General features: G+C 39.7%; 1 protein-coding gene and 1 long non-coding RNA gene across 14 annotated transcripts; one reads left to right on the forward strand and one right to left on the reverse strand.

Annotated features, from left to right (window-relative positions):
• Positions 1-2,102: 2,102 nt before the first annotated feature.
• Positions 2,103-24,900, reverse strand: LOC148001268 (uncharacterized). 12 transcript variants are annotated; one of them, XR_015636949.1, is made up of 9 exons: positions 19,563-20,056; positions 18,898-19,217; positions 15,661-15,740; positions 15,043-15,075; positions 11,694-11,910; positions 11,056-11,178; positions 9,602-9,749; positions 7,752-7,896; positions 2,103-3,395 (listed from the first exon to the last, which is right to left on the reverse strand). It is a non-coding gene; the product is annotated as an uncharacterized LOC148001268 (long non-coding RNA). The 12 variants fall into 12 exon arrangements; XR_015636948.1 differs by lacking the exon at positions 15,043-15,075 and having other exon boundaries at positions 7,752-7,936; positions 19,563-19,719; XR_015636947.1 differs by lacking the exons at positions 15,043-15,075; positions 19,563-20,056 and having other exon boundaries at positions 18,898-19,522.
• A 917-nt stretch (positions 24,901-25,817) lies between these two features.
• On the forward strand, positions 25,818-44,757 carry LOC148001269 (sulfotransferase 1E1-like). 2 transcript variants are annotated; one of them, XM_087584532.1, is made up of 10 exons: positions 25,843-25,906; positions 25,990-26,166; positions 27,003-27,076; positions 28,473-28,633; positions 32,983-33,108; positions 35,564-35,661; positions 39,126-39,252; positions 40,979-41,073; positions 42,768-42,948; positions 44,363-44,757. In XM_087584532.1, the coding sequence occupies exons 4-10, from the start codon at positions 28,486-28,488 to the stop codon at positions 44,473-44,475; spliced, it is 888 nt and encodes a 295-aa protein (XP_087440658.1). In that variant the 5' UTR covers positions 25,843-25,906; positions 25,990-26,166; positions 27,003-27,076; positions 28,473-28,485; the 3' UTR covers positions 44,476-44,757. The 2 variants fall into 2 exon arrangements, with proteins under 2 accessions (XP_087440657.1, XP_087440658.1); XM_087584531.1 differs by having other exon boundaries at positions 25,818-26,166.
• Positions 44,758-72,089: the final 27,332 nt, after the last annotated feature.

Consider the following 72,089-nt stretch of genomic DNA (forward strand, 5'->3'; position numbering starts at 1 on the left):
TCTCTTTATTTATTTCTCTTCCTTCCTTCCTTCTTTTCTTTCTTTCTTTCTTTCTTTCTTTCTTTCTTTCTTTCTTTCTTTCTTTCTTTCTTTCTTTCTTCTTGATGTGTATTACGCTGTCCAGGCATGGTACCGACTTATAGTGTTACTACATTCAAGTTTTTGTACACACAACACACACACAGACACACACACACACACACACGGCCTTTAGAATTTTTTATCCCTCCCCATTCTTCCTCTTTTGCCCTGCCTTTCTACCATCTAACTCCTTTAACAATTCCAGGTCCATTATTTTTGTTTACTCTAATGTATCTAATATACCTCTGAATTCTATCTCCTTTTCCTTTAGCTCCTTCACTAATATGGGCCTTTATTGGCTTCTTTTTTCTTTTTGTCTTTTTTTTACAAGTGTCTCTATGAGAGAAAACATGTGGCATTTTCTTTTTGGATCTGGTATATCTCATGTGGTATACCAGATATTTTTCAACTCAATTCATTTATCCTAATTTCATAATTACATACATAATTACATTCTTCTTGACAGAAATCACTTTTTCCATTGTGAAAATATACCCCATTATTATTATCTATCCCTTAGTAAGTGGTCATTTAAGCTATGTCCATTCCTGGATATTGTGACTAGAACTGCGATAATATTGCGGAGCTTCTCTCTTTAGTAAGGTATAAGATTCTTGGAGTAGATATTCAGGAATTATATAGCTAGACCAAGTGGTATATATATTTTTTTACTTCTTTGAGGAATCCTCATACTGATTTCAATAGTGGTGGCTGCATGGGTCCTTTCCAACAGCACTGAATAATTATGCCTCTTTCCCCATATACTCATATACCAACATGTTTCCCTTCCTCCTCTCTTATCCATTCTGGTTGAAGTAAGATTAAATTTTAAAGTGTTGATTTGTATTCCCCTGATTGATAAGTGTTGAAAAAATTAAAAACTGTTAGCAATTTTAGTAAATATTTTGAAAACTCTCAATTTAGTCCCTTGCCACAATTTTTAAAGTAATATTTTATTAATTATCTTTTAATTTTATACAATATATTCTGATCAATTTTAATTTAATTTTTTGAGATTATAATATATCATTTTCTCGTTTCCTTTCTTGCTTCCACAACCAACTGTATAATCTTCCTCCTTTTTCTACAAATATAGGCTCTTCTTCTGTCAATAATTACACACACACACACACACACACACACACACACACACATACACACACTTGCATGCACACATACAGACATACACACATACACAACACACAGAAAAACACGCCCAATGACACAGAGAGAGATCATAAATACATAAATGCAACCAACTCAAGTCTGTATGTGCTTGTATGAATGTGTTCATGTTTTCAGGGATGGCTCTATGTTATTGAATAACCAGTTTCTAACTGGGTTTTTTTAATGATTTTTTTGTATTCTTTCTATATTCCAGATGTCTACCCTCTGTCAGATGTACCGCTGGTAAAGATGTTGCCCATGCCTCTTCATTCTCACGATGGGGTCCTTTGCTATACAGCCTTTACTGTTTTATGCGGTCCCATTTTATGTGACCCCCACTCTGTTCTCAACTCTTCTGTGGCTCCCATTGGTGCCTGGATGTCCAAGAGTCTGAGAACTCCGTGGCCCTGGCCTTGTGGCAGAGCCCTGAACAAGCTCTGGCTTCCCCAAAACTCGGACAGCACTTTTTCTACCCTGGAGCGGTCCAGCCCGGAGAGGGTGGGATAAAGTCAATAAAACTGCCCATGTTCCACCTCCCCAAGAGTCCATGCCCAGATTCTAATTGGATACAGACCCACAATATCTGTATCTCTTATAATATTTCTGATAACATGTTTTAAAAATTTCACTGAACTTTAGATGTGAGTTGTTTTGTGCATGTATCTATTGTGCCTGTGGTCCATAATTCTGTACTTTGGTTGGTCGTGGTTTTTGGTAATGATTATCCATCTATGGCAAAGGGCAGTTTTCTTGATAAAATATGGGGACTACATGTATCTGTTGATATAAGTTCAAGTGTTTAGAATACATTTAAGGATTATGCAGTTTTAGTATAGTGACTGTAGCTACTCCTCTGAGATCCATGAGTTTACTATCCCTGGTTAGTTGGTTGGCTAGGATTCCAATACCAGTTGCAGTTTCCCTCCTGTTGCGGAAGCCTTAAACCCAATTAAAAAGGTTTGGTGACCAACAAGACATACATATTAATGCTGCACCCTCAAGGTTATCATGTCTAGCTGTTGGTTGTGCTTCATAGGTGTCCTAGCTTTGCAAGCTCATCTGGAAGCACCTTGAGTTATCATAAAATCCAGTCCTCAGAGAGGAGGCATTCTTGTCAGATCAAGCTAAAGAATGCTGAGAGAGGAGAAATATTCTTTCCCAGGGAAATATCCTATGGATTATACAACACAAAGAGATCACCCTGGAAAACACAAAGAAACATTGTGAATTAAACAGTTGTATTTAAACATTTAGGAATCCATCACACACACACACACACACACACACACACACACACACATATATGAAATTATAGAATGAATGACTGATTATTTCTAGAGTAGAACATATCTTTATTTTGAACATTATGTATTAAAAATAACATATGTGTTTTCCATGAATTTGTAAAATAACTATATATGTGTGTATATGTAGCATTACATGTACGTATTAGTCTTAAATTTTTAATATAGAGGTAATAATTTAGTTTGTTTTTACCATTACTTTACTATTTGAGATTGGACAAATCTGACAATAAGAAGATGAAGAGAGTTGAAAGTTTTGTGGGTGTTTGGTGCTTCCACTGTTTCAGTGGGTTCCTACAGGAGGTAGCCTCTTCAAGTTCCATATCCCCCAATGAAAGGAATTACAGGTAAGATATCCTCCTTTGATTCTTGGGTGCCTTTCTTATCCCAGGTCTCTGTCTCATCCTGGAGATGCCCCCACACACCACCTCACCTTCGTCAGTTGTAGATTTCCATTCATTTTCATGGCTATCTGGCCATCTGTCTTGTCCTTCCCCACACCTGATCCTGAACCCACCCATTCTCCTCTCCATTCTTTTCCCTCCCAGGTCCCTCCTTCCATCTACCCCTTATGACTATTTAGCCTCCCCAAATTTATCCTATTTATAAGAACTGTGGGCTTGGGGGATGGAGGAAAGACCGGAAACGGTCAACTAAAATCCAGCCTATCTTGAGACCCATCCCATGGGCAGGCACCAATTCCCAACATTATTAAAAATAGTATGTTATATTTGCAGATAGAAGAAAATGTTGTCCTCAGAGAGGTTCAACCCATCTTAGGATGTGATGGAAAGGAGGATTTGTGTGGAGATTCAAGTTCAGGATAAGCCAGATCTCAGAGTCCTAGGAGAAGAAAGATGTAAAACAAAGTTCATTCTTGAACTGTATTCTTACTGACCGTTGGAAGAGACCATCAAGCCAATCATTTATTAGGCAAAGAAATGCAATTTGGCAGGGTAGAATGAGCTTGTCACAGGTATTAAACACAGTACTACCCAAGCTTTACAAAGCAGTGTCCTTTTATTCTGTGCCATGTTCAGGAATACATAAAGGTGAAGAAATATTTTTTCATGTTTTTTGTTTGCACGATTACATGTATTAGGTCACATTCCACATAGTCCATAGTGTAACAGAATTTTCAACATATTGATATGAGGAAGAAAATATTTGTTATCTTTATCAGTTGCTTTGGAAGTTTACAGTGTTCTTTGGTACGTATAAAACATTGTGCCTTTTCTATGCTGAGGCCAGAGACTGTCTTCCCTTCGACTCACTTAAAGGGAAATTTGGCTATTGTGATTCTGACTTACTTCAAATGTTCAAGAAAGTGAACAAAAATAATCTGTAAGGACTGTACACAAATTCCTCCTTATAACTGGTTAAAGCTGCCTGATGGAATGTCTACTTCCTTAGTCATGTGTCAGTGGAAACAGTCACTTTTTGAGATGTGTTCCTAAGGCTAGAAATCCTCACCAACAGTGTTAGATAAAAAAAGATGAAATTTCTAAAAGGTGTTTGTTTATTTCTTAAACAACTGTGATAGCTTATTTGACTATGGGACATTGTGCAATGGTTGCTTTATACATTCAATAAACAACTTGAAACTTTTAAAGAGATTATTCCAAGTCTCCATGAATTAAAGTTCTCTTCCAGGTAGAGTTGAAAATCTAAACCATTCCATTATGCTTTGTGAGAAGATGCAGTGTTTCCACAGCTCTAACTTCATAGCTCAGTTCCATGGTAATCATATTAAATATTTAGAGAAAGAAGTCAAATGAACTCCCTAAATAACCCTCTATAAATATTTCCTTATCATGTATTTTGAAAAATATGGGTCTAAGGGAATTAATTCAAAGTTATATGCCTCTGTCATGTTCAAAGTTGTCCAAGAACTTGCTCAAGTTCTTCCATACTTGAGCCAAATTTGGGGGTTAGCACTGGGCAGGGGAGGCAGTATGTGCTCACTAGGGACTAGAGGGAACACGAAGCACTTCCCAGCTCCTCATACCTCAATGCTCACTTCTTCAGCCAATGTTTCTCTTACAAATGTTGAAATAGCATATGTGATTTCTCTATTGACAAGAAAACTTAGAAATATATAAATATTTGTAATATTCTGCTATATACAACATAAGGGTATTACTAATATAATTAGCTAATATAATTATACCATGTCACTCAGCTGAAGATATGCAGACTGACAAGATCATTAGTCAGCAATCAATAATTTTCCCTTTTTGTTTTGCACGTACCAAAGAACACTGTAAACTTCCAACGCAACGGATAAAGATAACGAATATTTTCTTCCTCATATCAATATGTTGAAAATTCTGTTACACTATGGACAATATTGAATGTGGCCTAATACATGTAATTCTGCAAACAAAACACAAAAAATATTTCTTCACCTTTGTGTATTCCCCGAACATGGCACAGAATAAAAGGACACTGCTTTGTAAAGCTTGGGTAATACTGTGTTTAATACCTATGACAAGCTCATTCTACCCTGCCAAATTGCATTTCTTTGCCTAGTAAATGATTGGCTTGATGGTCTGTTCCAATGGTCAGTATGAATAGAGTTCAAGAATGAACTTTGTTTTACTTCTTTCTTCTCCCAGGACTCTGAGGTCTGGCTCATTCTCAACTTGAATCTCTGCACAAATCCTCCTTTGCACCATATTCTAAGAAGAAGCCTTATGGTGTACCATCCTAGGCCTATTAACCCAGTAGGCAACCTTCCCCATGATTTCCCCAGATATGCTTCCTTGTTTATGCCTCTGTACAATGGGAACAAGAAAGCTATACAGCACCTTTCTACACATCTCTTAAGGTACTTAACTTTCACTTAGAATATTTTTTGTTTTGAAAAGTTATACTTCCTTTTATTTAAATATTCTCAACTCAGGTTCTTTCAATGGGTATTTATTTACATACATACCCCTTCTTATGACATGCCTACTTTATTCTAAAGATTTCACTCTACATATTACAACTAGTAGTAACATTCAACACATCATTCCCAGAAATGTTACCTATATCCTTTGATATAATATCCAGCCTTCCTATGCCCATTCCTGAAACTTCAAGGAAGTATTTACTAATTCCTATGTACAATACTTGTTTTAATTAATCTTCCCATTAATGCAATACCCTACTCTGGAAAAAGAACCATAAGGAAGCAGTGGCTTTGATTTATAGTTTTAAAGGACACATGGGTCACATTATAACAGAAAAATACTTTTGTTATTCTTACTGTCCTATGGAATTATCTTTTTTTCTTTATGGGTGCAAAGAGACATAGTTTATTGTTTGAACATGCCCTGGTTTTAATTTTTCTACTTTTATCAACCCATAGAACATATGTCACTACATGTGCTTTTAAATTGTCTAAAACTATATTTTATGTATAGCAATACACCATTCATATTAACTAAAACCATTGTTTGTTTTAAATGCAAGGAAATAGTGAAAACTTTAACTGTTTTAGCTCCTGAGCAACTGTCGCAGACACATGGTATTTTTTGTTAATAAGCTGCAAGCCTAAACTGGGCAGGTTCTGAGCTATTCTAACTTTCTAAGCTATCTACATCCCAAACTATAGGTCCCCAAGTTTTTTTGCAGTTTGAGTCTCCCCGTGGCTTGCTCTGCTTCCTGTGTATCCTCATGTATGTCACTTGGTGACCAGTTCCGCCTGAGTCCTCCTGGACCCTCTGCCTCATAGCCATTTCTTCTTTTCACTCCTCATAGTTGTCATCTTTATTTCATTGAAGATAATCCTGTTCCTGCTCCCTGCCCTCCTCCTCCTCTTCCTCCTCCTCTTCCTCCTCCTCTTCCTCTTCTTCTTCCTCCTCCTCCTTCTTCACCAACTCCCTCTCTCCCTTTTTCTCTCCTTCTCTCCCCCCTCATCTCCCCAGGATTCTCCAACTCCAACTAGAAAGACCCACCTATTTTCTTATGCTCAGTCAATTGGCTGATCAGATCTTTATTAACCAATCAGAAGATGATGGTTGATAATATGTACAAATGTTTACAAACCATTAGAAAAAATGTTACACCAATACAGTTGATGCTTCATAAAAATAACAATTCCTAAGTCTAGCCTGTCTTTGCCAGTCAACCCTTTGCTGGTATAGAAATCAGCATTTGATAAAGACAACCATCTTCACACAGGGCAAAAAAGATTATCCTTATACACTCCCTCCAAAAGAGCATTTTTTCATGTAAGTTACATCCCATATTTAAGTTTTCTACAGAAAAAAATACAAAAACACCACCATTAAATAATAGGAATGTCACTAGTACTCTGCCCCCAAGAGGCAATCCCTTGAAAACGTTTATGCAACTAGAATCATTTATTTTGCACTGTCCTGTTATCTGCAAAAACACCCAGGATCCCCTGATGTCATACCACTGAGGACCTCTCCATTAACTGAATGCCATCTTTAATGTGCTGCTGTATCATTGGAGTAAGGAACATTTTATAGCTAAAATGGCTATCCAGTATAAAATACAGAACCTTCAAAGTCTCTACACTGTATAAATAATAAAAAAAAACAACAAAGGTGTGTTTTCACAAAATGGTTTCAAGTTGGAAGCTGTTCACATCAAGAGAGTCCTCCATATAGCTGAATCATTATCTACTGCCATATGATACAGCGCTTGGTGAAGGATCCTTCCTTTATCTCTGTGCTTGAAGATTCTTCTTCCAGTGCTTTTGCCTTTCCTCAGAAAGGCTTCATTCTCTCCACTCTTACTGAAGACATGGGGGACATTGTCCCTGAGATAGTACTGTGCCCCTCTGAAGGCACTGTATAGGTTTTGTCCCAAACACTCTCAGTTAAACTAATGAAATTTTTAAACAAATCACCAGCTGAAATATCCTGGATTACAATTTTGGAAAACTTTTTTCTGAGGATAAGCTTATACACCTCTCAAACCTAAAGGTTTCTGGGTCACTTCTCTCCTCTCCTCTGCTATACAGTATCTCAATTCCTTGATATTCTACTTTTTTGGTCCACACTTGGTGGCTGGTTGCTTTCCTCACATGCCCTTGTTTGATTTCATCAAATACCTGACCTCTCATCTTCCTGAGGATCAATGGTACCTTCAGGGTTATCAATCCCAACTGATCTGTTCAAGGATATCATTTTACAAAAAAAAAATTCTCATTAATTTCTTTTCGCTCTAAAGTATACTTACTTGTATGGGATTACAAATTTTCACAAAGATGCAAATACTCTGGATTTTTGTTATTGGTGGTGATGTTGTTCATGTACTTTTTTGTTTGGTTGCTTATTTTTGAGATTGTCTGTGCTTCTTCAGTTAAGAGTGCAGTCATCTTTTTCTGGATATTCAAATAAAAAATTTCCAAGTCAGTATTTCTCCTGTAAGAGGTAGGGATGTACTTGGTAAGTTTCCTGGATGATCAGGATCAAAGAATGGTTTGTGAACTCTCTGTATCTTACGATTTGCAGTTCTAGAAACTTTATTTACTTAGTGAATTGAAACCTAATATTTTTGCTTAAAACCTCCCTAGCCTGCAACATCACTTAAGCTATTCTGGATGCGTGGCTTACAAGGAAGACAATAAAGAGACAATGGACTATAAAGTCATCGTTTTGTTCTTTCTGTAGCATTGCTGAGTCTTGTCTATCAAGAAGGTGGGTTTTCTGCATTCCCAATTGGCACTATTAGAGAAACTCTGTATCAAACGGTAGAGATCATAGACCCCTTCCTTCTTTCATAGTCACTTGTCTGAAATTAATTTTGGACATTTGGTGGAGTAATGGATTCCTATGTGATCACTAATATCTAGAGTTGTTTCTTCAGATTTCCAAATTAAAAAGTCTGCCTTCCTTTGCCAGTAGCACTCTGTTAGGAACTAGTCCATTGGCAGCCCAGATACCTGTCTCTGCGTAACTCTTTGGACTTCAGATTACACATTGTTAAAATTTATGGAAACCAACAACCTACCAAAATGAAGAGTTGTGGAGCCGAGCCCTAACCGATACATCTACAGCAGACCTCTACTACCCAAGGCTTAGGAACTATTGCTTAAGAGGTTCAGAAGGATTGTTAAGAGCCAGAGGATCCAGAGATTGCTGTGAGAAAATGTCTCCTAGGGATGTTAGGCTACCCCATAAAGACTCATCAGCAAAATTGTATAAACATAAACTTAATAATAAAAACATGAATAGACATGCAAATGCTGAACCTCAGAGGGTTTAACCCTTTTGTGAGGAACAATAGGCTTTCCTTCTTCTTGAGCTTCATGTAATCTGTGAGTTGTATCATGGGTATTCTGAGCTACCTGCCTAATAGCCACTTATAAGTGAGTGCATATCATGTGTATTCTTTGGGACTGAGTTACCTTGCTCAGGATGATATTTTCTAGTTCCTTCCATTTGCCTGGAAATTTCATGAAGTCTTTGTTTTTAATTGCTGAGTAGCATACCACTGTGTAGATGTACCACATTTTCTGTATCCATTCCTCTTTTGAGGGATATTTGGGTTGTTTTCAACTTCTGGCTATTATAAATAAGGCTGCTATGAACATAGTGGAGCATGTGCCCTTGTTTTATGTTAGAGCATATTTTGTATTATATGCCAAGGAGTGGTATCGCTAGGTGCTCAGGTGGTAAATACTATGTCCAATTTTCCGAGGAACCACCAGATTGATTAGTGTGGTTGTATATCAGCTTACAGTCCCATCAGCGATGGAGGAATGTTCCTCTTTCTCCCTATTCTCGCCAATATCTGCTGTAACCTAAGTTTTAATCTTAGCCATTCTGACTGGTATGAGGTGGAATCTCAGGGTCATTTCGATTTAATTTCCCTGCTGACTAAGGATGTTGAACATTTCTTTAGGTACTTCTCAGCCATTACATACTCCTTAGTTGAGAATTCTTTATTTAGATCTGTACCCCATTTTATAATAAGATTATTTAGAGTCTAGCTTCTTTAGTTCTTTGTATATGTTGGAAATTAGCCCTCTATTGGATGTAGGCTAAAGATCTTTTCCAAATCTTTTGACTGACAGTATTCTTTACCTTATATAAGCTTTGCAATTTTATGAAGTCCCATTTGTCCATGTTGATCTTTGAGCATAAACCATTGGTATTGATTTCAGGAAATTTTCTGCTGTGTCCATGTGTTTAAGGCTCTCCCTGACTTTCTGATCTCTTAGATTCAGTGTATCTGGAAATAATCAGAGGAGAGAAAAGATGGAAGGGTCTTGGGCGAAAGAGAGGGGAAGGATTAGTTATGGGAAGAATGGGTGTGATATCCTGAGGGTTAGGAAATTGAACAGAGATATGGAGCAATGGGAGATGGGGAACTGGGGATAGCCACCAGAAAGTCCCAGATGCCAGGAAAATAAGGAGCTTCCAGGACCCAACTGGGATGAGATTAGCTGAAATACCCAACAAAGGGGAGGCAGAACCTGGAGAGACCATATCCAGAGGTTAGGCAAAGCCCCCAATGGAAGGATGGGGCCACCCACTCATCTCCAAAGTTTTAACACAGACTTGTACCTGTCTAAAAGATATAAGGAGACAAACTGTGGAGCACAAACTAAAGGAAAGGCCATTCAGAGACTATTTCAGATGCCAAAAAGTGCTTGTTGATAGCAGCCTGATATAGCTGACACCTGAGAGGCTCTGCTAGAGCCTGACAAATACAAATGTAGATGCTCACAGCAAACAATTGGACTGAGCATGGGAACTCCAAAGGAAGAGTTAGGAAAAGGACTGAAGGAGCTGACCTTCAGACCTCCAGAGCTCCCAGGAAATAAACCACCATCCAAAGAAAACACATGGAGGGACCCATGGCTCCAGCTACAGATGTAGCAGACGATGGTCTTATCTGGAATCAATGGGAGGGGAGGCCCTTGGTCCCAGTGTAAGGGGATGTCATGGCAGGGAGTAAGGAGGGTGTGTGTGGATGGGTTGGGGAACACCATCATAGAAGAAAGGGAAAGGGTGACAGATAGGGGGTTTTGGGACATGAAACCAGGAAAGGGGACAACATTTGAAATATAAATAAATACAATATCCAATAAAAATTATTTAAAAATGAACTATAGGCAACTAAGGAATGCTGAGACTGGGAGAAATAGGCTTCTCCAGAGAAGAGAGCAGTAATTAGTTATCTAATATAAAATAGTTGGCACTGAAAAATCACATATAGGTAGCATACAGACTGTGCAGGTTGTATTTGCATATTTAGGAACACAAACAGAAATAGGAATATATGCAAATATCTATTCAACAACAATTAATGATAAAGTGGCCATGAATTTGGAAAAATATGGGCCATACATTTTAGTGTTTGAAGGGAGGAAGGGGAAGGAAGAAATGATGCAATTTTATTAAAATGTTAAAGCAATTTTAAAAAGTGCTACAGAAGCCAGCTAGCCAGAAAAATGTGGTGATTCATGTCTGTGATCTCTGTACACACACAGGATGAGGTAGGAGGTTTGAAACTTAAGGTTCATCTGGTCTACCCAGTAAGATAGTTGCAGCTTATCTCCATCATGTCTCCCAGATGCCTGGCTGCTGTCTTACTGAGCTGCAGTGCCTTCGGGCTGTGAAGCCTTGGGGGCTGTCTGCACCCAAGGATGCAGACCCTGGAAAACAACAGCATTCAGGGTACATCAGCTGTGGAGCCTTGCTAAACTAGGGAAGAGTTGAAAATTTAACAAAACAGTTTTACATTCTTTTCCATTATGATTTGTCACATTTGATATATTATGTGTTCTTCATCAGCTTTACCCAAGCTAATACTTTCATGATAGCATTCCTTATTCGGTGTCCATTATTAACAATGCAGTAACTGTCACTGCTTAAATGGTGTTTACATATTAACTCTTTTTTCATGGATGTAGCGAAAGTTATCAATGGTATTCAAGAGAGTAGGGCTCCCTAAGCACCTCCCCCATTATTTTTAGGATCTAGGATGGAAACTGTGAGGGAGATGCTCAGTATTGGGGGCCAAATTGGGACAGGGACTCCTCAGCAGCTGAGGGCCTCTCTCTTGCTCATGTCCTTGATGGGTAGGTGGAACAAGGCTTCTTATTCCTTGGAGGCCATGTTTGCCATGAGGTCTACCACCTGGTTGTTGTAGCCATATTCATTGTCATACCTGGAAATGAGCTTTATAAAGTTGTCATTGAGAGAAATGCCAGCCATCAAAGGTGGAAGAGTAGGAGTCACTGTTGAAGTCACAGTAGACTATCTGGTCCTCAGTGTAGCACAGGATGCCCTTCAGTGAACCCCCAGATTCCTGTTTCACCACATTCTCGATGTCATCATACTTGGCAGGTTCCTCCAGGCGGCATGTCAGATCCACAGTGGATACACTGCGGTCAGGAACACAGAAATCAGTACCAGTGAACTTTTGTTCAGCTCCAGGATGACCTTGCCCACAGCCTTGGCAGCAGCAATGGATTCAGGGATAATGTTCCGGGCTGCCCCATGGCCATCATACACACCTTTCCAGAGGGGGCATCTATAGAAGATATTAACTCTTTTAGTCTATTTTTGGTTCACCACAGGTATATTAAAATATAAAATACATAACAAAGCAAAAGTTTAATATAGATTTACAACTAGAAATATAGATTTAAAGTTTATAATAGATTATAAAGAAATTTACCACAAAGCAATTTATTGCTATACACATAAATTTTCCATGTATTAGAAATGAAAGGAAATTTGTGAAGTAAGGAAAGCACTATGCCTGTTTGTTTTTAGAAGTAAATTAAATGTTGCTTGGATATTTGAAACATTTTTAGATTATAATTAATTTTTTCCCTACTCCCTCTGTCTCTCCAACATCTCCCATTTATTTCATTCCTATTTTATCTTAAGTTCATGGGTTCTTCAAAAATAATGTTACACATCTATGTATGTACAAATACAGAAGAACAGCCTACATAAGTCTCCATGATATTACTTGTGTGTAAATATTTTCAGAGCTGGTTGCTTGGTATTAGATAACCAGTTGTTGTGCTCTTCCCCAGAGAAGATGATTTCTCCCAATCTCAGCATTCCTTAGTTGTAGATCTTTGTATAAGTTTGAGGTCTCCTAACCTTCCCTACTCCACGATAACATGTCTATTGGTGCCTTTCTTTTTCAGGTCATATATAGATAGCTATATTGGTGAGACTTTATGAATAGTCTATCTGACATTTCTGGGAGACATGGTCATCCAGCAAACACCCTGTTCATTTGATGTTTCTAACCCTTCTTTCACAATGGCCCTTGATCCAAAGTTCAAAATTTGTGTTACTATTGTATTGGGGTCAATGGCCTCCACAACTCTGCACTTTGATCAAATTTGGCTTCCTTTAATGGTTCCAATCTGTTGCAAAGACAAGTTTACCCAATGAAGGGTGAGCACTACACTTACCTGTAGGTATAAGGGCAAATATTTAGAACATAGTTTAGGTGTTATACTGGTTTAGTAAGATGGCAGTTGTGGGTTCTCCACCAAGATCTGTAAGGTGGGTATCCAGCAACAAGCATATTCTTGTTGGTTGAGCCTTAACTTGAACTAAGAAGCTGTTTGTTGGTTAACCACAAAATATGTGTACCACTATTGTACTCTTATGGTTATTGCACCCTGCTGGTCATTGTTGCTATTTATAGGTATCGTATCAGTGTGCGATTATTCTTGATTTTCTCCTTTGGAAAGAACCTTGTATGGTACCTTCTAGTACCATGAAAAAAATTGTCAGAGAATTCTATACTGCGTAAAGTAGAGCACATTTATCATTTTTCAGAACTGAAAGATTTTATTTTGTTCTCATAACTATTGTCATCATAGGTAGAAAAAAAGCAAGTGATTATGCAAGATGGCAAAGATGAATTCATTATGAAAAATACAGCAGTTAAATAACTTCTTAAGATGGTGACATATGCCTTCAGGTCTCCATCTGCACCCTGGAGTTAAAAATCTATGGTAAAATTCTCCATACCCAAAGCCTGCCTGGAGAGAGCTGGTCTCTAAGGAGTACTGTCACTCCTAAGTTTACAAGTGAGACCAACACTTTTGCTCCAATAACTGACCAAAGAGGCACCCATAGGAAGAACATCAATATCAACCAACCAGACCTCCCAAAGCTCCCAGGAACTAAACTACCATTAAAAATACACATGGGGGTACCCATGGATCCAGTCACATATGCAGTAGCAGATGGCCTTTTAGACATCAATGGGAGGATAGGCCCTTTGTCCTGTGAAGGCTAGATTACCCAGTGTAGGGGAACTCCAGGGCGGAATTGTAGGAGTGAGTAGGTTGGTAGGGGAGCACTTCATAGATGCAGGTGTAGGAGGGATTGGATAGGGGCTTTCAGGAGAGGAAACTGGAGGGGAAACAGGGAAAAGGTATAGCATTTGAAATGTAAATAAATAAAATAGCCAATTAAATAAAAGATGGTAGCATAATAAAGTTCCTACATTTCGTGTTGTGGCTAAGTAACGGGGGAAGCCAGGACCCAAAACCTCTAATTTCATTGGAATTTATTCTCTCAACCTCATCTTTCTTTGCTTCCTTTATTCCTTCCTTCTTTCCCTTCCTTCCTTTTTCTTTCTTTCTTTTCCTCCCTCCCTTCTCCTTGTGTCTGTCTGTCTTTCTTTCTTTCTCTCTGTCTTTCTTTCTTTCTTTCTTTCTTTCTTTCTTTCTTTCTTTCTTTCTTTCTTTCTTTCTTTCTTTCTTCCTTTCAACAGAGTGTATTTCCTGCCAAGATCACAGATATAGGACTGACTATACAGACCTTCAACACATTTGTTAGATATGCTGTTTACATTTCCTTCATACCTGAGACATTTATATACCTGAGATAATGTCTAGAAGAGACCTTTGCTAGAGGTTAGAAGAGAGGAATTTTAAGGTGAATTCTGACTTCATTCTTTACAGACCCTACTGTCTGCATTTTTGAATGCCTCTTTGCTTATATTATTTTGGCTACAGGGCCAATCCCTGTTGGGGAAAGATTTGAAAGTCTGGAGTTGCATTTTAAAGGTCAATGTTAAAGAGTAAGGACATTATAGAAGTATAGTTTGATAGAACAAAAGGCCAAAAATGAATTCTATTTTGTTTTTGAGTCTTAAGAATAAAAAGTCTTAGTATTTGACATGCCAAATATTTGAAAATCCTTTCTGTTTGTGCCAACAACACAAAACCAAGCACAAAACTTTGACTTTGGGGAGAAAAGAAAAGTGGAAAATAATGTAACTATATAAAAAATAAAAGACCTAGAAATAAATCAATATAGTTTCCAAAAATATACCTTTGCTAAGACCCTGCAGTGTTATTAAATTTAGGAAGGAAATGAGAGTATTTACAATTAATTATAATTAAGAATTCCAGGACAAAGTTCAGATCTCCTGACATGGCAATAGAATATGCAAGACATTTTTTATTTGCCTTTTCTAGGAGAGACCAAGAAAAAAATAATAGTAGATCATAAGTATTTCTGGGAAATACCTTACTAAATTCCTTCTTGTGAGTGTTGTTAATCTATAACACAGAGAGAAAGGAGAAATGAGAACTGTTTGGCAAGTATACCTCACTCCTGACCTTGCTATTTATCAATAAATTCCCTTGGAAAGACTTCAGTTCCTTGACAAGGTCTGTGGATGCTCTCATCCACAAGTGTCTAACATTACCCAACTCCAGCCTTACTCAGAGATATTGAGTCCTGATTTGATGTCTGACTAACCTAAGAGGGTGATTTCTGCCTTAGAATTAGAAAAAACAAAACAAACAAAAACAAAGACAAATCAAACAAACAAAACATCATTTTTTTTAAATACAGGAGCAAAATTCTACGGTTATATTGTCTCTTACCATTACTAAGAAAATGAAGTTTTGAACTCAGGAAACAAATCTGAAAATTTCTTATCTGTAATATATATAAAATTATGTCTTTCTTTTCTACAGATGACATTTTATGTTATAAATTTCAAACTAATAAGTTCATATGGTATGGATGGGAGGAGACTTCTTATCTTATAGGGATTAGATTGTATTAACTAGACTTTTATTTTACACAAAAACAAAATTTGGGATCAAGTTCCAAGGACTATGTAGTGAGGTTCTTACAATTAGAAACATCCGAACAATTCCCAGTGGTTGTGGAATAACAACAGAAAAGTCATTGTAGTAGTTTTCCTTGCCTGGATCTGGTGACAAAGTGAATTACAGATTTTTAAATAAGATTTATTCCGTTGCATGGCTCAGTAACATTGCATTTATTTAGCTCCTTTTCCTAATGTTTGAAATGGTGTTAACTGAATAACCAAGTTAAAACTTAAAGACTATAATTATACTATAATAATGAAAATATACTAAAACTTAAATAATGATTATATTATATTGTTTGGGTAAAAATGTCAAAAAATAAATCTATTTCAGTATAGGTACTAGCCTTTCAGGCCTAATAAGGTTTTTCATAACAGTATATTCTCTAATAAGGAATGCTAGAGGGATCCTAGGTGTTACTGTGGTATGGGAGGCTAATATAACTTATACACACATTATTCCATTCATGTGCAATTCAGTTTAGTAGTCAGTACACAAAATATTTGCTTTTGTTTTTGTGAACTTTGTAAAGTTTTGAAAAGGTCTTGAGTCCACTCTGAGAATGGTTGAGACAAATTTGTGTTTTGTTACTTTGCAGCTGCAGGACTTTAACAACTGACCTAAGGCAACCAGACTTTTCTGAAAATTGCTTTAATCTAACAACTGTATAGTGTGCCACTCAATAAACCAAGCTTGTGAGGAAGACAGCATTCTAGCATCACCTGTGTCGGGTTCATTAAAGGATATTTTGGAATTCTTTGAAGGATTCTCTAATAGTATATGGTGGTTTGAATGGACCCCATTACATTTAGATATGTGAATTCTCGATCACGATAAAATAGACTACTTGAGAGGCATTCCAAGGTGTGACCTTTGGGGACTATATGTGGCCTTTTAGAAGGAAATGTCCTAGGGATGTAGTTTGGAGATTAAAAAACCAGAAACTAGGCCCAATGTCTCTCTTTTCCTTTTGTCTGAGGATCTGGAGGTAGAAGTTTCATCTACTTCTCCATCCCCATGTCTGTCTGCATGCTGGCATGCTTTCTTGCATAACAGCAATGGATGCAACCTCTGAAACTCTAAGTCAGTCCCACTTAAATGCTTTCCTTTATAACAGTTGCCATGGTCATGGTCTCTTTCCAGCAATAGAACATAGGACATAGTTTGGGACATATGATTAGGACATAGTTTTAATGTGTAAATTAAAGCAAGATTGTAGAGGCATAGTCTAATTTTTATAAATCTTGTCTTTTGTTAACACTTAATAAAATAATAAGGAATTTTGCTGGCTGTGACTTACACTCTTTGTTCATACCATTATGTGTATAATTTCATAGGTTTTAGTGTCCAGTACCAGGCATGCCTGTATTGAACTCTTAAGGTTACCATACAATTAAAGACTTTAACAAGAGATATTCACTTACTAAATGATAGTAAAATATAATAGAAAATGGAGTTCCTCTAAAAAGTAGAAATCACTATATAGTTGTATAGTTATAGAGGACCAGAATTTAGATTAGCTACGTATAAGGTTTCTGATCTTCAGAGTTTACTTCTGAGCCCCAGAGCCTAGACACTGTAGGCTCTAAGATCTGGGGGAGTAATTAGATATGGGAATCATACCTGAGTCTCAGTACTTGGAGATAGAAACACTAAAAGGATTAGAATGATACTACAAATTTGTCTTATTGCCTTTGGTTTCCTTTTGGTTGCATGATCTCAGGACAGTCAGAATTGGTGGAAACCAAGGCTTTCCCGAGGCCCTGATGTTTGGAGAAGGAACTAGTTCCTTGTTTAAAACCAGGATATGCTTAATGTGGCCAGCCATGGCCTGGGGCTCAGGCCTTGAGGGAGCTTCAGTTTGGAATCCTGAGATCTAGGCTCCCCACCCAAAGGGCTATGGTTAGCAGTTCGCAGGCTACCCAGTGTGAGCAGGCTATGACGCATATGAAATGACGCAAATGAGATATCCTGTGTTCCCTTTCTGCAACATTTCTTAACTTGCTTCTTAGAACTATTTACAGGAAGCAAAGAGCAAAGTGATGTTTTATAGTACTTTGGGCATTTTTTCATGTTAGGAATACAACAAGATCAATTTCTTCTAACATCAGTGGACAAAGTTATAAGAGCAAAAAGCAGTTGGTAAAAGTTCAGGATCAAACATGACAACCAAGAGTTTCTCCTAGTACCAAAAAGTCTAAAGTTTTTTAGTTATAGGACAGTCATTGCTAAAGTTCAAACATAAGGCTAATTTGACTAGTGTCTGCACAATTTTTTTTGATAGCTCATGACTAGAAGCCTCACCATTTAATTAAATTGAAGAAATTAAATTAGAAAAAAATTGTATTTTATTCAGATGAAGAAAGGAAATTGACCATTTTGAAATAAATACAGTGTTTTAAAACAAAGAGCTGCCAAATAAAAGAAAATATGTTCTGGCATTTTATCTGACTTCAGAGAGTATAAATAATCTAATATTGGCCCTTTGTTCCTTGTGCTGAGGTGGGGCTGTGAATCACAAGTGAATGCCACATACTATTACAGAATTATATAAAGAAAGAACTGATCATAGGAACATTCATGTACTTTTTCCTCTTCATATATCCAGTTCACAGTAAAATATGTCTTGTCTGATTATTGAAATATATTATTATTTCATAATAATGAATCATCCAGTTTCCAAAAGGAAATGAACAATTAATTTGAGTTAGTTAACTAACTCCTCAATGGAGGAAAGTTGCATATGATTTGACTCAAATTAAAGAACATTTTGAAAGAAGTAAATCTACAGAGAATCTAAGTATCATTGCCTCTAGGCATGCAGGAGTGGGTAGGCAGTCTTTGTGGGTTGAGGGAAAGGAATTTTTACAATGCTGAAACCATTGTGGTAACTTCTATAATAGTGGATTTGTGACATTGTGGATTTGTTATTATCCATAAAATTTAACATCAATTAGAAGTCTTTCAATTTTCAATTTTCCTTTCATTCCCCTCTTCTTCTACTAAGTAATTCTAATTTTAGAATTTTGATATCAAGTCTCCTATTTGGTCTCACCAGTTGTCCTAACTGACTGGTACTGTTGTATCAGAACCATCAACCACACAGCGCCCACTCAATTTTTAACAAAAGCAATTAACCTGTTTGTCACGCAGTGTCCAAAAACTAAAACCAAGAAAATTATTAGTAATGGCCCAGCCATATAGCAGAGAGTAGGGTAGTCATCCAGGGAGACCGAGTGATCCAAGACTCAAACCAACCTTGTTAAGTGTCTCTATCTTTTTGTGTGAGTCAAGCCTATTCCCACACCTATCCCGATGGAACCCAGGGCAAACATGCTGAGTGTCCCTCTAGGTCCCAGCTCTCAGCCTCAACAGCTAGTTGAGGCTGGTGAGGCCTGAGAATTGACGGCTGTCAGGGTGGTCAGCAGCACCAGGTATGGTCCTTTCCAGTGAGGCTCGAGTATCTGGGTTCGGTGTCATCATATGTAGCCGAGTCTCCGACCTGGAACTGATGAGATGTCTCAGGGGTCCCCAGCTGTGAGCAGATTTCTTTCTGTATCACCTGTAGGTCTTTTAGCCTGGCATATAAATCATTATTACTATGACATGTTGGTTCAGTAACATCATCTAATACAGTCAGAGGAGCTGAGGCCCCATGTAACACCTCAAAGGGGGTTAGGCTGAATCTGGAAGTGGTTTTTCTTGCTCTGAAGAGAGCAAGAGGGAAGGAGTACCACCCAGTCTTCGCCAGTCTCCATGGTCAATTTGGTCAGGGTCTCTTTTAGAGTTTTATCTATTTACTCTACCTGTCCTGAACTTTGAGGTCTGTAGATACAATGTAATTTCCAATCGACCTCTAAATACTTGGCCACACCCTGGCTTACCTTGGTAATGAAAGTAGGGCCATTTTCTGACCAGATTACCTTGGGAACTCCAGTCCTGGGGAAGATTTCTTCCAGTATCTTCTTGATGACTACTGAGGCCATCTCTTGCTTGGTGAGGAAAGCTTCTATCTATTCCTGAAAAGGTATCTACAAGCACTAGGAGATACTTGTGATCATATTTTCCTGGCTTTATCTCAGTGAAGTTCACTTCGACTTTTCACTAAACTCTCTAGGTCTCTTTGCCCTGTTTGCTTGCTAAGCATTCACTTACTGACATACCTTACATTTTTTACTGCCTCTCTGGCTAAAATCTTAAAGTCTATTATATATACCTTAACTACTTGGACAAACTTTTTATGTCCTAAATGAGTCCCTTTCTGTATTTGGCAAAGTGAGTCTTTTCTTTGTTCTCTGGGGAGTATAGCTTTCCCCTCAAGTGTGCCATTGTCTTTTTATCTTTTAAGCAATTTGGGCCTTTTCTTCTATTGTATTTTCTAAGTGGGGCCATCCCTTTAGTCCGATCCCAGTTCCCCATGGCTGTCTCTTGTAGGCCAGTAACCAGAATAGACTCCTGTATAGCCATTTTATAAGCCACTTAATCTGCTTTGTTACTGCCCCATGTCACTGAATCTCTTTCTTCCTGATATCCTGGGCAATGAATAGTAGTCACAGTTGGTGGCTTCATCAGGGCATCCAAGAGATGGCAAAGACATCTGCGGCGCTGACGTGCTGGGGGGTTGGGGTTTAGCCATTCCAGATGACATTGTGTTGTCCTCCACGGCAGCACCCACTTATCTCTGACCTTCATGAAGAGAACTGTTCCCGTCTGTGGACAAGGTCCTCGGCTTTCAGCAGGGGTCAATCAGCCATTCTCAGAGGTCTTTTCTCCACCCAATGGCTTCTGCCAGTGCTTGACACTCATGTTGCAGTGGCTCCAGGTCAGGATTGGGCAGCAAGGTGACCAGATTGTCCCCAACTAGTGGAGAATCTAGTCCATGGCAGCTGACCCGTGGTCCCATTTTTGGGACGTTCTATTCAAAGGCAAAACATCAGCCACTCTATCACAGTTTAAATCCTGGATTGGGTGATAATTGTCAGTGCCCAGCAGGCAGGAACGTTGTGTTCCAGGCAGATCGGCACTAAGCCACACATCTCCCAGCATCAGGTACTGGTGCACTGAGACAGGTCTTAAGCTCCACATACACAGTCTGCAGATATGCATACACATAGCCCCACCCAGCTATTTCAGTCCACACAAGCCATTTTGGAGAGCAAATTTCTCATGAGCAAGGGATAGGAGCAGTCAGGGATGACCATGAACTAGTGGGTTACCTGGCCCACGCCAAGGTCCACTGTTCTTCGGGCAGTCCATAAGTATTGTTTGTTGCCAGTAGCCCCCTGTACCCAAGGTCTTTGGATATTGGCCCACTGGGGCATAGGAGCACAGAGCAATGGGTCCCTGTATCCACAAAACAACTGAGCGGGCTTCCCTTCTATCTCTGCTCATAGCCAGCACTCTAGGACCAAGAAGCTCTCCAGTGGCTACTCTTGTTCTTTCTGGGGCAGTCCCTGATGCAGTGTCTTTTTTTTTTTTTTTGCATTAGGCACACCAATCTTTAGCCAGGAATTCTCTCCTGTTGCCAGGTACTGTCTTCCTAGGTTCCTTAACTACTGTGGCCAGTATATGTTCCTCTTTTGTCTTTTATCTCTCTTTAGCTCTCTAACTTCCTCTTCTTTTTGTCTCTTCTTCCCTAGCTTCCTGCTCTTTTTACCTCTTTTTTTTCTTTCAACCTTATTTTCTCTGTAACTTATACTAACTCTCAGCAACTTAGCTTAACCCTTTAAATTTCTGTAACTTTCTATTCATATCCTTTCCTTATCTTAACCAGATTGGTGGGGGATTTTCCAGCCCCTCGGAGACCCACTCTTGGAACCTGGGGGCAGACCCGGAGCACTCCCTTCCTTCAGGGGTATTGAAGTCAACAGTCAGGAGTGAGGGCCTTCCATCCATGTCTGGAACATTCTTTCTGGCCTCTAGTAGGATTCTGTCTTTCCTCAGTGGTAAAGAAGACCTGTAACAGTTACTAACAAGCATCTCATGTGGGATGGTGAGAAAACAAGAAGGGAATCTAGAGAATAGAGGTCCACTGAAGAGGACAAATAGCATTTCGTCACACAGCTAAACCAGGAGGCCTTTTTTGGACAAAAAGGCCATTGTAAAAATAAGCACAAGCTTTGTCTATGAAACAGCAAGGCGAGCGGAGGGGCAGCCTATCTGTTACGGGCTGTCTCTCTGGACTTAGATTTTCCCTTAAGGAGTACCTCTCTTCAGTGTCAGCTTTGTGGCTTTGCCTCTCAAGAGAACCAGCCTCCAAATGACACTAGGCTTCTAGTAACAACTAATAACAAAAGGATGGAGAGATGGTTAGAACCTGGGTGCTAGATACTAAGCAGCTGACAAAAGAATTGTAACCAGTTCACCTGGGGCTTCCTGTCTCTTACATCTAATAAAGAGATTGTTAATACTATAGTACCAACCTTTAAAAAAAGAGAAAACTATAGCTCTCTCCGTGTCTCTGAATACCAGGACTGCAGTAGTAGTCCTTCACCAAGCTGTCTCACTGGGCTAAAGGCCCATGGAAAAGAAAACATTAATCCTGACCTTGGCCACAGCCAAAGCCTGAATTCTAAATTTTGGCTGGCAAAACAAAGTTCTTCACAGTTTGTTGTAGATTCTTTTTGAAACTAATTTAGGGGCTTCTCTGCCCCCCAACCTGGGGCATCTCTCCTTGGGGAGGAGTCTCTAGAGAGAAAGATAAAACTCCCCGGCAGAAAACAATTTTTCTCAAGCAAATTATTTTTAACTTTTAACTTAAGCACCAAGGGATCCAAGTAAAACTCTTTGACGAACAAAGCAAACAGTTTCATGACTTCAAACACAGTCGTCAGTCCAAGATTTCAACCACAGTTGTCTGTCCAAAGTCCAAAAATGAAACAAAAGCCAAAAAGACACTCGACAATACCACAGAAAACAAACCAGACAAACAAGATCAAGACAAAGTATCCTATAACCAATTTCCACAGATGCCTGGTACCTTCAGTACCTGGCCCAAACTGCAGCTTAACCTTAGCTGCCTCTGGGATGAGACGGACCATCTGATTCTACCTCCCAACAGGATTCCAGAGTGTCCTCTTGCTCTCACGTCCGTCCGATGGTCCACCGTCAAAGACAAAGGGGTTGTCACAGTCTGCCCCATGGCAAAGAAAAAGGACACCAAACACAGAAACAGAACACAGATAATAGACACTAGCACGTTTAGACACGCTCGCCCACATTTGGACTTATACAGCAAGCCAAACGCTACCTAAGATGGGGTGGGATTCAGCGTCCACTCCCTCCTGGGTAGAAGGAGCCCTCCGTATCCTTGGTTCCAGAAAACCACAGTTAGGACCTCCTGACTGCCCACAGTCCGGCTCTCCCGACCGCTCTTCGCCCGTGGAACGTCTTCCACGGCCGCAACTTGCAGGACTGGGGCATCCCCCCTTCCGCGGCCAGAGGATCCTCACGGACTGCAAAAGCAGCTGCACAAAGTGGGATTCCACTTCCACTCTCTAAGTACTGACCAGAGTGAGACTCCACGTCCACTCTCTAAGCACTGACCAGAGTGAGATTCCACTTCCACTCTCTAAGCACTGACCAGAGTGAGATTCCACTTCCACTCTCTAAGCGCTGACCAGAGTGAGATTCCAGACCGGTACCAACACACATATACGCACACATACACACGGCGGAACCAAAACAGAGACAGACACAGACTGACAAATGCGGCACCGCTCACACAGAAACACTCAGACGAACATCCAACTCACCTCCAAGGGGTCTTCGGAGTCTGGGGTGGTCGCAAAGATCCCGGATGAGCCCCCAAATGAAAGAACCTAGCTCGAGTCTCAGGATGGTGCGCCCCAGGAAACACCGATCGCTGACGAGCCCCCAAATGAAAGATCCCCGAAGAGAGACCCTTACTCAAGTCTTGGGAAATCGCGGACCCCAGACACAGAGAGACCATTTTGGATGTAATAAGCAAAGGCGAGGTTTATTACGGAGATCTATTACGGGGATCTCCGGGTCAACAAGTATCCCACTCAGGAGACAGAGGTGTCGACCCCGAAGCTCAAAAGTCAGGGGTTTGTATAGGGAAGGCTAGGGGGTTTGGCGCGGTTACACACAATTAGCTAATTTCTGGCGTGTCTATAAGTGATTGGCTCATTAAAACATGGCAGTGAGATTACAGCACAGCAGGAGAGTATGTGTTGACTGGAGCATACAGGATTTTAGAAGCTAGGGGCGAATCAGGGTTTGAAGGACATCTGGTTAAGGTGTGACTCTGAGTAAGCTGGGGGAGGTGCCCTTCTGCCAGATGGTTTGAGTCAGTCCTGATAACTTGGGTTGGTTCCTGAATTCCTTTTCTTTATCTTTATGGTCTGTTAGTCCTAGTGGCAGGGCGGGGCTGCCTGGACTTGCTTTTCACAGTGTTTAGCCCTGAGTCTGTGAATTTTGAAACTTATTCTTTTAATTTTATATTTTTAAACCTTAAATCTGTATAATTTTCCTTTCAACTCCTCCTTCCCAACCAGAATCTTCCCATTGTCAAAGTCACAAGTAACACAAAACAAAGACCTAAGACACACAGACAAAGACCACTCTGGAAATACAGTCAGCTGGAAAGGCTGGTCTTTTCTCCAATCCATGAGAATCAATGAATCCTCACCAGCACATAGACGGGAATCTCCCACTTGTCCCTGGGGTCCCTTCTCACCTCCTGGGATGTCTCCCAGGGCAGCGCTTTCGGTGAGCCCCTGGCACATCTACCCTCACATTCGCGTCTCTCCTGAGACATGAGCCTCCCTCTCAGCCCGAAATGGGAGCAACTGCAAAACCAGAACTCCAGAACTCACGAGCAAATAGAGACCCAGAGTAGCAAATACAGACCCAGAGTTTAGCCGGCACAAAACACAAAGACACAAAGACACAGACACTATTTCCTGAATTGGAACCACCTTGGATCCTTTTTCTTACAATAAGTCATTTCAACACTTTCCAACCTTGTCCCAAGTATAGGAGCTAAGTTCTGGTCCTTCAATAATAATCCCAGGACAAGATTCTGACACAAAGACAAAAAAATTTTAACGAGATCCTTTTTCTTAACTCTTACTCCCCTTTCCCTGAGAGAAGCCTTAAGGTCTTTGATAAAGACTGCTTCCTTAGACATTTTTTGCCCATTCTCAATTAGACAGAAACCTCTTACCTGCTACGTCTTTCTCTCATGAGCGGTGAGAGCACGCAGCCAAGGAACACCAGATCGATGCAGCTACATTCACGTTATCTGCATCGGTTACTGGACAAATACCCCGGGTCCTCAACTTCTTTTTTTGTCCGGTGAGAGTCCATACCTCAGGCCCCAGGTTGGGCGCCACTTGCTCCCACCAGTGGGAACCCAGTTATTTGTGAGGGTCGAGGGGGACCCATACCTGCGGGAGAACGGGCAAGAAAGAGGAGCGAGACCAAGCAGTGTCCTTATCAAGTTCTCTTTATTGAGAGGAATGTATACCATTTAAAGCTCTGAAGCAGGAATTGAAGCAGGAACTGAAACTTAGGGCCTGGAGAATACTGGGAAGTGCCCAAGGACATAAGGTGAATCTCTAAACCACAATATTCTCCTTAGACAAGGAGGCAACAGTCATCTTGGGACAAGTTCTTTGAAAAGGTAAAGCCCTTCTCAGGAATCTGCTCAGGGAAGGGTTCTAGCTTTGCTTAGTTCAGACATCCGGTCCTTGACAATTTTAAATGTAAGTAAAGAATTATATCTAATAATGTTTTTTTTTTTTTTTTTGGTTCTTTTTGAAGGCTTCCTAGGCAAGTGCTCTACCACTGAGCTAAATCCCCAACACCATAAAGTTTTTTTTAAAAAAAAAACTAAAAAAAATTAATAATGCAAGTTCAAGGCAACCTTTCCTACTGCTTTACTGATTTTATTGCAGGGAATCAAGTTTTTCAGAAATCACTCTATTTACTGTGTCGATGTTATTTACTTACAGGTAGATTTTTTTCCAGCCACCTTTTAAAAGTAAACCAGGCACTTTCTAGGTAGAATTACTTACCCAGTGCTTAGCCTACTGGATGCCATGTAGTGTCTAACCTCAGACTATGACCCTGCTGTTGAGTTAGGTGTGGTTTAATAATTAAGCTTAATTGTGACATAGTAGAAAAAATTTCTAGCTCAAAGTAAATATAAAATGTAAAGCCACTTGAGAGATACTTAAGCTTTCAAGATCCAGTGTCTCTCAGAAGAAGGCCACTTAATTTAACATTAGAAACAGATGAGGTAACAAAAATGAAAATGCATTTATTATGAGGTGCTGATAGACCTGGAGACCTTTCAATGACCTGCAGTCTTGTTCCCTGTAGTCAAAGCAGATGCTGACAAGGCTGGAGCACTATTTCATCCACAGGCCCTGGGTACATTTCCCACCCTGTTTAATGACAGCAATGGGAATGATTTCTATCTGACAACTTACTGCTATAAAACTTGCATACTTGTATTTGGAAGAGAGTGGAGCAAGTTTTCTCAAGAGTTATCCCAATGTGAGTACTGTGTATCAGATCTACTTTTGACATGCATTCTTTTATATTCATGGCTGTTTTGGAATTATAGGCAACCCTTTGTAGGGATTATAATCTAATTATAACTTTATCCCTTCCCTTTGCTCCCAACAAACACTACCATATATAACCACCCCTCTCAAATTCATAGCTTCTTAGTTCACTAACATATATATATACATATATATACATATATATATATACATATATGTGTGTGTGTGTGTGTATAAATGGATATATATTCTTTTTCATCTATATAGTGCTTCTTATATGTACATTATCAGGGATGATTGGCCCAGAACAACCACAGTTTTAAATAGATACAGTTAAGTGCTGGGAAGCCTTCTTTTGCTGTGCCCTTGGTCTATGTTCCTAACTACATTAGGTTTTTCCTATCACTCCTTTAAGCTATTGTTTGCAACATCATTCTTATCCTCATCATTATTTATCAGGGAATGAGAGGTTTTCTCAATACACGTTGGGTCCTGTTTTCTTCCTGGCCTCTTCTTATCTCCTTGTCCATTTCTTCTTACTCTGTTATGAATGGGCAATTTAATGAATGATATAATGAATGGGCTGTTTAAGGCTGACATATTACCTAAAGGGGAGAAACAGGAGTAGAGACCATCTATATCTCTGACTGAGTGTACTTGACCTTATGACTAAATACAGCTGCAGGTATCTGGTCTCATCCATTACATCATAGCCCATCCCTACAAGTTAGTCCCTGCCTCCTTCTCCAGCTGTGAGAATAAAAGCTCACAAGAAACTTTCCAATGTACAACCAGTTCTCTAGCTCTCTCTCTTTTTTTTTACAGCTTAACATTTGTGGTGCAATTTGAAGTGAACTGAACCGGGTGATTTCACTTCTCTCACAGGAGCATCTGGACAGGTTGTAATTTTCAAATGTTCATAATATTAGATTTTAAACATAGATTTTTAAATAAAAATTTATGTCAGTAAATTATTGAAAATAAAAGGAAAATAAAGTGTGTGTTGATAGTATGCCTAATTGATAATGTATATCATTTAAAAAACTTCCTAAATCTCTTGTCACAAAAATTATTTTTAGATATGCATTAATGCTTAAAAATCTTGAAGGTAGGATTTAAGTGATACAGAAAACTATTGAATGCAATTGCTATAAAATATATTTGAAAATACTGTTACTATCTTTTTATGTAAATAACTTAATATGTAACAATTTAGATTAACTGAGAAATCATTCATGTGTATTTCAGTTACCGAAAACACATTTTTTAATGGAAACACAGTGGAAGCTAGTCAACTAAAAATATAGCTTGATACTGAGAGTAGCAAATGTTTCACAGAATCTCCTTTGTGTCACAGTGATGTGGACTGGCAGAAACGTGTATAAGAAGACAACTTATGCTTTCAGCCATTTTGCTCTAATCCAGACTAAAACTGGAAACCTAAGGACCCAATAAAACTTTTTGGTATTTGTCTTAGAATGGAGGAAAGGCAACTGAATGTGAAGGGAGCTGGCCAAAGTTCAGATAAGGAGCTAGGAGAGGAATTGATTTAAAGAATGGAAAAACATCATTTCTGAATGCACTAACTGTATGGCTTGCATTTTAAGCAGTTTGTGCTGTTCTTTCTATACATCTGACACCTCATCACCTCCTTATGAAATAGTATTAGCAATATCTCACTGAAATATACATTTTAGGGAAACCACCCAAGTTTGAGGAAATATAGAAAAAATTGTGGGAGGAAAGAGGCTGTTTGATGTCAGCATTTTTACTCTGAGACAGTTTGACTGTGAAGTGACAGCTTGATGTCAGGCTACTGCTCAATCCGTGGGTTAACCCAGTTGACTGAAAGCCAATTCTTAGAATTGTGGCTCAATTCATACAATATAATTGACCTGTATAAACAATTTAATAAGGCAAATGGTGACTATTGTGGTTGTCAAAAGAATGGACACTTGTTTCTTGTATATTTTCACATACAATGTATCCTGACTATAGTTTTCCCTCTTCTGCTAATATTAAGGATGCTTTTACCCCCCCAAAAAAAAAAGAAAAAAAAGGATTATTTTAGGTTGGGGATTTAGCTCAGTGGTAGGGCGCTTGCCTAGCAAGCACAAGGCCCTGGGTTCGGTCCCCAGCTCCGAAAAAAAGAAAAAAAAAGAAAAAAAAAGGACGCTTTTACCCTGTGTAGCAGGTCAGCAGCAGCATTTCACCAGTCTTTATATACATAGTTATTGCTCTTGTGAAAATATTGAAAAGTGAATACAAAATTTAAAACATGTTTTCTTTTCCCAGTACACCACTTGTGATGGAGACTTCTATGCCTGAATACTATGAAGTTTTTGGTGATTTCCATGGAGTTTTAATGGATAAACGGTTCACCAAATATTGGGAAGACATTGAAACATTCTTGGCAAGGCCAGATGACCTTCTCATTGTTACTTATCCTAAATCTGGTAATTGTCTTTGCTTCTAGACAATTAGGAAGTATAAATCTATGCTAGACCATCAGCAATAGACTGTTTACCTGATTCATTCTCATTTCCCATTAAAAAGACAGTTGAAGCAATTTTAATGTCTAAACATTAGTAAACTGTATATTATCAACTCTGTTTCACAAACTCAAACTTCCGGAACATGATTAGCAACCTCATTAAGTCATGAATGACCTGAAAGTGTTGAACACACAATTATATTATTCAATACAAATAAGTCACTATTATGCATTACATAATCAGTGTTTAAAACTACTGTATTTTATATATTTATTGAGTACTTGCAGAAAGATATCAGGAAATTGAAATACAGCAATGAAATGAATTCCTGAAATTCATTTTAGGCAAAAGAAATAGAATTTTTTATCACTTAAATATATCAAATGTATTTATTTTTTTCCCTATGATACAAACTCATTTTCTTCTTTTAGAAACCTTTTCAAAGATAATCAATAACTCTTTTTCAGGAAATTACTTTCTCTTCCTCAGATATACTCACAAACATTGATTCCATTACACATATTCATATATTGCAATTCTTTATCGAGATTAAATCCATAACTATAAATGACTTCAGAATCTGAAAACTCTTCCCTTGGGTTTTTTTTTATTTTCATTTGTTTGTTTGTTTATGATTACACTGTAGCTGTCTTCAGACACACTAGAAGAGGGCATCGGATCCCATTACAGATGGTTGTGAGCCACCATGTTGTTGCTGGGATTTGAACTCAGGACCTCTGGAAGAGCAGTCAGTGCTCTTAACTGCTGAGTCATCTCTTCAGCCACCAAAACTATATTCTGTAGAAACTGGAGAAGTGTAATCTTATATTCTCTGTCGGTTTATTAACAGTTGACGCTCAAAATATTTCACTTATCTACTTCCAAAAGTGTGATCATATGATTCTAACTCTTAGGAGAAAAGACAATCATGACTTTGAGACTTAACACCCCGCCCCCCACACCACACCCCTCCTGCCCCCTACACACACACACACACACACACACACACACACACACACACACACACACACACATTAGAGAGAACTACTATGTCTTTGGCAACTCTTCCCTAAAACCATTCCACTGTTTCTCTTCTTGGCTCAATTCCATGGCGATATGAGACTGTCATCTGAAGAGAGCACAGATTGATAATGTAACTATTATCATTTCAACCCCTGTTCATGTTTATCCACAGCTGTCCATATAGATGCTTAGCCTACTTGTTCTGATAGCTAGGTTTAATGGTTGCCATCTTACTTGTTACCTCATCATCTTTGCACCAGTACATTTATTCTCCAGTAGAATATTTATTTAGAAACACATCTTCGTGATCTTTCTGAATAATTTTAATACTCCCTAATAAGAATATCAAGAGTTTTTAGCCTACCATCAACTTACTTCTTTTACTTCACCCAATTTATCTCTTCGAGCAAGTTCTCTGTTTTAACCTGTGTAACCCATGCCTAAAGCCAAGTGACAGCAAATGCTGGCAAGGATGTGGAGAAAGAGGAACACTCCTCCATTGTTGGTGGGATTGCAGACTGGTACAACCATTCTGGATATCAGTCTGGAGGTTCCTCAGAAAATTGGACATTGAACTACCTGAGAATCCAGCTATACTTCTCTTGGGCATATACCCAAAAGATGCCCCAACATATAACGAAGACACATGCTCCACTACGTTCATGGCAGCCTTATTTATAATAGCCAGAAGCTGGAAAGAACCCAGATGCCCTTCAACAGAAGAATGGATACAGATAATGTGGTACATCTACACAATGGAATATTACTCAGCTATCAAAAACAATGACTTTATGAAATTCATAGGCAAATGGTTGGAACTGGAAAATATCATCCTGAGTGAGGTAACCCAATCACAGAAAAACACACATGGTATGCACTCATTGATAAGTGGCTATTAGCCCAAATGCTTGAATTACCCTAGATGCACAGAACACATGAAACTCAAGATGGTAATCAAAATGCTAATGCTTCACTCCTTCTTTACAAGGGGAACAAGAACACCCTTGGCAGGGAATAGGGAGGCAAAGATTAAAACAGAGGCAGAAGGAACACCCCTTCAGAGCCTGCCCCACATGTGGCCCATACTTATACAGCCACCAAACTAGATAAGATGGATGAAGCAAAGAAGTGCAGGTCGGCAGGAATCGGATGTAGATCTCTCCCGAGAGACACAGCCAGAATACAGCAAATACATAGGCAAATGCCAGCAGCAAACCACCGAACTGAGAACGGGACCCCCGTTTAAGGAATCAGAGAAAGGACTGGAAGAGCTTGAAGGGGCTTGAGACCCCATATGAACAATGCCAAGCAACCAGAGCTTCCAGAAACTAAGCCACTACCCAAAGACTGTAAATGGACTGACCCTGGGCTCCAACCTCATAGGTAGCAATGAATAGCCTAGTAAGATCACCAGTGGAAGTGGAAGCCCTTGGTCCTGCTAAGTCTGAACCCCCAGTGAACGTGATTGTTGGGGGGAGGGCGGTAATGGGGGGAGGATGGGGATGGGAACACTCATATAGATGGGGAGGGGGAGGGGTTAGGGGGATGTTGGCCCAGAAACCTGGAAAGGGAATAAAAATGGAAATGTAAATAAGAAATACTCAAGTTAATAAAGAAAAAAAAAAGAATGTCAAGAGTTTTTAGCCTACCATCAACTTACCTCTTTAACTTCACCCAATTTATCTCTTCAAGCAAGTTCTCTGTTTTAACCTGTGTAGCCCATGCCTAATATTTTTTTCTCACCGTTACACGATTGTTAGATGTCCCCTGCTACAAATAATATAATATGTTGCTGTCTCTTAGGGCTCTTCCCTATCCCATACGAGTGATTACATCACGCTGGCAATTTATTACAGCTAGGCTCAAACTGTCGTCTCCTCATAAGAGAACTTGATTGTTCGTAAGATTCATTATTTTTATTTTGCACATATGCATTGTTTTTCTGCCTGTGCATGCTTAGTGTCCACAGAGAAAACACAGAAGAGGATGCCACTTTCTGTATAACTAAAGTAATAGATTCTTTGAGCTGCTATTTTGGCGATGGGACCCCAAAATCAGGTCCTCTGGTTGGGCAACAAGCCATCTTAGGTGGCAGGCTGCATGTTCTCCTCACCACCAGGCCTGGAGCACAGCAGGCCGCAGCTCAGGAGTCTGTGTTTTCCCAGGTGGGAAAGTCTGGGAAGAAGTTCCCAGTCTGGTGTGTACCCAGCCAAGGCTGGTTTACTGCAAGGATTTGAGGGGAAAAAAAAGGGTTCCCCTCAGGAATTTGGTGGAACTGGGAGAGAAAAAGCCTTCTGGAGATTAAGGCTCTTTAGGTCAAAGGTTGCCACAGTGATCATTGATGAAGAGACAGTCATTGCTTGTTCAAACTGTTTTATTTGAAGATAGGTGTGAATATACATACAACTTATTCAGGGTGACCCAGAGATTAAATATCTTTTGAGGAAGGAATGCCTAGGAAGGGAAGCTCATTGGCTAAAGTCTAAATACTGATCTAGATACCTAACTAGCATAGCTAACTCCAGGTTTTTATGTGACTTTCCTCAGGCAAAGGCAAGTGTTGGGGCTTAGAATCCCTGGACAAGGTCAGAGAAGGAGAAAACCTGTTAACAAGGGAGTCTCTCCCATTTTGCGCCAAGCCCAGAGGCTAACCAGCCATGGCTGACTACACCTTAATTAGCAGTGTGGTGTAGCAAAGCCACACTTAGGTGCTGAGTCATTGTTCCAGCTTCCTGGGGAACTCTTTAACATCATTGGTGCAGAGGCAGCAGAGGCAGCAACAGCCCAGAGTATATAAGCTTTCTTTGTACACCTTCAAGCTTTGTATTCTTGTCCGTGTAACAACATCTTGAGAAAGAAAACTATATTTTGTCCTTACTGATCTTCTTTTTAATTTTTCTGATTATCATTAAAGTTCCGATACTCAATTCATACTTTTCTATATCCTGTGATCTAGGCATTGGTTTAGGCACAAAAACAACCAGTAAAGTCTATAGCTGGGAAATATGTTCGTATGTGTCACCCATGTGTCCCATTTCATTCAAATTTCCTCACTTCTTATTCATAAGAGTGTTATTCTTATAATGTCACAATTTATCATGGGAGGCCCAGACACGTGGGCCAGTTGTTATTCATGACACAATGCATTCATATATGTTGAAGTTATTTTGGGTGTATTTAAATATTCAATAAAATATTATTTGAGTTTGGATGATATTAAACACGATAAAAATATACTGTTGTCAGCAATATGAGTTCATTGGAGATCAATATATTAATTTTTACAGGCAGCACATGGATTAGTGAAATTGTGGATATGATCTATAAAGAAGGTGATGTGGAAAAATGCAAGGAGGATGCACTTTTTAACAGAATACCTGACCTGGAGTGCAGAAATGAAGATCTAATAAACGGTAATTTTCAAATTAATTTTAAAAGATATACACATATGTTTTCTGATAGATAGATGATATAGATAAGGTTATGTTGTAATAAGAGCAAAGAGATTTTATGTAACACAAACATTTAATATTCAGTCACCTCTATATGAGAGTCTAAAACTAAATCCAGAGTAGTCTCAAAGCATGACATATACCTGGAACAGTGAATGGTCCTAACCAATTTTTCAGGAAGAGTCTTATAATATGTCAGCATTTATTTCTCAGTTTGTAGGAGTTGAAAATATTATAAGTACTAGAAAATTATTCATTGAATATTAAGGATAGTTAAAACTGTATTCATGAGTTTGCTTACCAACATGTAAAAAATTACGTTCATTGATGAAAAATTATTTGACCTCATCCCGAATGAGGTAACCCAATCACAGAAAAAGACACACATGGTTTGCACTTACTGATAAGTGGACAGGAGCCCAAAATCTTGAATTACCCAAGATGCAGTCCACAGACCACATGAAGCTCAAGAAGAAGGGCAACCAATGTGCGGATGCATCACTCCTCCTTAAAAGAGGGAACAAAAATATTCATAGGAGGGGCTATGGAGACAAAGTTTGGAACTGAGAATTGGAGGAATTAGAGAAAGAATTGAAGGTTCTAAAAGTGTTTGCAAACCCATAAGAACAATAATACCAACCAACCAGAGCTCCCAGGAACTAAACCACTGCCCAAGGAGTACACATGGACAGACTCATGACTTCAGCTGCATATGTAGCAGAAGATGGCTTTGGACACCAATGGGAGGAGAAACCCTTGATCCTGTCAAGGGTGGACCCCCCCAGTGTAGGGGAATGTCATGGTTGGGAGGCAGGAAGAGGGGTGGTTGGGGAGGAGGAACACCCTTATAGAAGGGGGGGGGGATGGGATCTGGAGCTCATGGACAGGAAACCGGGAAAAGGAATATCATTTGAAATGTAAATAAAAAATATCCAACTCACAGCTGAGGAATGCCAAATGGCTGAGAAACACCTAAAGAAATGTTCAACATCTTTAGTCATAAGGGAAATGCAAATCAAAACAACCCTGAGATTTCACCTCACACTAGTGAGAATGGCTAAGATCAAAAACTCAGGTGACAACAAATGCTGGCGAGGATGTGGAGAAAGAGGAACACTCCTCCATTTTTGGTGGGATTGCAGACTGGTACAACCATTCTGGAAATCAGTCTGGAGGTTCCTCAGAAAATTGGACATTGAACTACCTGAGAATCCAGCTATACTTCTCTTGGGCATATACCCAAAAGATGCCCCAACATATAAAAAAGTCACGTGCTCCACTATGTTCATAGCAGCCTTATTTATAATAGCCAGAAGCTGGAAAGAACCCAGATGCCCTTCAACAGAGGAATGGATACAGAAAATGTGGTACATCTACACAATGAATTATTACTCAGCTATCAAAAACAATGCCTTAATGAAATTCATAGGCAAATGGTTGGAACTGGAAAATATCATCCTGAGTGAGCTAACCCAATCACAGAAAGACATACATGGTATGCACTCATTGATAAGTGGCTATTAGCCCAAATGCTTGAATTACCCTAGATTCCTAGAACAAACGAAACTCAAGACGGATGATCAAAATGTGGATGCTTCACTCCTTCTTTAAATGAGGAAAAAGAATACCCTTGGCAGGGAAGGGGGAGGCAAAGATTAAAACAGAGACTGAAGGAACACCCATTCAGAGCCTGCCCCACATGTGGCCCATACATATACAGCCACCCAATTATACAAGATGGGTAAAGCAAAGAAGTGCAGGTCGACAGAAATCGGATGTAGATCTCTCCTGAGAGACACCGCCAGAATACAGCAAATACATAGGCGAATGCCAGCAGCAAACCACTGAACTGAGAATAGGACCCCCGTTGAAGGAATCAGAGAAAGAACTGGAAGAGCTTGAAGGGGCTCGAGACACCAAATGAACAAGTGCCAAGCAACCAGAGCTTCCAGGGACTAAGCTACTACCAAAAGACTATACATGGACTGACCCTGGACTCTGACCTCATAGGTAGCAGTGAATATCCTAGTAATATCACCAGTGGAAGGGGAAGCCCTTGGTCCTGCTAAGACTGAACCCCCAGTGAACATGATTGTTGGGGGGAGGGCGGTAATGGGGGGAGGGGGGAGGAGTTAGGGGGATGTTGGCCCGTAAACCGGGAAAGGGAATAACACTCGAAATGTAAATAAGAAATACTTAAGTTAATAAAAAAAGTAATTAAAAAATGCCAAAATTACCAAAAAAAAAAAAGAAAATATTTGACCTTACTTTGTGATTTAGTAATTAATAATTTTCTTTCCAGTAAGATTTTATTACTATTTTGAGGTTAATCTAGAATCTTAAATAATCTCTTTTAAAATACCCATTCAAATTCATTTGAACATTTTTCAAATTGTCTGTTTATTTTTAAAACCAGGAATAAAACAACTAAAAGAAAAGGAATCGCCTAGAATAGTGAAAACTCACCTGCCAGCTAAGCTCCTTCCAGCATCATTTTGGGAAAAGAATTGCAAGGTAACTAGAATTAGGTTTGCTTAGACTTGCATGAAATCTTGGCACTTTGTAGGTCACAAAGCACCTAAAAGACATCTCACACATACTTTATCACTCCTTTCTTTTAATGTATAGACGTTTCCACAAAGGTGAATTATTTTTAGTATGACCCAAGTCTAGATTATATTCACAAATTTTATTTTCTTAAGATGATCTGAATACTAGTTAAACTTTAAGCTTTTGTTTGTTTGTGCATAAAAGAAGGTTAATACTTGTCACCTAATGAACTAAGTACAATTTTCTTTGAAACATCAAGGCTAGTGCTTAACACATTGTAAGCACTGGGTGAATCACAGTGGATTGAATGTCGTTATTTTACAAAATATTATGTGTGACATTGAGAGATTCAAATGAATCACAATAGGATACCCAGACAAGTGTCCTCTAATAAGATTTACCCAGTGAATGAAAGTGACTGTTACCATCCATTCCACTGGCTAATATATACCACACATTTGAAAAACCATACAAAAGGAGATTGTATTTTGGTTTGTGCTTCTGAATCAGGGTCAAGATGTAGTACTCACTGACCGCCTTCTTGTTGACAAAGTTTCAAGGTAACCTATGAGTCAGTGGGCATATATATTTATATCTTTAAGTCTCTTGAATGTTTCTTTAATGGCACCAGCACTCAAAATTAACTACTGTGATGGCATTTTCTAACACTTGACACCTCCAAAAGGCCCAGACTCTAAATTCAAAAGTCAGATTTTATCATTCTACAGGCACAGAAACTTCGTAGTGACCATTGAAATTGAATGTAAATTTTGGAGGGTACAAACTATATTCAAAGTTACATTCTCTTACATATAACCACAACTTATAGTAGAGTAATAGCTAAGCAGACTCTACTGGTAGTACTTGGGTCATGGAAGAGAAGATTTTAATTCAAGTCTCATGGTTTAAAAAGATGAGGAGTCTATTTACATCCAGAGACAGCTCCTGGAGACATCTAAAAGCACTTTAACTTGCCTGGAAAGTTAAGTGTGCTAGGTAGAAGACTGAAAAAAGACTGATCACAGGAAAGTTGAGTGCCTAGTTAGGAAACTTTGATTTTGCTTGTGTTATACTAAGATTGGGCTGCATTGGAAAGAAAGCAAAGGTTGGACACAAGTGAGTGTCCTACATCCCACTACTTGACACTTTCAAAGTATCTAAGCCTCTAAACCGCAAAGGTTCAAATGCTTTTTTATTTTCAACTGAAGGATCATTAAATATGCGTCTTCCGGTATAATTTCCTGCAGAGAAGCTCTCTCATGATTATGTAGATTTTTAGATGTCCCATCATCATTATTGGTAAGAGTTCTGATAGAACCATTTCTTTCCTTGTGAGAAGTGCTGTAGGATGTTACTGCTCCACTGTAATTCATAGACAGTTTTCATTCATAATTTTTTATGCTCAGAGGTCATCAAAAAAACCAACATAAGTGAATGGATTTGCCTTTGGATTATTTCCAGATTGATTTATTGATCTTTCAGAGGAGAGGTAGTAAAGAATACTTTGTAAAAGTATTTTTGGAGTAGTGGATTAGAAAGAATAAGTGTCAAAGTTAAGAAAGTGATGTTTTTTTAAAGAGCAAGATAATGGATAAGAAATTATTCGAGGACAATGAGTTTGCATTTATGGTGTGGTTCGCAGGGAGTCCTATGGAGTAATGAGGAACAAGGAGGAGTAGATCTTTAATGGAGAAAAACACTGTGACACAGTATATGTTTCCATAGTGAAACTTTTAGTGAGATGGCAAAATGCAAGACTTGGTGAGAGAAGTTGTAGGCTGAATTAAAAAAAGAACTAATCATGAATGAGTGCAATAATTTAGTAAATTAGATGAATAGCAAATGTAGATAATAAAAATGTATAGAAGATGAAAAGAGTTAGCAATGGAAGGGTTAGCAATGGAGGCTGGTGCTTAAATTGCTAGTTGAAACAAGTGAATGACTAAACTCTCAGAAGAAGCATGGGCTATGGAGTAGCCTACTCTCAAGGGTAGAAAGTGGTAACTATATTTAATCGTCAATGTAATAGGAATTCTAGTGACAGTTTCATTAAAAGTAGGAACACCAAAAGAGGTAGATGATCTTTGAAGGCATAGAAAAGTATGTTCAGTGAAACATATTGATATTTAATAATATCTACCAACGTGAGCTCATAGAAATTAGAAGTTAAAAATAAGAGCTCACACTGTCTCCATGAGAGGGAAGAGAACAAGTCTCAATCTGAAATAAAGACAACATTTTAGATTCAAGGAATGCTCCTGAAACACAATAATCGTGTGGGCCAAGGATGAAAAGTGAGAAGTAAATTTATGGTAACAATGGTGTGTCTGTTTCCATTCAGTTAGCAATAAGAAGTTTTAAAAGTGCACTGTGTTTAATAACAACTTTGGTGCAAAGTAACACCTTTTGAAAGTTTTTTTTTTTTTAAAGTCCTTAAGCATGAGAATGACTTTTCAAAGAATAAGCAGAAATTTTTCAAAAACCTGTTTGTAAGTGGATAAACACACTGGTGAGTTTAACCTTAGCCTCTTAGTTGCAGAGTGAGAAGGGCAGAGCTCCTTGGTGTCACCAATTAAGGGCTTGAAAGCTGAGGAAAGAATACAAACGGACTGGCAGACTTCTGGAAATGTCACCGTGACCTTGACTATCAGACCTGCAGGAGGCCACCTGCTTTTTCTCACTTCTTGAGTGCAGAGAAAAATCTGGGTAGAAAAAGAATGGGCTTTTGCAGGATAGAACTCTACAGTGCTAACTCTAGACATAGCAGCTTCGTGATTTGCTGATCCACTGATGCTTATCTATGGCATAGAAGCACGGGTACCTTCCTTGGGGGAAGGAGTAGTCATTTTATTATTAAACAACCTAAGGGGGTCCCTAGGAGGACCTTGATAAAAAATAGAAAACTTTGAGATACGGATTTTAAGACAACTATGCAAATATGATGTTTTTCTAGCTGCAAGCTAGGATACTACAGGGCATTTTTGCCTCAGTGTCCAATTTGTAATATAGTCCAAAGAAAAGAAAACTGTATTCTGGACTGAGTGATCTGTCAACTTTGTGTTTGCATTCATTTACCCTAGGTTCTGCTATATACTTGAATCAACTTCAATTTCACTATTCTATTCATAAAATTGGGGAGAGTCTGGTTAACTCAATTTTTTTTGTCAGTAAAAATGTCATGATGCTGTCATCTCAGGCTATTGAATAGGTTTCTTAGAAGGATCAGAGTAAAGGCCAGCAGGACCCTGAGCAAGCACTGTTACAACTTAAGATATTAAAGTACTTTTTTCCGTATAATGTTTATAATTTTATATTTTTCCACAGTGCATTTACATTATTTTAGTTGTTGGAAACATGAATATTTCAAACCTGATGACAGCATGGTAGATCATGCAGTCAATAATTTAACAACTTATTTCATCTTCTAGATAATCTATCTTTGCCGAAATGCCAAAGATGTCGTCGTTTCTTATTACTACTTTTTCCTGATCATGAAAAGTTATCCAAATCCTAAATCTTTTTCTGAATTTGTGGAGAAATTTATGGAAGGGCAAGGTGAGAACACCTTAAATTCTTTGAATCTTTTCTTTCCTTAAAGAAGAACAATACAAATCCTATTTTATGCAAAAAAAATAAATGAGTCAATAGAAATAGAGATAATATAAAATAAGTACAATATATATAAACAGAAATATATAATAAAATATAATATAAACATACAGACAGAGAGATAAAATAAATCTATAAATATGCACAACAGATTAATATATGTAAACAGAAATATATAATTAAAAGATGAAATAAATATATGTAAACAAATGTAAACAGATGTAGAATATAAGGTTTCTAAGAAATATAATATTATATAAACCTAAAACACTGACACTTAGATTGATAGTAGGGCTTCTGTATGTGAGGATGATGGAAAATTAAGACTCTAGGCATTACATTATAATGCCAAGAAGTGAAAGCATTGACTTACATGTGACATCAGGGGTGGCAATTTCTGCTCCATAAGTCTGAGACATAGTATCTCCCTTCTCGAACATACATTTTCATATGTTAAAAAATGTTTTAGAACATGCTGTTGCAACAGGATTGAACCAAAATTTAAATGAGGTATAAAAACATTGTTCATTCCTTTCCAAGTAAAACACCAAGGCAATAAGTGAAGTCACATGTAGGAATTTACAATCATTCTGAATACCTGCAGAACTCCTGCCTGTTCTTCTAGGCATGTAGACTGAGCATTTTAATTTTGATTTCACGGAACAGTAAAGAGTTCCTTGAGCAGTTACTATAAAAACTACCATTTTATTAAAATTATGACAAAAACACCCGAGTCTTTATGTTTTAATTGAAATGGGCAAAGAATATTTTGAGTTTAATTCAATAAGTCATGTGAATTGTATAAATAAGGATGTTGAAGAAAAATATTTATAACCATAGAAGATAATATTACTCATTATCCCTTGTGGCTTACATCATGAAGAAAGTATATGCCTCAAGATTGTCAAATTATCTTCAAATTACAAGAAAAATAACTTAAAAGGCCAATTGAACCTTTTCGAAATTATCTTTGCTTTTAGTGTCAAATCACAGAGAAAGGTCAATGTCAAGTCTACTGGTGACACAGAACATGTTTGTACTGTTCTGTTGGCCTTGGATTTGATAAAGCTGTTGTGTAAGGCTAAAAGAAGAAACAGTAACAGCATTTGTTACATCACCTTTTGTCCAAAATAAATTGTCCATATGAGAACACCTTTCACATTCTAAATTGCTAGTGCTTAAGTAAATGCTCCATCAATTACTAATTTCTCCCTCTCTCTCTCTCTCCCTCTCCCTCCCCCCTCCCTCTCCTTTCCCCCCACTTTCCCTCTGTCTCCTTGTCTCTGTCTCACACAAACAAAAACACAGATACACATACAAACAGACTCACACAAACACAAATGCACAGACACACAGCTACACACACACACACACACACACACACTCATGTGTGTGCATGCTCTCATTATTCTAAACTGAGTTTGTTTCTTATCTTTTCTTAGTATTCTATCTACTACAGGTCATGATGATAAAACTAAAAATAATGTTTCTGAGGAGGAAATTATGCAACAATTTTTACGTAATTGCTACACAGAACTCTTTTAAATAAGTGCAATTGACCTATAAATTCTAATTCTATGATCATTTTAGACTTTTATTAACAATTTGGATACTTATGTTAAGCTTGTAAAATGATAACATGATATGTTTACACTTATGTCTTCAATTTTAGTTCCGTATGGTTCCTGGTATGATCATGTAAAATCTTGGTGGGAGAAGAGTAAGAATTCACGTGTTTTGTTTATGTTCTATGAGGACATGAAAGAGGTAAGAAAAACGGAATGCATAATGAACATTCTAGCAATTCTTAAGACGATCTTAGCATCTAACAACTCACTGTATACAAAATTATCACTGGAAACCAGTTGCTGACCAGAAAAAGGAAAGATACAATAACCCAGTTTGATTAAGTCAGACTTGAGTTTAGTAAATAAAAGTGTTTGAGGAACAAACCCATGTTAAATCCTAGTGTTAAAACTTCTCTAAAGATAAAATTGCAAGAAAAACCTTGAATTCATGAAAAATAAGAAACAAAATAATAACATCACATATGCTCACCACACTTGATCTTTCCCTGCATACTGCCTTCTGGAAACTAGAGACACAGAAATGAAAAAATTAGAAAGAACCATTTTACTAGGATCAAATTTAACAATTTTATATGTTTAATACGTGAAATTCATTCTGCACATATCATGTTTGCACAACACTAGGCAGGGTAGTCTATTCCTCTAATTTTTAGCACTTATGAGACAGGTAATTGGGAGTGTAAGCTATATTTGAGCAGAACAGCAAGTCACGCCTCAAAATGAATGAAAAATAAATAAGAACAGGCCAAGGAGATATGTTCATGGATAAAGTCCAGCTATGCAAATTTGAGGATGCAGTTCGGATCCCCAGCATTTAAGTTAAACCAGGAAGGGATCGGAACCTGCCTCTAATCCTGTGCTCTGGAGGCAGGGAATGCCAGGGGCAATCTCGCATGATAACCTAGTACAATTGTTAGCTCTGGGTTGAGTGAGACACCTGCCTCAGTAGTGGAGAGTGATAGTTCAAGTTACACTGGTACACATTTCTGACTTTCACACACTTGAATACAAGGGCATACACACTTACCTGCATGTATGTTCATATACATGCAAGCTTGAACACACAAATACATACACACACACATGCACACAAACACACACACACACACACACACACACACACACACACACACACACACACACACCCAAATATCTGGAAAAATAAAGACACAAAACAATTAGAAAGAACCATTTTACTAGGTATAAAATTTTACAACTCATCTCATTTGAGCCTAAGAGCTTCTGAAGTGTCCCCTGCATCTATTGTTGGATAAAGAAGGATTGATTGAGAATGGTTTGTTTCCTACATGTTATACTTAATTCTAACATGATCAAAGACAGAATAATGTTCTCTACTTTTAGCCTCCTCCCCTTCTCTATGGGTGTTCCCCTCCCCATCCTCCCCCCATTACTGCCCTCCCCCCAACAATCATGTTCACTGGGGGATTCAGTATTGGCAGGACCAAGGGCTTCCCCTTCCACTGGTGCTCTTACTAGGCTATTCATTTCTACCTATGAGGTTGGAGCCCAGGGACAGACCATGTATAGTCTTTGGGTAGTGGCTTAGTCCCTGGAAGCTCTGGTTGCTTGGCATTGTTGTTCATATGGGGTCTCAAGCCCCTTCAAGCTCCTTCAGGCCTTTCTAAGATTCCTTCAACGGGGGTCCCATTCTCAGTTCAATGGTTTGCTGCTGGTATTTGCCTATGTATTTGTTGTATTCTGGCTGTGTCTCTCGGGAGAGATCTACATCCGGCTCCTGTCTGCCTGCACTTCTTAGCTTCATCCATCTTGTCTAGTTTGGTGGCTGTATATGTATGGGCCACACGTGGGTCAGGCTCACTTTGGTTTTTAAATCTCTTTGTTTCTCCACAGGATATCCGAAGAGAAGTTGTGAAGCTGATAGAGTTCCTGGAGAGAGACCCATCAGCAGAGCTAGTAGACAGAATCATTCAACATACGTCATTCCAGGAGATGAAGAACAATCCATGCACCAATTATTCAATGCTGCCAGAGACCATGATAGATCTAAAAGTATCGCCTTTCATGAGAAAGGGTGAGAAGACAGAGTCATGTTACTTTCCATTAAAAGGTCTAAGCTGCCATGACTTAGGCAAAATCTTCTCAAGGTTATTCACCCTGCATAAACAGCATGTGTTTTCTTTACAACTGTTTTTCCTTGAATACTCTTATTGAATTATCACTTGTGCAGAGGCATTAAACACTATTTATTAATGTACTCAAGACCATATATACTAATAATAACCTTCTGTTTCTTGTTTATTCAGTTTGAGAAGCATATCATGTAAAGCATAATGTCTGACACTTTAGTCTAAGCTTCAGCAATGATCCCATAGTGCACTAATTGTTACCCAGTCTTTGTGTTCTGGGTGTGTACCATATGACTCACACATACTATCTCCATATTATGATTTCTGTCTTAGTCAGGGTTCTACTCCTGCACAAACATCATGACAAGGAAGCAAGTTGGGAGGAGAAGGGTTTATTCAGCTTACACATTCACATTGCTGTTCATCACCAAAGGTAGTCAGGACTGGAACTCATACATGGCAGGAAGCAGGAGCTGATAGGTCATGGAGAGATGTTACTGGTTTGCTTCCTCTGGCTTGCTCAGCTTGCTTTCTTCAGCTTAAGGACCCACAATGGGCTGGGTTCTCACCACTTGATCACTAGTTGAGGATATGCCTTACAGCTGGCATTGGAGCATTTCCTCAAGTAAGGCTCTTTTCTCTGTGGTAACTTCAGCTTGTGTCAAGTTGACACACAAAACCAACCAATATAATTTCTGACTAGGAAGATGGATTTACTATCTCATTCTGTGGTGAAGAAAAAAAATCTAAAAAGTCAGTCATATTTTCTCTATACAAATGACAGAAATTTTGAATACTAAGTGACTAAAGTAAGAATTCAAACATAATTATAATCACTAATAATATCAAGACATAATGAAAGCAAATTTTATTTACATAGAAGCAATTCTTGATCAGCAATAGTAAATTTGTATATCTGACATTTGGGGAATATATATATATATATATATATATATATATATATATATATATATATATTCCAAGTAACAATGCTTGGTAAGTAATTGGATTTAAAGGCATAATTCTGGATTTGAAAATTTATCAGTAAAAATATGATATTAAGTAATTTGACAGTCATTGCCCCATGAGTCTCATCAGAGAAGGCCTGATTTATGAGAGAAAATAAAAGAAGAAAGGTCACTTGAAGTAGTGTAGGAAGAAAAGGATGAGTCAATAGAAGTTTCTTCAAGAAAAAAATTATCTTTGTAAAAATCAAACATGATACTTAAATATTTTATTCAGGTATTAAATATTAGGAGAATTTTTCACATTATTAATGAAAGAGATGCAGGATAGAGGGATCTTACAATTTCTGGCTTTAGGAGTTAACACTTCTGATTACTGCCTGTTTCGTTGCAGGAATTGTAGGAGACTGGAGGAACCACTTCCCTGAAGCCCTGAGGGAGAGATTTGAGGAGCACTACCAGCGGCATATGAAGGACTGCCCTGTGAAGTTTAGAGCAGAGCTCTGAGACACTTCCTTGTGTCTGAAATTGGAGTAGTCTCCAATTTATCCTTCAGTTTTTCTTGTTTTGAATTCAGTAGAAGTAGAAGTCTTTTGAAGACTGAGGGTTTAAATTCATTCTGTTTTTTTTAATCTAACTTTTATATCAATCTAGTTTCTGAATGTTTTGTTGGCAAAATAACATTTTCATATATATATATATATATATATATATATATATATATATAACACAAGCATTGTCCTCTAATAGTGTTCAAAGATTTCCAATAAAAATAATTTGATGTCTGCATACTTCATTGTTCATTTTCATTCATTACTACATATGTATATATATTATATATAAAATATATATTGTTATACACAAATCAACAAACAAGTGCTTTGGAACTGGCAAGTAGGTAACCTTGTGATTGTATTTGAAGCCAAATATATGCAAAATTATATGAAGAAATTAAAACAGCATCAAGAATTATGAGGTCACTTCAAGATAATATCTATAGATTCATCTGCAAAAACATGGCTTTTTAATAAATATAACAAAGTATATATTTATTTTATATATTATATATAAGAACACTATAATATAAATCACCATATTCATAATATATTATAAGGTGTTATATTAATATATTAGTGTGTTAATATATAAGTTAACATAATTATACATGTGTATTATATATCTATATGATAATGTATGAGTATGTATATATTCATATATAATACATTATATTTACATTTAACAATATGTATTTATCTGTCGCTTCTGTTTCCGTCCAGCAGAAAGGAGCGACATTACGACGTTCTTCTCAAAGCAGAACCTTTCATCTGCACGGAAGCAGCAATCTCTCTTTTCTTCCCTTCATCCTCTCCCCAGCCCCCAAGCACCCTCCCTAATATCCTCCCTCAACTCTGCCTCCTCCGTCCAGACTGCATAGTCTCAGTTCATAGGTCCACGTCACATGGCCTGATCTTGTGTCATGGTGTGCCCGTGCAGCTCTCACAATGGACGTGGCTAGTTTGAGGTGTGTGAGGAAGTCAGGTGTTAGTCATGAGACTTAGCTGCAGTCCCGGGCGCCATCTTGGGACTGCCGCCACACCCGCTCCCTACATCTTTGTGACTGTATAGCTCAGAATGGCTCCTTACATTTATCTATAAATGAATATATAAATATTCACATATAAATAACATCTGGTTATTCCATGTGAATGTTAATTGTGAAGCCACTTGATTCCAGGCTTGTTGTGACAGAAATATTCAGTAACATTTACAATCTCAACTCCTGTGTCTGTTCCTACTGCTCTGTAGGCGTTCCTATATGAAGCATTGGCTTTGTTTGATGCCCTGCAAGGATAACTAGGCTCTCAAAGGTTCTAGTGCTTCTCAATGCCCCTCTTAACCTCCTGCTATACCTAATCCCCTGTCTTTTTCTTTTTTCGTTCACTTCCTATAGAAATACTGAATTTATCTTGTGAGTGTTCACAGAAAAGCCTCTAACCTTTATTAGGTTTGACTTATTTATGATGCCTGTGCAAGGTAAAAACAAAATTCACCCCTTAATATTGCACATATATAAAATGTGTAAGAGAAGAAATGGGGAATCTATACTTTCTCTTTAGGTCTAGTATTGCCAAAGCATGTGTAAGACTGATAAAATCCTTCCCTGAACACATAGTTTTTTCTTTGTGCCATGTACAGTAAATATCATGTGGGTTTTTTTTCTGCTTTTGTCTGAATAGTGATGTTGTTCATGTGTTACAAATGTGTTTACATATGCACAGCCTAGACATAGATTCTACTAATTTATAAGTTTTGTCCTGGGAGCTATTAACTGTACATTTATGTTCATAAAACATTTTATATGATTTTAATTCGTCAAATCGGCAATAGCTTAAAACAAGCATGTGATTAGTCAGAGAAAGTAGCAGCTCTGAAATTCTTCTAAATGTGTGTCGTTCCCCCCACCCCCATCCTCCACCCCCACCCCCACCGTGTATTCATTTGAGACTCCTTTTCTCCATGTTGCTCTTTGTTTGGGAAGATGTTTATGGTTTTCATCCCAGTATCCTGATGCCTTCAGTTTCTACTCAGAAGCAGAGGTGACGGAGGGAGGAATGAACGTGAAGTCAAATTGATGGTTGTTGACTTTCCTGATTCATTCTGAGACCAAACTAATTGGGGTTTGCACCTCGGTGAAATGAACCAGATAGGATGTATTTGTGAATTTCCTTTGCTCTCTAATGATAGATTTGTTTAAGCTTTATCACAACTCCTAAATGTATGGCTCAGGAAACTTAGAGGAAGGGACAGGAAGTTTGTAAGAGCCTGAGTGGCAAGAAGATGTCTGCCTGAAATATTATCTCCTAGAAACATACACAAAAGAAGACTGAAACAATGGTACCATCCATGGGCAAGTTAAAGTAGAAGGGCTAAAATTTCATGGGGCCCCTTAGACAAAGAACCAGGGGACAACTAATGACTGCTGGGAGGAGAATTAGCTTATCTCAGGGATGTGTCCCATTATTGATTGTCTAATACAGAATAGTCAGTCTTGTAAACATATACAATCAATAAAAAGACTCTAAAGGGTATATACTTATATGTGTATTTGTGCGTATGTATATGTATATGATATATATATATATATACTTGTGCATGCACATATATAATACACATATATAACAATAATAATTAAAGAAAAGCAGGCTATTGACTTGAGAGTGAAGGCATGGAAGGTGCTCGAGGTAGGAAGAGGGGGGAAGTGAGGTAATTCTATTCAATTAAAATGAATAAAATTATCATTACATCACTTCCCTCCTTTCTTTCCTTCCTCCAGTCCCTCAAATGCCCCCACCACTCTCAACTTAATCTCTTTTTCATTTGATTATTTTGCATATATGCAAAAATATATAATTATAACCAGCTGAATCTATTTTTGTTGTTGTTGTATGCGAGGTTTCAGAGTTGATCACTCCTTATGGATAACCAACCAGGAGACTCATCCCTGAGAGAGGTTAATGACCTCTCTCAGCAGTCATTAGTTGCCTATGGTTCTTAGTGTAGTTGTAGGACCTGTGAGAGTTCTCCCCTCCATGCTAGTGTTGGGGTACATCGTGTAATGCTGTGTCTCTGCATAACCATTTGTTGATTGCTCATAAGCAGAGAACTAAGCACTAGCTGGATCTTGGCATTTTTTTTCCTATGGCCCATCGCCAGCCTTATATTTTGTAAAATTCATCCTTCTTTACTATGTTGATTGGCTTTAATAAACATCTGATGGACAATAGGTAGGCAGGAAGTAGAGGGAGGAACTTCTGGACAGAGAAAGGGTGTCTGGGAGAAAAAAAAAACTCAGAAGCAAGAGATTGAGCAGGGACACAAGAAGAGACAGAACTGGAACTGAGAGAAAGAACTAGCCACCTGGTGGGTTGTGGGCTAGAATAATAAGCTTAAGTTAGATGAGAAGGTTGGAGGCAGCCCAAGCTGAGGTCCTAAGCTTAAATATGTAAGAGTCTCCATGTCTATTTATATACCTAACAGGTCTGTAAAAGTCATTTTATATGTTAGTGCCCATTGATATTTCCATTGCTCAGGTTTTTGTCTATGCAGCCAATTTTTTCTTTTTTCTTTTTTTTTTTTTTTCCTGGAGCTGGGGACCGAACCCAGGGCCTTGCGCTTCCTAGGCAAGCGCTCTACCACTGAGCTAAATCCCCAACCCTATGCAACCACTTCTAAGAAAGGATGTCCCACAGCTAACTTCCTTCATGCTGGACTCTTTGCTTAAAGACAGTCCCACCAGTCATCTTCCTTGAACAGTAAGCACCTTATGAGGCACAATCAAAGTTGCACAGAGAGTCACTGCCCTCAATATTTTCCTCTAGACAAAGGCAACCCACATGTGTACATTTCCCAACTTTCCTGATCTGAATTGGGGGCGCTGGCCTATCTGTACTTGAGTTATTATTTTCACTGCCCCAAGAATAAGCATCCAAGATAAAGGCATCTTCTGAAGGCTCACTGGTTCTTTGTTTATTGGGAACTGAGATGTCCTTCTGGATTCTGAGTCTCCTTACTAAAAGAATTTAAAAACAGATTCAAAGAAGCCCAAGTATAGCGAATTTTGGGAGGAAAAACAACAGAATTAGCAAGCTATAAAATCCTGGCAACAGTCTGGAGGAGGAGGAGAGGAGGTGAAGACAAACAAACAAACAAACACCAGGAACTGCAGTTTCACAGTTCGACACAGAGACAGAAACACATTGATTATCTCCAGAGTGTCAGAAAAAGCATGGTTAGGTTTTACACCGGTTACCCAAATACAGACGAAGTAAAGGAAAAGGGAAAACAACAACAACAACAACAACAACAACAACAACAACAACAACAACAAAAATCGAAAAAAACAAACCCTGTTTAGTGCTGAGCTAGAGATCTAAATATAAAGGCAGTGAATTCCAGGTGCCTTTGACCAAGGACGAACAATTGCACTGGTGAGATATGGTTAGAAATAGAGATGGGGATGGTTTGCTATGAAAGGAAAAGGGGCTGGAGAGATGGCACAATGGTTAAAAGTGCTGACTGCTCTTCCAGAGGTCCTGAATTCAATTCTCAGCAACCACATGGTGGCTCACGACCGTCTGTAATGAGTTCCGATGCCCTCTTCTGGTGTGTCTGAAGACAGCTATGGTGTACTCACATACATAAAATAAATAAATCTTAAAAAGAAAGAAAGGAAGGAAGGAAGGAGAAAGGAAAAGAACCTGCCCTCCAATGGGAGTGGGCTAGTGAACCAAGGAACAACTCTGAATTACCAGGTCAAGAGCCTTTACTGAATATTTATACACCTGCCTGTCCCATTTTTATTTTGCAGGTCTTCTGGAGTTCATTACATAAAGCCCAGGCGAGAAAGGTCTTCCAGTCCTCTGCAACCTGCAAGCTTTTTTATGTGACTCTTAAAATACAAATTAATTGTTTTATTTACTACAATGTCTGCTGCAAGATTGTGTCTCCTCAAAAGACAGGGAAGCTACACCCATGACAACTCAACACTACGGCTACTCAAAGGATCCAAACAAGGAGAACACCATAGATATGACAATATGGAAGGGGAATCTCACCAGTTCCTAGGTTCCCTGCCCTAGACAAAGAGCTTTGGGTAATCGGCCATTTAACAACTGAGAAGGGAAGAGCTACTTCTCCCCAAGCACGAGGCCCCTGATTGGTTATCCTATACAAAATGGTCAGTCCAGGAATTTTATACATTCAAGTAATTCTAAACATCCTTAGCAGATTATATTTACATATGTATGTGTTTATGTATGTAGGGGTAATAATTAAAGGGCAGAAAGCCATGAATTAGAGAGAGATTGGAGTAAGGGTTGTGATGGGAGGAATTGGAGGAAGGAGAGAGAAAGAAATGATAAAACTATATTTTAATGTTTAAATTCCAAATAAAATATACAAGTTATATGTTAATTTTGATGTTTCTGCCTTCAATCTCCTGCCTCACTATGATTTTTCTTAATACATTTAAATTTACATAACATTCACTCACTCATAATGGCCCTTTGATATGGGCTTCTCACACCCTTAGGAACGAAAGTCACTGTATATGTATATATAGCTTTGAACTCCCAGTCCTCATGCCTCTACCTCCCAATTGCTGAGATGACAAACTTGTGCCTCTGACTCTGGTTTATAAAGTGCCAGGGAACAAGCCCCAGACTTCCTGCTTGTTAGGCAAGCACTCGGCTAGCTGAGCTCCATCCCTACCCTGGGGTTGGTTTTGATGGACTTAACTTTTAATCAGAGCTTGAAAAAGATGAGACCCATGCGTCATGCTCCACCATGGGATGGACGTTGTGAAACAATCCGTCCGCATTTGTGCTCCTACAGAAAGCGAGGGAGAAAAGGGAAATGAACACATGGACTTAAAATGAAGACCCTTTCATTTTAGAAAGTGCTTCTTTGGGGGAGGTTATTTTTCCAACTTCACGAGTCACGAGTGTACTCTGTGCTTCTGCCGTTTCTATAATCTATGCTAATTTTGTTACTACTTTAAAAAGTTTCCACTTTCTTACTCAAGCGTGTTTATTTGCTGAGAAAAATATGTGTAAATATCAACCCGGGAAACCAGGAACATCCTTAGCAAGGGCCTTAGGGTAGATAGAGGCTTTGTGTGGACCATGAGGCTGAAGGGCTCAGTAGAGGAGCCCCAGAGATGCTGGGACTTGAAGAGTCTTCCTTTCTCATGGAAAGCAATCTCTCTCTCTCTCTCTCTCTCTCTCTCTCTCTCTCTCTCTCTCTCAAGTTTTTTTTTTACTTATTTTTTATTGGATATCTTTTTTTTATCTTTATTAACTTGGGTTTTTCTTATTTACATTTTGATTGTTATTCCCTTTCCCGGTTTCTGGGCCAACATCCCCCTAACCCCTCCCCCTCCCCTTCTATATTGGTGTTCCCCTCCCCATCCTCCCCCCATTACCGCCCTCCCCCCAACAATCATGTTCACTGTGGGGGGGGGGTTCAGTCTTGGCAGGACCAAGGTCTTCCCCTTCCACCAGGCTATTCATTGCTACCTATGAGGTTGGAGCCCAGGGTCAGTCCACTTAGTCTTTGGGTAGTAGCTTAGTCCCTGGAAGCTCTGGTTGGTTGGCATTGTTGTTCATATGGGGTCTCGAGCCCCTTCAAGCTCTTCCAGTCCTTTCTCTGATTCCTTCAACAGGGTCCCGTTCTCACTTCAGTGGTTTGCTGCTGGCATTCGCCTATGTATTTGCTGTATTCTGGCTGTGTCTCTCAGGAGAGATCTACATCCGGTTCCTGTTGGCCTGCACTTCTTTGCTTCATCCATCTTATCTAATTGGGTGGCTGTTTATGTATGGGCCACATGTGGGGCAGGCTCTGAATGGGTGTTCCTTCTACCTCTGTTCTAAACTTTGCCTCCATATTCCCTGCCAAAGGTATTCTTTTTTTTTTTTTTTCTTTTCTATTTTTCGGAGCTGGGGACCACGCTAGGCAAGCGCTCTACCACTGAGCTAAATCCCCAACCCCTGCCAAGCGTATTCTTGTTCCCCTTTTAAAGAAGGAGTGAAGCATTCGCATTTTGGTCATCCCTCTTGAGTTTCATGTGTTCTAGGCATCTAGGGTAATTCAAGCATCTGGGCTAATAGCCACTTATCAATGAGTGCATACCATGTGTGTTTTTCTGTGATTGGGTTACCTCACTCAGGATAATATTTTCCAGTTCCTTCCATTTGCCTATGAATTTGTAACTTCATTGTTTCTGATAGCTGAGTAATATTCCATTGTGTAGATGTACCACATTTTCTGTATCCATTCCTCTGTTGAAGGGCATCTGGGTTCTTTCCAGCTTATGGCTATTATAAATAAGGCTGCTATGAACAGAGTGAAGCACGTGTCTTTTTTATATGTTGGGGCATCTTTTGGGTATGTGCCCAAGAGAGGTATAGCTGGGTCCTCAGGTACTTCAATGTCCAATTTTCTGAGGAACCTCCAGACTGATTTACAGAATGGTTGTACCAGTCTGCAATCCCACCAACAATGGAGGAGTGTTCCTCTTTCTCCACATCCTCGCCAGCATTTGCTGTCACCTGAGTTTTTGATCTTAGCCATTCTCACTGGTGTGAGGTGAAAGCTCAGGGTTGTTTTGATTTGTATTTCCCTTATGACTAAAGATGTTGAACATTTCTTTAGGTGTTTCTCAGCCATTCCGCATTCTGAGGAAGTTTATAATGGATTGTTTTTTCCTTGTGAGAGGAGAGAGGTGAGAGCCACAGCTCTGTGGACAGCTGGCAGAGCGAAATAAGCAGCTCTTTCTCTGTTCCATTGTTTCTCCCTGACTATGCAAAGCTCACCTTTTTGTGTCTGTTTGTCTGTGACAGGGTCTTGCTGTATAGCCCAGGATAGCTTTGAACTCCTGATCATCTGGGATTACGGGTATATGGTAGCCAGCTTTTATCATATTTATTGAAGGAATTGTTACAAACGGTGTGATGAATTTCTCTCTATGTCTTTCTATTTGTGTATCTAGATATACATCTTGGTGAGGCAAAAAAAAAATAAAAACAATAAGTAATAAATAGAAACAGAGTGCTAAGGTGTCCATGAAGCTTTAAGCTAAGTCGGACTGTAGCTTAGCTATGGCCATGCTTATGTCTTAGGGCATGTAGAATATCAGCTTCTCAGAAGTGGGTATGTGGCCTTTGCACATGACCCTGGTAAGCAAGCATAACATAGCAGCAGGATGCCGTGTTCGTCTGCTGCGAGTCACTGTGCAGGATGTAACAAGGTGGAAAATGCAGCCAACTCATGACAGGTGACTTCATTCTCCCTAGTAGCCAGCCAATCAGATGTGTGCTTCTGCAGGACTCAGAGATGTGTGCAGGAAGCCTGTGGCTAGTTGTGCTGCTGCTGCTGAGTTATACATCTCAACACATCTCCCCCTGGCTTCGGGGGTTTGTGTAAGCTGACCAGGACCAGCCAGCTCTTCCACGGTGACACAGTACGGCATTAGGATTTTTGCGTCTGACTCTGTCAGGTGCTGGTGAGAACAAAGCACGAGATAGAAGAGATGTAGTAAAGAGGGCAGGGATCCAAAGGAGCCTGGACTGCTAGAACGAGCATAGAACAGAAGATAGAGAACTCAGGCTGCAAAGACTCAAATTGTCTCAAGTGATGATTATGCAATTACAGTGACAAAACACTTGTTAAATCAGGATTGCACATTAAGGGGATTTAGAACGGTTTCATAAGCCAATTGCAAAAGACGCTAATCGTTAAACAATCTACGGTAAATATGAAGAGTGACATAGTAGGAATCAGTAGACCACACTAAGAAATGAGACAATACTGTGACTCCGTGCCTATATATAGTCATTCTTCAGGGCTAGTAACCCTGGTTTGACTGAGCTGAAGATTGTGTGTGTGTATATATATATATTTATGTGTGTGTGTGTATTTCATAATGCTAATTCCAACTTAGCCATGCTTGTATTTATTTTTTTAAAATAATTTGTTTTATGAAGTATACTGTCGCTTAAGACACACCAGAAGAGGGCATCAGATTCCACTATAGATGGTTGTGAGCCACCATGTGGTTGCTGGGAATTGAACTCAGGACCTCTGAAAGAACAGTCATCTCTCCAGCCCCATGCCTGCATTTCTGGCACTACAGAAGTAGCTTCAGGAGGATCACAAGTTCAAAGCCAGTCCAGGCTACATAGCAAGACCCTGTCAAGAACCAAAACACATTCATGAAAACTAACGTGGGAAGTCTAATTGGAATGCTGTACTTCTGAGGTGCAGAAAGCACTCAATAGTCAGTGCATGAAACCAGTGAGTGAATAAAGTGGATACTTATGATCAGCAGCACTATGCAGCCCTGGGAAGAGCAATGCATCATCCAGGTGAGCTGTGTGGGCCACTGCCCCTCATAGTGATTTGAACCATCTTTTCTGGTTCTGAGAGTACCCTGTTAGTTAGGGAAGCTGTTGACGTCAAGCTGTTGTTGGAGGGTCTCCAGTTAGAGATGCTGTAGACTCCTAAGAGGCACTGTCTGTTGAAAGGAATCATGAGCTCAATTTGGAAGAACAGGAAGAGCAGGGCTTTCAAGATCTTCTGCTTCTGCAGCAATAGACTGAGACTGTGACTGGGAGGGAGGGAGGGGAGAGAGAGAGAGAGAGAGAGAGAGAGAGAGAGAGAGAGAGAGAGAGAGAGAGAGAATGATGGTGATGGTCATGGTGTTGTTGTTGGTGGTGGTTGTGGTGGTGGTGGTATTGTCAAGCAGACCAGGATGTCATGAGCTTTGGAGGATATCCAGTATTTCTGAAACAGAAGGTCTAGGCAGAACCCAGGACTTTGTGTTTTCAGATAATGTGATGTCGATGTTTAAGTTGGACACCCAGAAGTTGAGAGCCAAGATTCTACAGAGGAAGGGATCTTTAAATGGTTCTGCCCAGCAGCAATACTTAAAGGAAACTGAATGTGAGACTCTCTGCTAACAAGAGGCTGGGTTTGTATGAGGATTCATTTCCTCATAGCTTTCCCAAGGCCTCTGCATGGGAGCTAGAAATGTACCTTCCCAGAACAGCTTTAGCCAGGCGTGGCCCATGGAAAGGCACCAGCTCTCACAGGAGCTGAAGGCCTGCCTTCTAGGAAGAAAACATTCTTGTGTGGCTGTAGGTAGGCAGGGGAATGAACAGCGAGGGACTGGCAAGTTGCAGAGCTATCTTACTTCAGTGTCCTGCATTGATTTGTGCTATGGACTCACAGCCAGGCCAGAGAGGACAGCATTCGTAACTGTGGGGTATAATGGAGACGTGTATAGGATGGAATTACTAACATTGGCAAAGCATCTGACTGCCTTAGTCATATATCAAATTGGGACCACAGTTGGAGTAGCAGAGGCAATCCCATTATCTCTGGGCTGGAGGGCCATGCTGCTAAAACTGCTGGAAATTGCAAAGCACAGCAGTGTGGAGAATATAGGTGGTGAGGACTGGTAATCAGGAAAGCACCTCTCTGGGGCCGGCCAAGGACCTATCATGTATCAAGCCCATGGTGGCCCTGACCTGGGGATGGGGTGACTCACATACAATGTTATCTCATTACATTTTCACAGCGGTCCCTGCAACGTGTTAATAGCTTCATTTTGCTGATGGGGAAATAGGCTGAGAAAGCTAATCTAACTTTCCCAATACCACAGGGCAGCAGATGGGAGTCTTCCTAAAAAGTTTTGAGGACTTGAGCATTCAAGAGGACATCTTAGCATTGAAAGGTGTAACAGCCTCTTGGCTGGCTCTCTCTATCTTGTGGCAGAATTGATTTGTAATTGTTTCAGCAATGGAGAATGTATTGGCCAGTACCTGGCCAAAACAATTTTTTTGGTATTGGAACAATATTTGTTTCTAGACCAACACATGAATGGCCATCACATATGGGAAATTATATGAACACATTTCCTGTAGGTGTCAAAGTCCCTGAGACTCTTTGGTAATTATCAGCCTGTAATTAGGGTGTTGTAGAAAAAATTGCTTATTTCAAAGGTTCTATCTGCAGTGACGAGCGACTAAGGAGGGGGAAAAGTTAAATCAGGATTTAAAAAAAATGGTATGTTCCCATCATGGTTGTTGAAAAGGATGACAACCAGCTGGGTAGATACTGCCTAGGCTGTTCCCCAGGAATGTTGCTGACTTGTGTGTAGATCACAGGCAGACTTTAACTAGAGACAAAAAATGTCATCAAAATAAACTAGGTGCTTTCCCACACAGAGAGTGCGGGAATACGAGCAAAACAAATTCAATCTTCCCTCATGTTCTAAAATACCACCTCACACCCATATGAAGGTGTTCTCAGCAGGCTGAGGGTTTTGTGTAGAGTAAATGTTTGCCGTAACTTTGGGCAGTAGCCAATGTGAGGAGTCTGGGTCCTGAAGGGCTGAGTCTCTAACTGTACAACCTCTCTCTACATCTGCCATAGATCTCTCCCTTCCTCTGCTCCTCATTCTATGTGCAATGTAGCTGGTCTGGCAGAGAAAGATCACAAGTCGGAGAGGAGAATGCAAGATGGAGGCACGTTGCCCTCTGTGTTCACTGACACTTGGTACGAATGTTGAACAGGATCCCAGGTTTCAAATGGCTTTGGAGCAAGCTTACCCATCAAGTTAGAATGGTATAAAATCATGGTGCAGTCCAAGCCTTGGCCTATGTTTAGGGAGGTTGGAAGCTTCCCTTTTGATCCATCAAAGCCACAAGACAATTCCTGCAGGTGACACATGATTCTGATATGTGAAGTTCATTGCAAAATGCAAATGCTGGGCATACTACTGAACAGTTGGAGCCTCTAACAGCCATTGAAATATATCTTCACTGCTAACCTTGGTTCCTGGTACAGAGCTTTGAAGACCACTCTGATTCCCTGAGAGAGTGGCATTGAGAGGAACATCTTAGGTTATTTGTAATAAATATGCCTTGATTCAGCCCAAGTTTATGCAAGTGGGAGAATCTTGGGGCCTGGTTAGCAGGCTGCCATGAGCTCTACAGGAATAGCATGTATAATTAATCTGAGTCAGCTTTCCACACAGGAATGAGTACTTGAGATAGAAAGAGAGAACAAATTTAGTTTGCATCATGGATTCAGAGGTTTCTGTTTATGCTTATCTGGGTTCACTGCTTTGGTAGTGTGATAGCATATCATGATGCTAAGCACATTGTGGAACCAAGATACTTGCTTCACAAAAGCCAGAAGCAAGGAGAGAAGAGGCTAGCCTTGGCCACACTTCCTATAGGCGCCATCACCTCCCAGTAGTGCCAGCAGTTAGTGATCAAGATTCAACAGGTGGGCCTTTGGGGAACGCTTCCAAGGTATATTGGAAACCTCCAGAATAGTAAGCTGAGTGGAGGCGTACTAGAAATCTCCATGTGCACCTGAAAAATGCTCTCCCCCACTTTGCCCCAATAATATCCTCCATTTGTTTGCTCTGGAACTGTGCCTGTTATCATAAACCAGTAATAGTAAATGTCATAATTAGCTTCAGCTGTCAGCTTGGCACAAGCCTACAATCACCTGGGCAGAGGGAACCATAACTAAAAAATTGCCTCAATCAGATTGGCCTGTGGCCATGTCTGTGATGCAGGAGAGCCCAGCCTATTGTGAGCAGTGCCATCCCTAGGCGTGTGAGCCCGAGCTATATAAGAAAGCACGCTGACAAATTAGCAGGAGGAACTTGATAAGCTCTGTTCTTCCACAGTCTCTGCTTCAAGCTTTTTTCCAGGTTGTTGTCTTGAGCTCACGCCCTGGCTTCCCTCAGTTACCTTGTATTGTCCGCTTTGCTGTTGGGAACTTGAAATGGGGGCCATTCTGGCAAATCTGCTCTTTTCCTGTAGGGTTGATACCAGGTTCAAGCTCTGATGGAGTTTATCTAAATGGTGAGTCACCAAGGTGATATCTGTAGAAAACTAAAAAATTGCAAGGAACAAAAACTAGGTAATGTGACCTGTGCCTATAACCTCACAACTTGGGTGCTCGTGGCCAGAGGTCAGAAGATCTAGGTAATCCTTTTCAGCCTGACGTGGAAACATCATCTCAAATAGCTTCTTACTGACCTGGTCTCCCTAGCCTGTATATATAGCGGTAAGGATTTTTCTTTCCTCTTCAAGGTACAAAAATATGCAATTTTTTAAAAAAATTTTTCCACATGACTTTTCTGCTCATGTGCATATCCTGCTTTCCTGGTAGATTTCAAATAGAGGAAAGATAGGCTCAGAAGAAAATTAAGGAATTAAGAAGAAAGTGTGGGCCTGTGTAAGTGAAGGAGACAGCAGCAGCCCCAGCATGGGTGGAGCCATCCATGGCTAATCCAGTTCAACACAAGGGGTTTGGTTTGCTTAAGTCTAAATTATGGCACTGCCACTTGCTTGGCAACATGAGCAGAACATTCTCGTAGGCTGTCTTGCCACTGCTGGCTCTAGTCACTTGTGTTTCTTGTATGCATTCTGTGGTGGTTCGAATAGGTGTCACTCTCAGAGATTCATGTGTTTGAATACTTTACCATAGTGAGTGGCACTATTAGGAGGTGTAGCCTCATTGAAGGAGCTGTGGCCTTGTTGGAGGAAGTGTGTCTCTGTGTATGTGGGCTTTGAGGTCTCCTGTGTTCATGTACTGCCCACTTCCAGCAGAAGCCAGTATCCTTCCGGTTACCTTTGAATCAAGTTGTAGAACTGTTGGCTCCACTAGCACCATGCCTGCCTGGATGCTGCCATGCTTGTCAGCATGATGATAATGACTGAACCTCTGAAACTGTAAGCCAGCCCCAATTAAATGTTTGCCCTTATAAGAGTTGTCTTGGTCATGGTGCCTCTTCACAGCAGTAGAACCCTAGATAAGACACATTCTTATCTTTTACATTCCTGTCACTGAGGTGACAAGGGTGTGATGCAAGTTCATCTGAAATTTGCCAGTAAGCTGCTGGAGTCTAACTGCATCATGCTGAAAGTGGCCAAGCTAATACCACAGGGAAAGAAAGCTCATTGATGAGAATGATAGGGCCTCCTTAGAATGGTTTGTTTATGCCCATGTTAAGTGTTGGAACTCATTTAGGAACAGTGGACTAATGTATTAAGGCCACAGGTGACAAAGCAGCCATCTCTACTGTGGAGCTCTAGCAGGGACTTTCCAGTCCTGTTATGGCTCAAGGGTCATCCTCACAGCAGACGTTCCACAGAGAGTTGCCAATGGTTTGCTTTGCCAGCCTAGAAAGAAAAGCACTGACCTCGGTGGGAATCAGGAAGCTTGAGATGGAGTTTGATCTTATGCAAAGCTTACATATTGAGGGGCTGTAAGATTCGACCTGTATTTGGGTTTGGTTTAGCCCAATAAAGACCCGATAATTAATTGAAATTAATATTAAAACAATCAAATAACAAACAAACAGAAGCTTGGGCATTCCCTGTAGACACTATAGTTTCTTATTTCTCTTAATAATTCAGCTCAGCTAAGCACTCTGATCCAATGGCTTAGGTGTTTGTATAGTGAGGAGCTAGGGACTCAGATAGGAAGCTTACATAAATTCAGGACTCTCCTGCACATGTAGGACCTGCCTCGGCATTCCAGACAACTCCTGGCTTGAAGCTCTTCCTCTGCCCGTCTTTACTGTGACTGTGTTCCTACAGCCCGGCCCATCTCCATCTCTCAGCTTCCTGCCAAATAAGATGTCAATGAGAATAATTGCTTTTTAAATTGGGCACCTAGTTCTTTCAAACATATCACAATCAATTTTTTCTCTATGGCACCAGTATATCATTTCAAGGAAAAATTTAAATGTGCGTGAACAGTGATTGATAAGAAAATAAAATTACCTTATAAATTTAAATAATTATGCTAGCAGAAAGAAAACAGAAATATATGTTGTTATGGGCTGGCATGTGATTGGTTCCGGACTAAAGAGCCATTTTATTTTATTGTTTGGATTCCTGCTAGAGCAGGCATTTATGTGCACTAAGAGTGGGAATGTCTGTGTGACCTTGAAAAATACTGACACCCTTCTGACTTATGTCTTTACCACCTGCAAAGCAGACACTGAAGCGCCCATTCTTTCTTTATTGCATCGGTAAATTAGACCTTGTGTACAAGCTCTGTGAGTTCTTCTGTAGACACAGGGCACACATTGCTGATCTTGATACTGTGAATTGGAACATAGACTAAAGTATTATTTTTTTCTGCAAACCACAGGTTATTATTTCCTTGGCAGCTGAATGACCCTTTTAAGCAAGTGCATATTTCCTTATGAGCCCAGGAAAGAATAGAATGAACCCTTTTCACTTGGCACATATGCACAGTTTTAAATGTTTGTAATGCCTGGCAAGCATTCTGCCCTAATCACTTTGAATCATGCTAGTCACAGTCATAATGAAATAAAGACCTTGTGTTTTTTCATCTATTGTGTTCTTCCAAAAGAATGCAGAATAGATGGGGTTATTAAGAAAGGAGGATTAGATTGTCCTTTGCTATATCAAATACATGGTGTTCTTGTTTTTTTCTGTTTTCTCTACTCTCACCCATTTGAAATGTATCCATGCAGAATATATTTTTGGACCTGGTGTATTTTTTTTTCTGTTGGCTTTAAAGTAAAATGCTCCCAAATCATAGAGAGCCACAGCTCACTTTGCCTCTTACAAGTTGGTCAGTGGACCCAAGCCCACACTCAGGAAGACCTCCTCCTCCGCCCCCCATCCCCACATTACACACTGAAGATTGTTTTATGCCTGTGGTAGGGTTTTACAGAGACATAGAACCAATAGGTTCTATCTGTGAATGCTTAATGGGATTTATTAGGGGAATTGTGTGTGTTATCTTGGGGAAGGGCAAGTTCTGCAATGGATTACCTACAGTTGGAGGACCTGGAATCCTGACAGTGTACCCTAGTTCAAGGTAGATGGCCTCTCAACTGAGAGCTCTCATAGTGTAACTCTAAGGTCTAAATGATAAGAATGTGGTAGTTGTGGGGCTGCTGGTGTGGATCCCCAAGTCCCAAAGTCAGGAAGCTTAGAGTTCTGTTACTCAAGAGGGAGGAAATAGCTTTCTTTAGGCAAAGACTAAGACTGAGCTCATGGACCCTTGGAGGGCATTTAGGATCTAGACAGAGTAGTGAGGTGCTGGACAGAAGACCCAGCAGTTACAAGACTGGATTAATCTTGTAGAGAGCCTACACTTCAGTTCCCAGCACCCATGCTAAGTGACTCACAGCTATTGTATCCCCAGCTCCAGAGTGCCTAATGCACTCCCTTACTTTTTTTGGCCTCTGCTGGTACCACACACACAAGGTAAACTCAAAACACACAGACACAGACAGAGACAGAGACAGAGACACAGACACACACACACACACACACACACACACACACACACACAAGATAAGTGCAAGGGAATTGGCTTAGAGGTTAAGAGTACTTGCTCTACCCATATCAAGTGACTTATAAACACCTATAACTCCAGTTCTAGAGGAGCCAATGCCCTCTGGCCTCTATAGGCAACTGCTTGCCTGTAGTTCACATGAATTTACACAGGCATACACAAACACACACATACACACACACACAGACACACACACAGACAGACAGACAGACACACACACACACACACACACACACACACACACACACCACACACACACATGGTGGTAATATATAATAAATCTTAAAAAAAGAGAACAGTGAGGAATGATATTCCCCTTTCCATGTAGGTCTTTCCCACTTGGCCTGTTCATGCCTGAGCTCTGCTTTCTTCAATTGTACAGTAGCATGCCAATGAACAGCATGTCAGTCTCAAGGCATCTTCTTGTTCTATTCTTGGTAAATTCTGATGTCAGTACCCCTATGATTTCCTTCCATCTGACCACTTCTCACCTTCTGTACTGAGACCCATGTCATATGGGGCATATGAGACATCTTTGTGTACAAGGCATGTGCACAACATTTCAAAACTATAACAGACTATTTGTTGCAGGGCTCACCCAAGTGATTCCTGTGTAGCTGAGTAAAACTGGGTGATGAGGGTTTAAGCCCTGGGTTTCTCTTCATGTTTGTTTATTATTATTTTATTACTATGAATGTTTGTCTGCATGTATGCACATGAACTAAGTGTTTTTCTGGTGCCTGAAGATGTTAGAAGAGGGCACAAGATCCCACGGAACTGGACTTAATGGATGATTGTAAACCATCATGTAACTCCTGGGAACTGAATCTAAGTCCTCCACAAATGCACTCTTAACCACCAAGCCATCTCTTCTGACTCCTGGATTTTGTTTTTTTAGGAAATGTCAAGGGATATGGTATAATTCCACAGGAAGTGGAAAGAATGTTTAGTTAGAAAAAAGTTGAAAATTGTAATAAAATGCTTTGGTTGTATCAGGGAAGCTGTTGATCTTTCATGTTCTTGGGTCAGTGGTGGTATGTTTAGTGGACAAAAGACCATGAATAATGGGTGAAGAGATAGCTCAGTGGTTAAATACTGTTCTTACAGAGGACCTAAGTTTGAGTCTCAGCCCTTAAACTGGGTTACTCATAGCTGTCTGTATCTCAAATCCCAGGAGATCCAGTGCCTCTGGCTTCTGTATACACTTTCATTCATGTTCACACACACACACACACACACACACACACACACACACACACACACACACACACACACACACACACCTTAAAAGTAATAAAAATATATCCAAAAGGAGACAATGAAGAAAGACAACTCAGGAGAGCAAGAGCTGGCATGTACATGGCACAGGAAGCCATTGAAGGCATGAGTGGTATTTTATTTTTTGGTCTGGGCTTTATAGATTTTATTTCTGTATCCAAGTCCCCAAGGTAACTTTTAAGGATCAAAAGTTTGTTTTGGTTCACAGATTTGGAGATGTCAGTATGTTTTTGAGTTTCTAATGCTTTTGGGACAGTGGTGAGTCAGGACATTATGACATGAATGAGTTGCAGAGGAATTTGCTCATCTCATAGAAGCCACAAACAGAGAGAGAGAGAGAGAGAGAGAGAGAGAGAGAGAGAGAGAGAGAGAGAGAGAGAGAGGCGATTGGATCCTAATTTGGCCATTAATCTCTTTTAAGGTCGTGTATCCGGTGACCTTAATTCCTATCGCAAGATCTCATTTCATTTTTTAGAATATTTGTATTTATTATTTGACAATTTCATAATGGATACATGAACACAGTGTATTTTTATCAGATCCATCCACAACTTCCCTCCAACACCTTCATGTTCTCTTTTGAGTTAATCCACTTAGTTCTGGTTGCATGGATAGGTGGGTATGGTGCCCTCCACCGGAGCATAGGCAACCTATTAGTAGCTACATGACTGAAGAAAAATTAGTTCTCTTCTTTCCTAGAGGCCATCACTGGCTAATTGCCCCTCAGCTAGGAGGCAGTGTTTTCCTCATCCATATTAGAATGCTGATTGGCTTGATCTTGTGCAGGCAAGTGTAACTCCTATGATGTATGAAGACAATGGCCAGGCCATATCCATAGGACTGAATTCCACAGTACTTCTCCATAGTCTCTGGCTCTTTCGTTCCTCTCTTTTGTGTTCCGTCTTCTCAGGTCTTCCTGAGCCTTGTTAAAGGTAGCTGGGTTGAACGGATGTCTCACTTAGGGATGAGAGTCCAACACTCACTTATTCTCAGCACTTTGATTCTTTCTGAGTCTCTGTATTGACCCCTAACCACTTCCAAAAGAAATTTCTTTGACTAAGGTTGAGAGCAGGGCTCATCTATGTAAATAAGCAGAAATATTCAAAGGATAGTTTGATGATACTTTTATTTAGTAAAACATTTGTAGTAAATTCATACCTGGGGTGGGGGTAAGACATCTGCAGGTCTGGGCTTTAGCTAGCTAGCAGGGATGAAGTTTCAAGGCTAGTTCCATCTTGATTTCTCTATGTTCTGAAACCAAAAAATTACATATTTTCAGCATCAACTCTTAACCATGTGGTAGGTAACCAAGATTTATTTCTTAAAATTCTAATCACCCCTCTATAATGTCACAGACTGGAGGACCAAGCCTTTGGTAATCTTTTGAGGACATTCAAGAGCTAAATAGTAATATTGGAATTCCTGCCGATCTCCAGAATCACTTGGGGATTCTGAAAAGGGAATTAGGTTGGAGATTTATGGTAGACAACAAAGTAAGGGCCTTCTAATTGGGACCTAAGTGTAACTGTTGTGTAGCAGTTTCATCTGAGATTGAAACATTGCATTACATCCTGTAGCACCTCAGGAAAGAAAATAAACAATGTGAAATAGCTTCAGGAAGTCCCTGAAACTGACCAGTATCATTAGGTACCACCTTCCCAAGAGTAAACAATAAAAACTGCTGAGAGTCAACCTGGGACAAGCCAGGCTACAAAGAAGCAGGAAATGATAGAGCATCGGGAAAGAACCAGGAGGCCTGATGTACAAGGGAGTCACCTAGAAATTTCAGTCTCCAGCCTTTGAGCTGCCTGCTAACTGTGAGGTACTTCAAGCTTTCTTTCACCTATGTTGGGGTAGTCTTTGATGTCATTGAGTCATTTCTGCTCCTATAAGTAACCCCTCACTTATCCATGTACATAATCCCAGTATAATTCATTGGTTTGACATAGTGGACTTGGGTGCTATCTGGGGTTAGAAGAGGTGTGTTTGTGTGTTTGTGTGTGTGTGTGTGTGTGTGTGTGTGTTGAATCTTCCCAGGAAAAGTCTTATCACTTAATACTGAGAAAGTGGCTGACTATAGTTAGGAATACAATAGAAAAACTGATTTCAACCAGGAAACAAATATAAGGTTTGGCCAACAGCCCTAGTAACTGCTTGAGTCTTAAAATTTCAACAAATAGGGGCTGGAAAGATGGTTCAGAGGTTAGTAGCACTGGCTGCTCTTCCAGAAGTCCTTAGTTCAATTCCCAGTAGCTGTATGGTGACTTATAACATATGTACTGAGATCTGGTTGCCTCTTCTGGCCTACAGGTATATATGTAGGAAATAATAAATCTTAAGAGATTCTTTAATCATTTTAAAGACATATTTTTAAGTGAGCCCTTAGGAATAAACCAAGAATTAGCAAGTCTATTTATAGGCTCCAATTTCGTAAATAAAAGGATTCAGAGTTTTGTGAGTAGAAATCTTAAGGAAACAGGGATCAGACTTGGTTTTGCGGGAACAGTATGTGACTTTGTGGAATGTATGTATGTAGGAGAAGCTATGCAAATGTGAGATACAGGAAATAAAAATCCTGTGTTAGGTGAGAGCATTTTGGATCTAGAAATGTTGAAATGGAAGTTTTAGTGCTAATCTGCACTTACTATGTGACAATGAGTTTGGTCATGTGACTTGAGTCCAAAATTATTTCATCTGTAGAATGAAGACTGGAATGCCTGCATTTCCTGTGTCTCACAGTAGCATTTGTGATGTCCTGTCACACAATAGTCTGCTGGATGCTAATTCTTGCAAAAAAAATGGGACTGCTGATCCAGGCACCCAGGAAAGTCTGAGCTGGATGAAGAGGTATAATTATCCATCTGCCCATGCTTGGGTTTCTTAGAGACTGTAATCAGCTATCATGCTTTCTGGATTTCTCTCAGCAAATTTCAAACACGTGTTCGTATGACCTCTTTCCCCCTTCCTGGTTCTTTTTCCTGAAAAGCATTTCATTTAACATAGTTTGGGAAATGCAACCATAAAGCAATAAAAGAAGAAACTCGAAAAGCCTGTACCTGCATGCTTTCTTCTATTTCAAACAGTGTCTTGCTTATAATACTGACATTGTACAAAGCAAATGGAGTCTCCTTATTTATCAAGGTATTTTGAAGCCACCTGGCAGGCAGCGCTAGATAGGATAAAAAGAAAAGCCCTTAGTAAAAATCTTGGGCACAGGGAAGCATTCTTGTGTGGGTCTTGGGACCTTGGGTGCTGACTTCTGGAGCTGAAAAGCCACATGCACAGGTGGGAAGGAGACAGGAGGAGCCCTGTAGTTATCATTCTGCTGAAGAGGTAGCCCAGACTCCTTCAGACACACAGGAGTGCCTGGGTCTGACACAGAAAGCATCTCTTTACTTACATTTCACTGCATACATCAGCTAAGGAAAAGAATCTGAGACCAAAACTGAATTGGTGAATTTTTAACAATTATGTAAAGTACTTGGTTGTATTGAATGATTTTTTTCTGGCTATCAATGGCATCCATTTGATGGACATGGGACATTAAGAATGTGGCAGTGGACTTTGCAAGGCTCATAATGTAAGGGAGGCTGCTACCCCTATACCACATATGAGGGCTATGACTTACTAGCAAAGAAAACGTGATTTAAAAAATTTCCTCGAGTCCTAGTTTCTTTATCTGTGATTAAGAATTATTTCATTAAAGATAAGTATTTCCTTTCTTACTCTTTTATAATCTGAAGTCTAAAAGAGAGTCCATTGTTGCCATTACTAAAATTTTAGAAACAAATGATTTGATATTGGGAGGAGAGACTGTCATGAGCACTGTTGGACATTTGTCAGTCTCCCTTGTCCCTGCTGCTTCTAGCACCCACTCTATAGTTTTAACAAGCAAAAAATGCCTCTAGGTTATAAAATAATCCGTGGAGGGGGAAAATAATCCGGGCATTTGTTAGAACTTGAACTTCAAAAACAATTGGTCCAAGGGTAAAAGGTGGTTCAGAGCTGGAGTCTTAAGGGGCAAAAGAGTAGATGTTTTGACTATGAGGATTTCTTTTTTTAAATTGAATATTTTATGCATTTACATTTCAAATGTTAGTCCCTTCCCCCCATCTTCCATCTTTCCTCCCCTTCCCTCTCCCCCACCCCCTATTCTATGAAGATGCTCCCATTCCCACCCATCCATTCCTACCTCAACGATCTGGCATTCTCCTACACTGCAGAAACAAACCTACACAGGACCAAGACCTTCTCCTCCTATTGATGCCAGACAATGCCATCCTCTGCTACATGTGTGGCTGGAGCTATGGGTCCTTCCATGTGTACTCTTTGGTTGGTGCCTTAGTCCTTGGGAGCTTTGGGGTATCTGGTTGGTTGATATTGTTCTTCTTATGGGGTTACAAACCCCTTCAGCCCCTCCAGTCCTTTCTCTAACTCCCCCATTATGGTCCCCGTGCTAAGTCTGATGGTTAGCTGCAAGCATCCTCATCTGTATAAGTAAGGCTCAGCACTTCATTACATCAGCAATAGTGATTGGGTTTGGTGTCTGCATATGGGATGGGTCCCCAGGTGGGGCAGTCTCTGCGTGGCCTTTCCTTCAGTCTCTGCTCCACTCTTTGTCCCTCTATTTCCTTTAGACAGAAGCAGTTCTGGGATAAAATTTTGGAGATGGGTTGGTGGCCCCATCCCTCAAGTGGAGTGCCATGCCTAACATCTGGATATGGTCTTGACAGGCTCTCCCTTCCCTTTGTGGGTTATTTCAGCTAATGTCATCCCTGAGGGGTTCTGGGAGGCTCTTGCTTTCCTAGCATCTGGAAATTTCTGGTTGCTACACTTAGTTCCCCATCCCCCATTGCTACATACTTCTGTTCAATATCCTGACCATCTGTACATCTCCTTCATATCTTTCCATACCTAATTCTGCCCCTCTATTCCCCTCCCCCTCCTCTCTTCCTCCCAAGTCTATCCTACCCTCTACTTCCCTTGATTATTTTGTTTCTCCCAAGGCAACCCTTATGAAAGAAAGCAAGTAATTGGGGTCTTATTACAATATCAGAGGGTGAGTTCATGAGTATCTTGGTGGGGACCATGGCAGCAGGCCAGCATGGTGCTGGGGAGGTAGGTAAAAACTTCTTTTACCTGCTGATACGTAGATATCAGTCAGGAGAGGGAGAGAGAGAGAGAGAGAGAGAGAGACAGAGACAGAGACAGAGACAGAGACAGAGACAGAATGAACACTGGGTGTGAGGTCTTTGAAACCTCAAAGCGTGTCCCAGTGATACACCTACTCCAACAAAGCCACACTTCCTTTTTTTTTAAATCTTTATTAACTTGAGTATTTCTTATTTACATTTTGATTGTTATTCCCTTTCCCAGTTTCCAGGCCAACAACCCCCTAACTCCTCCCCCTCCCCTTCTATATGGGCTTCCCCTCCACATCCTCCCACCATTACCACCCTCCCCCCAACAATCACGTTCACTGGGGGGGGGGTTCAGTCTTGGCAGGACCAAGGGCTTCCCCTTCCACTGGTGCTCTTACTAGGCTATTCATTACTACTTATGAGGTTGGAGCCCAGGGTCAGTCCATGTATAGTCTTTGGGTAGTGGCTTAGTCCCTGGAAGTTCTGGTTGCTTGGCATTGTTGTTCATATGGGATCTCAAGCCCCTTCAAGCTCTTCCAGTCCTTTCTCTGATTCCTTCAACAGGGGTCCTGTTCTCAGTTCAGTGGTTTGCTGCTGGCATTCGCCTATGTATTTGCTGTATTCTGGCTGTGTCTCTTAGGAGAGATCTAGATCCAATTCCTGTCGGTCTGCACTTCCTTGCTTCATCCATCTTATCTAGTTTGGTGGCTGTATATGTATGGCCCACATGTGGGGCAGGCTCTGAATGGGTGTTCCTTCTGCCTTGTTCTAAACTTTGCCTCCCTATTCCCTCCCAAGGGTATTCTTGTTCCCCTTTTAAAGAAAGAGTGTAGCATTCACATTTTGGTCATCATTCTTGAGTTTGATGTGTTCTGTGCATCTAGGGTAATTCAAGCATTTGGGCTAATAGCCACTTATCAATGAGTGCATACCATGTGTGTTTTTCTGTGACTGGGTTACCTCACTCAGGATGAAATTTTCCAGTTCCATCCTTTGCCTATGAATTTCATGAAGTCATTGTTTTTGATAGCTGAGTAGTACTCCATTGTGTAGACGTACCACATTTTTTGAATCCATTCCTCTGTTGAAGGGCATCTGGTTTCTTTCCAGCTTCTGGCTATTATAAATAAGACTTCTGTGAACATAGTGGAGCATGTGTCTTTGTTGTATGTTGGAGTATCTTTTGGGTATATTCTTAAGAGAGGTATAGCTGGGTCCTCAGGTAGTGTAATGTACAATTTTCTGAGGAACCTCTGGACTGATTTCTAGAGTAGTTGTACCAGTATGAAATACAACCAACAATGGAGGAGTGTTCCTCTCTCTTCACATCCTTGCCTGCATCTGCTGCCACCTGAGTGTTTTATCTTAGCCATTCTGACTGGTGTGAGGTAGAATCTCAGGGTTGTTTTGATTTGCATTTCCCTGATGACTAAGGATTTTGAACATTTCTTAAGGCGCTTATTGGCCATTCGATAATCCTCAGCTGAGAATGTTTTGTTTAGCTCTGTACCCCAGTTTTTAGTAGGATGATTTGGCTCTCTGGAGTCTAACTTCTTGAGTTCTTTCTATATTTTCGGTATTAGCCCACTATCAGATGTAGGATTGGTCAAGATCTTTTACCAATCTGTTGGTTGCTGTTTTGTCCTAATGATAGTGTCTTTTGCTTTATAAAACTTTGCAGTTTTATGAGATCCCATTTGTCGATTCTAGATCTTAGAGCATAAGCCATTGGTGTTTTGTTCAGGAAATTTTCCCCAGTGCCTATGTGTTCAAAACTCTTTCCCACTTTTTCTTCTATTAGTTTGAGTGTATCTGGTTAGATGTGGAGGTCCTTGATCCACTTGGACTTAAGCTTTGTACATGGTGAAAAGAATGGATCAATTTGCATTCTTTTACATGCTTACCTCCAGTTGAAACAGCACCATTTGCTGAAAATGCTATCTTTCTTCCTTTGGATGGTTTGAAAGAGATCAAGTGGCTATAGGTTTGTGGGTTCGTTTCTGGGTCTTCAATTCTGTTCCACTGATCTATCTGCCTGTCTCTGTACCAATACCATACAGTTTTTATAACTATTGATCTGTAATACTGCTTGAAGTCAGGGATAGTGATTCCCCCAGAAATATTTTTATTGTTGAGTATAGTTTTCACAATCCTGGGTTTTTTTTTTTGTTATTCCAAATGAATTTGCAAATTTCTCTTTCTATCTCTATAAATAGGATATGAGTAGGAATTTTGATGGGGATTGCATTGAATCTTTAGATTGTTTTTGGCAAAATGGCCATCTTTACTATATTAATCTTGCCAATCTATGAGCATGGAAGATCTTTCCATTTTCTGAGACCTTCCTCAATTTTTTTTCAGAGATTTCAAGTTCTTGTATAAAGACCTTTCACTAGCTTGGGTAAAGTTACACATAGATATTTTATGTTATTTGGGACTATTGTGAAGGGCATCATTTCCTTAATTTCTTTCTCAGCCTGTTTATCCTTTGATTAGAGGAAGGCTACTGATTTGTTTGAGTTAATTTTATACCCAGCCACTTTGTTGAAGTTGTGTATCAAGTTAAGTAGTTCTCTGGTGGATCTTTTTGGGTTGCTTAAGTAAACTATCATATCATCTGCAAATAGTGATATTTTGATTTCTTCCTTTCCAATTTGTATCCCTTTGACCTCCTTTCACTGTCTGATTGATCTGCCTAGGACTTCGAGTTCTATATTAAATATGTGGGAGAGAGTGGGCAGCCTTGTCTAGTCCCTGATTTTAGTGGGATTGCTTCAAATTTCTCTCTATTTAGTTTGATGTTAGCTACTGGTTTGCTGTATATTGCTTTTATTATGTTTAGATATGGGCCTTGAATTCCTTATCTTTCCACGACTTTTATCACAAAGGGGTGTTGAATTTTGTCAAATGCTTTCTCAGCATCTAATGAAATGACTGTGTGTTTCTTATCTTTGAGTTTGTTTATACAGTAGATTACATTGATGGATTTTTGTATATGAAACCATCTCTGCATCCCTGGGATGAAGCCTATTTGATCATGGTGGATGATCATTTTGATGTGTTCTTGGATTCGGTTTGCAAGAATTTTATTGAGTACTTTTTCGTCAATATTTATAAGGGAAATGGTTCTGAAGTTCTCTTTCTTTGTTGGGTCTTGGTGTAGTTTTAATTTAAGAGTAATTGTGGCTTCATAGAAGGAATTTGGTAGTGCTCCATCTGTTTCAATATTGTCGAATAGTTTGTACAGTATTGGTATGAGGTCTTCTATGAAGGTCTGATAGAATTCTACACTGAACCCATCTGGACATGGGCTCTTTTTGGTTAGGAGACTTTTAATAAGTGCTTCTATTTCTTTAAGAGGTATGGGGTTGTTTAAATGCTTTACCTGTACCCGATTTAACTTTGGTACCTGGTATCTGTCTAGAAAATTGTCCATTTCCTCCAGATTTTCCAGGTTTGTTGAATACAGGCTTTTGTAGTAGGATCTGATGATTTTTTAAAATTTCTTCAGATTCTGTTGTTATGTCTCTGTTCTCATTTCTGATTTTGTTAATTTCTTAAAGTCCTCCATCATTATCAAAAAAATGTGATTTCAAATCTAAATCTTGCTTTTCTGGTGTTTTTGGATATCCTGTGTTTTCTTTGGAGCTAGAACTGAGCTCTGATGATGCCAAGTAGTCTTGGTTTCTGTTGATTAGGTTCTGTGTTTGCCTCTAGTCATTGGATTGTCTCTGGTGTTTTCTTGTCTTGCTGTTTCTGGGAGTGTCTTGGCCCTGCTGTAGGTCATTGTGTCAGCACTCCTATTAAACTGTTTTCCTGTTTTCTTTTAGCCTTTCCTGAGAACAGGTGATCTGCTCTCAGCTGTGGCAGCACTCCTGGAGACTGTCTTCCAGCTCTAGGCATGGGCAGGAATCAAAGAGTCCTGCCACTGATTGCTTGTGTAGTTCCTTGCACCCAACAGGCATAGTTGGCACTATGCAATTCCCTCTTGGGTCTGGACTGTGGGCAGAGGGTATTCTCCTCTGACTTTCCAGGAGTATCCACACTTCTGAGGTTCCAGCTCTCTGCCCCACGGGATTTGGGTGCAGGGAGCTGTTTGGCAGGATCAGTTTGGTCCTGCAAGCAGACCACTGTCTCTTCTTACATCCCTCTGTCTAGAGGCACTATGAAGTTTCTCCTTGGACCAGGGATGTGGGCCGAAGTGTGCATAGGTGGCAGTCTGTCCTGCAGCCTTGGGATGTCTGATCTCCTGGGTGGTCCACTTTCTTCCCCTCGGTATTTGGGTGCAGAGCAAGCCTTGTATTCTTAAATGTGATGTATAGGCACAATGCCTATATGAGAGAATATTATTTTCAATTTTACATCAATAAGAAATTTATACCAATGAAAACTTTAAATTTGTATAAAATAAATTCTGTATCAATGTAAGAGAATATAACTTCTATTTAGTAAGAAACAAAAGGATTTCCACCAAATGAGACTATAGCTGCACAACTTCTAGCTAATTTCTCCCTGTTAAATTATGACCATTTCTAAATATCCCAGAAAGACAACCTTAGAATAAACCACTTCCAGCCTCCCAAAGTTCAGGGAACTGGGGCGATGACTTTTCAATAACTTACTCAAACTGTACATGGGCATTGAGATATCTTTGGGAGAAGTAGGGAAAATTGGGGAGTTGCTTGGTGTCCTGAATGGATCCAGCTGAAAGTCCCTGAGATCAGGAGTTCTAGCAGGTCAGTTCAGCATGTCTGATGGTGAGACTCACCAAAGCTG

This window comes from Rattus norvegicus, chromosome 14, assembly GCF_021556685.1.
Source record: "Rattus norvegicus strain SHRSP/BbbUtx chromosome 14, alternate assembly SHRSP_T2T, whole genome shotgun sequence".
Lineage (NCBI taxonomy): Eukaryota > Metazoa > Chordata > Mammalia > Rodentia > Muridae > Rattus > Rattus norvegicus.

Coding starts and splice junctions, on each gene's coding strand:
- LOC148001269 (XM_087584531.1), top strand. CDS start 28,486: ATGGAGACTTCTATGCCTGAATACTATGAAGTTTTTGGTGATTTCCAT. Junction 35,662..39,125: donor TTTGGGAAAAGAATTGCAAG/GTAACTAGAATT, acceptor TTCATCTTCTAG/ATAATCTATCTTTGCCGAAA. Junction 41,074..42,767: donor TCTATGAGGACATGAAAGAG/GTAAGAAAAACG, acceptor GTTTCTCCACAG/GATATCCGAAGAGAAGTTGT.